The sequence below is a fragment of the Nicotiana tabacum genome, chromosome 22 (assembly GCF_000715075.1).
Source record: "Nicotiana tabacum cultivar K326 chromosome 22, ASM71507v2, whole genome shotgun sequence".
Classification (NCBI taxonomy): domain Eukaryota; kingdom Viridiplantae; phylum Streptophyta; class Magnoliopsida; order Solanales; family Solanaceae; genus Nicotiana; species Nicotiana tabacum.
The window spans coordinates 222,285,837-222,357,925 of NC_134101.1; the positions used below are offsets into that span (position 1 = coordinate 222,285,837).

At 38.6% G+C, this 72,089-nt stretch overlaps 2 protein-coding genes and 1 long non-coding RNA gene across 3 annotated transcripts; all 3 read right to left on the bottom strand.

Moving 5' to 3' along the window:
- Positions 1-3,136: 3,136 nt before the first annotated feature.
- LOC107823627 (NAD(H) kinase 1) lies at positions 3,137-15,013 on the bottom strand. Its single transcript, XM_016650315.2, has 11 exons — positions 14,805-15,013; positions 13,333-13,480; positions 13,121-13,240; positions 11,777-11,967; positions 11,091-11,204; positions 10,767-10,861; positions 7,601-7,707; positions 6,559-6,632; positions 6,373-6,451; positions 5,818-6,125; positions 3,137-3,867 (listed from the first exon to the last, which is right to left on the bottom strand). Exons 1-11 carry the CDS (start codon positions 14,844-14,846, stop codon positions 3,559-3,561), a joined length of 1,587 nt encoding a protein of 528 aa, XP_016505801.1. The 5' UTR covers positions 14,847-15,013; the 3' UTR covers positions 3,137-3,558.
- Positions 15,014-25,658: 10,645 nt separating this feature from the next.
- LOC142176716 (uncharacterized) lies at positions 25,659-26,073 on the bottom strand. Its single transcript, XR_012705460.1, has 3 exons — positions 26,020-26,073; positions 25,864-25,929; positions 25,659-25,751 (listed from the first exon to the last, which is right to left on the bottom strand). It is a non-coding gene; the product is annotated as an uncharacterized LOC142176716 (long non-coding RNA).
- An 8-nt stretch (positions 26,074-26,081) lies between these two features.
- LOC142176291 (zinc finger BED domain-containing protein RICESLEEPER 1-like) lies at positions 26,082-26,644 on the bottom strand. Its single transcript, XM_075243422.1, has 2 exons — positions 26,175-26,644; positions 26,082-26,091 (listed from the first exon to the last, which is right to left on the bottom strand). The coding sequence occupies exons 1-2, from the start codon at positions 26,642-26,644 to the stop codon at positions 26,082-26,084; spliced, it is 480 nt and encodes a 159-aa protein (XP_075099523.1).
- Positions 26,645-72,089: the final 45,445 nt, after the last annotated feature.

Sequence of the window (72,089 nt, forward strand, 5' to 3'; positions counted from 1 at the left end):
TTCTCAACATGGGAAACAATCACATGCTAAGGGTTGGTCAATAGTGCATCGATTAACTAGCAAGAAGGTAGATCATAAAAATCTGGAATCAGCAGCAGAAACTTTTAGGTGTTCTAACACGTTTGATGCCTTGTGTTCCAACTCCTTTGAACTATTGTTGAATGAACCTGTGTTGGGTGATGTTGAGAAGAATGTACAGCAGGTTGGTCATGATTTAGTCTCAACATCTAGGCTTTCTAAGCCTCCAGGCAGTGGCAAACACCAACAGTCCATGACGAATACAGATGCTGGATCAAAAGTCTCAAACGATTTTGCACTTGTTCCTGTCGACGAGCAAAAGGCTAGGACAGTACCTAATGCTGACTCACCAACTTTACACATATCCAATCCAGATTTGGACAAATTGGTAAAGGATGCTCATACTGCAATGGTAGTGAATACCACTATGGGCAAGCAAGCTCACAGTTCAAATACACCTACACTGTATTTTTCCAGTCCTTACGATTGAAAAGATTATCAAGGACGCCCAGAATGCAATGGTGTTTAATACCACTATGGTAAAGCAACAATTCATTACTTTAAACACCTCCGTGTTTGAAGTACCACTACTAAAAATCCGGAAAAAAACGACCAAAGTTGATCGCTTATTGGCCAAAAAGCGACCAAAAAGACCTGGTCGATATTAAGCTGGTCCCTTTACCTTAGGTAAGGACCAAAGTTGGTCGCTAAGGTGATATATAACAATATATATATATATATATATGTATATATATACATATATTGATTCTTTCACAAAAAAGGTCGGGTGAGGCCATTTTGCGGGAATAGCTGGGCAGCAACAAAATCGTGCAAACACTCCAGTCATATCCTTGGAGGACAAAATGCTACTGGATGCATTGGTAAGTTCTAAACCTTCCTTGAATTCAATTCACAACTCACTGGACATACGGCAAAGTACATGCACAATATACAAATTGTTGAGCAACATCAAGGTAAGGCAGTCATGACAAAGTCACAAGTCGCAAAGGTTTTGATGGCACAAGACACTGTCCAAAACTTGCCAAATCCAGTGAATGTGGGAAGAGACATGTATGAAGAAGGAGAGGAAGATGAAATACTACAACAATGTCGGGAAGAGGCGGCTAAAAGAGGTGATTTATTACCTATGCATAGTGGTAAAAGCAAGAAATCACATACTAGGAAGAAGAGTTGGGACGGCAAGGTGACTGAGGAAGTAAAAATTACGCGACCTCCAATGAGAGTCGCAAAGCAAAAACAAGCTGCTCCAACCACATCTACGAGGTCTAACCGTTCAAAAAAGAATTTATGAATTTTGAAGACATATTGAAGAGGTGTGATGAAGGTGAAAAAGAACTACAACTTGCGGAAGTTACAAGTTTGGCCAAGAAGGTAGACTCAAATTACTACTACATGTTATTTTACCATTTATTAGTATAGTCATTTGTAATATCATCACAGAGTATGTTATAAACTTTGTGATACTCATAGAATATTTAGTGCTTTCTAGTTCTTACTGTTTACATGCATGCTAGTAGGTGAGGTTATTTTATGCCTTAATATGATTAGTAAGGTAAGGTTAAGCCTAGTATGCGATTACTCATGTCCTATGCCTTATGGAAGATATACAAACGGCTATGAGATTATATGCCCTCGTAAGACTTTGCCGGCAGTTACACCATGATCCTCTACATGAGGCTGTCATCATAAGGCAATGTGAGGCGCAACGTAGTGATTATATAGCCAAGGCATAGAGGCAACACTAGTGGTACTTTTGTCCCCCTTATTTGTATTCTTCTTATGTGTTTTTTTTTATTATTAATAAAACTAGCCGTAGGCACCTCGCCTAGTGGATTTGCTAAAAAAAAGGCTTTGATTTAATAATTTAATTATATTTTATAAACTATATACTATATAACTCTTACATGCGCAACACACATGTCGTGAAACTAATAAAGTAAAAAAAAGAGAAACAAGTAGCTAAGTAACAAAGTAATTCAATCTCAAAAAACATAAAAAGCAAAACGCAGGCTAGTGGAGCTAGCAAGTATCTAAGTAAATATGCACACGAACTGGCACGGACACCAAGAAATACATGAAAACTATCCTGATACAATTTTTGTGCAAAATTAAATGACAGTCCAAATACACATATAACAACATGATTTTTTTTCCTGATAATCAAGAAATTTCGCCTACAAACCACGCATCACTGGAAACTCTACGGATAATGGGCAATGTCCCCACTACCGTTATCCACTTAAATACTAGACTTTTGCCCAAAAGAGTTCAAACATTTCACTAAAGTTTGTTGATAGCATCTGAATAAAATTTCTTGACCTCGCTCTCTCTTGTCCAAACTTGTTTGCTATTATCCTTAATGTATTTGTCGAAATTCCTTTTGCAGTTTCAAAAAACGTAAACATTTTCTTTCTCTTTTCATATTTAAAGTATTTTCTTTTACATCACCAGTAATACAAATTGGAAATAAGGAAAATGTCAAAGATTGCTCTTGTACTATTTGAAATTGATCAGTTTGTTCTTTGTTATACTTTTGGTCGATTCATACATTGTCATATGCTCTAATGTGAAATGTCTCAATTCGACATGTCCAAATTCTTTTGAGAAAAAAGAACCAAATTTACCTTTTAACCTTTTACTATGTTTAGAATTACCCTGGTCAAGCTCTGTTAGGGTTCAAGGATGAAAATGAGACTTTTTATGTAATATTAGTCAATGTATATGCAAGCTACCCTGATCACACCATGATTATAAAAAAGAGCAAACGTTTAACAAAAGACAAAAGTCGCTCAATTTCGAATAGTACAAAGTCAAATTTGATCTTTTATAACAAAGCAAAAGGAAACTCAGTTGAATTTCCCACCATTTTCCTCAAAAAAAAAAGAAAAAAAGAAAAAGCCTTCTCAAGTGGTGAAACAATTGGTCAGCTATTTATTGTCTGCTCAGTTTTCCCCTCCAAACCAAATATCTCTACTAAACAACAGGTAGAGAGAGGCACCAGAGTGTCTTTTTTCTACTTTTTACAATTTAAGTTGCTCATTTTCTTATGAACATATTGATTTGCCACACATAAACCAACAGTAATATGAATTGGATATTTAGACTACCAACCAAAAAAAGATACATTATTAGATGAACCAAAAGCACAGAACTCCAAATATACATTTTCCCACTTCCTCTCAATTGCTTCAAGCAGTGTTTCAATATTTTTGAAGCTAGAACCCAAAGCTTGGCTTCCCTTGTAAACCAGGACAAGAGGTATGATCTAAGTAGAACTGTACAAAATGATACAAACTTCCTTCTCTATTCTTATTGTTACGTCTAAGTTACAAACAACAATAAATATATAAACGACCAAATGGTGAAACTCATGATTCTCAAAGTTAAATTCTATGCTGCATGTATAGGCGTATATACATCACGAATCCCTCTGCGATAACTGAGAAGGAAATCTTGATGCTCTTTTCAACACGAGGTGGATTTCTCATTTTCCTTACCAGATAAAATTGTTAGTAAAGATCATGTCTCCCGAGGGCCATCGAAAGACTGTGTCTTCCTCAAATTCCAGTGAAGACCTTCATGAATGCTATGTAGAAAGTCACTCGTCGAATCAGATTGACATGCAGTTGGCACTGGCCAAGGAGCCATGCTACAAACAAGTGCATCCCCTGGTGCCAACTTTTTCCGATCCTTCCCATCAAATGATGCCCATGCATGACCTCTGCTGTTGAAAGGTACTTGTACTCGGATTGTCACATGCTCAGGCAAAATAAGAGGACGAAATGATAAAGAATGTGGGCAGATAGGTGTAAAGAGGATGCCAGGAACCTGCAATTTGATTAAGAACACTAAAGTTGCTAAGCTTATGATCAACTCAAAGACATCAAATGGATGAGACATCAATTGCAGAGCTTATTGCATCGTGATTGTGATAATTGCAAGTCCAATTCCAATTGGTAATAGGTCGGCGGAAATTTCGAAATGAAAGACTATACACGAAAGCAGAACCCATCTACATCTGTCTAATATTCAAATCCCAAAGCATGGATTAATAGCTTGCGACATGTTAATATGCCACGTTGGTTTCCAATATTGATTATAATCGTAGTTAAACAACAAAAGCTGTTGATGAAGAAGTATGGTTTTGGCTTCATTGTATTCCCTCTGAAATTCTCCAACTTTTGAAACCATTAACATAAATTATTCTTTCCTTATTTTTCCAAAACACTATAAAGCAGCGGTTGCAGCTTTTGGTTAGGTGGGGGAAAGGAGTAAATGAAAACTAGAAAGGAGGCAATTTTTGTTCTTTAGGGACAATGGTCTAGGAACAAGAAAAAGTGACAAATTCTAAACTAAAGATGTTAGTTCCTACACTTCAATCACATTCAGTATCACCTGATACAGGACAAATGTACTTCGCCATCTACAGTCTAGAACTCAATCATACAGGAACGGAAGTTTTTTAATGAAGCTATTTCCTTGGGATTTGCAACAACACAGAGCACTCGTCATTAGCTTAAAAGGTTTATAGAATTCAAAATGTTTCTCTTGCTAGGGCCACTCTATTTTTTTTTAAAATCTTTTTTGGTGGATTTTGGTCTTTCTAAGGCTGTAATTACAAATCTTAAAAGGGACAAATCTTGCGAGCCAGATTTCCTAGCTATAATTAGACGGTAGTTACAAGCACATTCTTTCATACGTATCGCGCATCACTTACTTCCATCATAAAAGCTCCAGTAGCGTTCAGAAAAAAATCCCACTATTGTGAATTCAAAACAAATAAATTCTCTGCCACCCTGTTTTTTGCCCCAATCACTCAACCAGACCAAACTATTAAGCCCATTTCGCCAAGTGATGAAAAGGAAAGCTTAAGAATATCTTCCAACTTTCCTGTAAAAAACTTCTATTTTAAATGAAGATTGGAGGCATATCCAGTATCTTTCAATGAGATGCATAGATCTATTACTCACCATATTAAAGAGTATTTGAATTGCTTAAAAGTTGATTACTGGAAACAGAATAGAGCAAACAGAGACTATGAAATTACAAATAGATTACTAAAAGAAACATCAAGAAAAAGTAGAATCAACTCTAACGTTGTAAGGGAAGTACTCCATCAGTTACCGCCCATATTTTGTCCTTTTCAAGTAGTTCACATACGATCGTGCATTGAATGAATTTTTATTTAAAAATATTCTTTTGGATGAATCATTACTCTATAATTTTGTGAAAACACTTGACACTTGCCCTTATGGGTGATCCAATAAGGAAAGTTGCACATTGAGGTAAGTTACTCACTTTTGAATGCAAATTTTCTGTGGAATTCTAAAAGGAGGACACTAAAAAGGGCAACCCGGTGCACTAAGCTCCCGCTATGCGCGGGTCCCTGGAAGGGCCAGACCATAAGGGTCCATTGTACGCAACCTTACCCTGCATTTCTGCAAGAGGTTGTTTACACGGCTCGAACCCGTGACCTCCTAGTAACATGACAACAACTTTACGCCAAGGCTCCCTTTCAAAAGGAAGACACTAGAAAAGGTTAAATATGTACCTTTTGCCGCTTAGTCTTCTGGTTTATAGTAATCCGGCCAATTCTTAAAAACTAATAAATAGACAGATTTACGGCTAACTATGTTTTGGAAAAGGCCTTGTGCTCATTCAAGAGCTTCAAAAATTCAACCCACAATCATAACGCATAATTTTGCATTACTCAAATAGCTATGTCTGCAAGTTGAGGAAGAACACAAAGCAACAAGTGATGACTATGATAGGATGTACCTGAGGATGGACCATTGACCCTCCAGCTGCAAGAGAATATGCAGTGCTTCCAGATGTTGTCGATAAAATCAAACCATCCCCTTGTACGCAGGTAACAAAAGAATTATCGCAATAGCACTCTAGATTTGACAAAAACGATGAAATCCCACGGTCAATTGTAACTTCGTTGAGAACAAGTATGGGCTCTTCAGTCTCCAGATCACTTTTAGCTGCATCTCTTATCACGTGGCACTGGAGACGATGCCTTAGTGTGATGCTTATTGGACCACGAAGAATTGAATCCAGATATTCCTTGTAATGCTCACTATCTGGAAATGTTAAAGGTAACCAGAGAAAAGTAATAATTATACCAATGCAAAGCTACCATATTATGTGTTGTATATTTTATAGTCCGATCTATATTGATAGAAGGTGTTCTGTTTTATTTCTTTCAATTGCCATGTAATGAAGTAATTAGAGTGGTCAAATTATACCTTTTCATTGAATTTCATTAAAATAGAGATAGTATATACCACATGTATGAAAAAGAAGGTTTCTAAAGGAAGATAAGGATACAAAAAGGAGTCATGAAGCCAAGCGAGCCTAAAGAAAATGGAACAATAGGAGGAACTGGCCCTTTGAACATATTCGCTGCCTGCAATATGAAACACGTTGCAATTAATAAATGTGTACATATGAAGCATTGATCAGACCACATGAACCACAAACTTCTAGTCCAAAAGACAAAATTAACATACATACCCAAAGGACGGTTCCATCCCCACCCAGAGTGACAACAACATCAACTTTTGTGTGGAGACGCAGAACTTCATTGTCTGTGACAAACAAGAAGTTGCTTTAGGTTTAACATTGTTCATACTGATAATAACAGATAAGGAAAAGAACATCTTTACTATTTTAAGTTTCTAATCTACAACAAGTATGGAGATTACATGTGCTCGTTTGTGCTCACGATGCTTCAAGGGGGCAAATGAAAAGACAAATTCTCTAAATTGCTGACATATATCTAAAAAGCAGGGTTAATTCCTACTTTAGGATCATTTGTATCAAGGTCCTATCATAATACTAGGCAGAACATTTAATCAAACACTTGCACAAAGTAAGACACAGAAGCTGTAGCATTCTTCCTCAAATACTGGTCATATCAATTGGTTGTTTGACACTATCAATGGATACCAATTTGAGCTTCAAATGCTAGGATAAGATAAAACTATAATTTGACTATCCCTGGCTCACTACAAACTAGAGATGATATGTGATCAACCAGTACAAGAAACAGCAGAGCAGTTATGCAGGTTGAAGCATATCTCTCAAAATGCAACATTTAAATTTCTTGGTAGTGACAAAATGATGTCCTATCTTTTCAACATTAAATTTGGTCCTTATTTATATGGAGATGTTATATTAACATGACGCGCCAAACTTCACTAGTCATTGCAGATAAAGCTCGCATACTTTCAAATACAAGCACAAGAGGTTTACTAGAAAGTGGTTGCTTCTCATGCTGCTGGAGAACAAACATAACATTGCACAATAGTACGGTAAGATTAAAAAAAACAATAAAATGGACACATGTGCTGCATTGTTTATCGAAAAGATATCAGATTATCAGTAAAAGTTTCCTTACGCAAAGTGATCCAAAAAATTAGAGCTTAAACTGAGGTCAAAATCTAATGAACCAAGAATCCGAGATATGTCCATATGAAAGAAGTTAATGTGATGATCGAAGAAATATTTTTCTTTTCAGCTTACTTTGTATAAGTGAAAAAGTTTTACCACTCACCATTTTCCCAAGTTTGTACAAACTGGTAATATGATGACTCTGTTAGAAGTTCAGTTCGCACCCGTGGTTCAACAAAAATATTTAAGCTTTTCTGCTCTTTTAGCCATCTGGAGAAGAGAAGAGATAGATAAAGCATCTAATAAATTCAAACACAGCAAGTGATTAAATGATTGAAAAAAGAAATCAAAAGGAACGCAAACAATCACTTTTAACCAACCAGGACCAAAGAGAATATGCATGTAAGGACACATAACACAAAGAGATACTAAATATATACTCCGAATTGAGATTGCTCTGTAGATGAGCTGCTTACACAGATTCGGCTGAACACAGGAAAAAATCTGATATTAGACAATGCAATTTGTTATTTAGTATTGAAGCGAAATGGATCCGAATGGAATAGATACAGATGATTCTGACCCAACTTGACACATAGTTGATTGATTGGGACAATTCCCATGAGCATTTTAAGAAATTGTCACCAATTTGTTACTGAAAATATGCTCATAAAGGAAGATAAGTACAAGGTGACAATAGGAAAAAATGTAGAACACAAGAAACAAAGATATAAATGCAGTAGCAGGAAGAGTACACCGACCCCTAAACAGAGTATGATAAGTTTGACCAGTTCAAGAAACCATTCTAGAGGTTCTGAAGACTTAAACTAGCAGAAAGTCAGGTCAACGCATTGTCTCCTGTGACTACATTAACGTGCTCCTTCCATCCAACATTAGCCGGACATTCTCTGAATATGCAAGTGTACATAGTCAATACATAATGTTCTTTTTCAGCTTTCAGAGTGCAAGTACTAGCCAATTGAGGTTTGCTTTTAATTGCCAGGTAATTTAAATAATGAAGATGACACAGGAAGGAATGCAATGCGTAAATGTCCAAATGTCAAACCAATAGTTGAAACTTCGCGGGTCTTTTCCTTATTTCGAACATTATCTATGTTGCCAAGGTCAAGAAATGAAAATAAGAGCACAAAAAAAGTGAGAAAGATATAGCAAAGCTAAAATTATTTAGCAAAGGAGATAACACCTTTGGCCGACATCCGTCATGACCATATATTTCCAACACCGAGTCTCATGGTTTGAAATAAAACATGTAAAGGGATCTCAGGAAGACAAATCATCCTACAGATGTCCTGATATATGCAGAAGATAAAGAAGCTATGGCAAGAGATGGGGTCTCTAACCTACTAGTGGGCAGTGGAAAGGCTTGTGACTAAAAAACAGTGAAAGAGTACTTGAGACTTGGGATGGTTGTAGCATAGGCAAAGAACGGATAATGATTTGAAGCATAATGAAGTGAGAAAAGAAGTAAACACTATGCTTTTGAGATCTGATAGGCTAAACAGTTTTCAGTGTAATGCCATAATGTTGCTATTAAATGAAGAGGTTCTAGTTTATAGCCTTCCTAGAAGGTGCTAAACAATAATTGCTGATAGCCTGAGTGATGGCAATTTTGTGCAGTTTTATAGTTTTTGTTTTAAGATCTAACTCTCTAGTCGAAAAGAGTTAGTTATACATATATTGTTATACTTGGTTAAATAAAAAAATTCAGTTTGATCCCCCCCAAAAAAAAATTAACGGTACTAGAAGAGAAGTTCTAGGAAATCCACCTAGAATTCGTTAAGCTCCTTTCATAAGGTTGCATTAAGCACTGAATAAAAAATAATGTTGCATAAAGCAACAAACGTTTCAATACAAATGATAATTCTCCACCATTTGACTGAAAGAATAGACAGGTGATTTATGTGCTGCATGCAGTCCTTCTCTACTGGGATTTCTACTTTTGTTATTGAAACCATTACACCCTATAGGATTTCTACTAAATCATTAGCAGTTCAAGACCTTGATGTTTAAGATAAAAAGCTTCCCATATATAATTAAAAAGAATGCTCTCTGACTTTCCTAAAGATATATTACTTAAATTTGTAACAGACTTACTGCCAAAGAAAAATTACCAAATTATCCTTGACTCAGAACCTGATCTATTACAAATATCCTGAAACATAGAAGCAGCTTGTAGAATTATAAATAATGCAAGAAAAACTAATCTAAAACCATTAAGATATGCCTCAAGGCTTTCCCATATAAAAGGAAAGATTTCTTCTTTTTCATTCGCTTCGTTCCCTATCACCATGCTTGGCACAAAAATAAGTGAAATCCTTCCCATAGGGGATGTGTGTTTAAGAAAGTAGGTCACCTCATAAAATTGCAATTTTGCCAAGACTATTCTGAGTCAACTACTAAACTACACAAAATCAGCCTTGCCAAGGAAGGAGTAAAATCATCTTTCGAGAAAAAAGGACAGTAAAATCCGGAAAAGAGTATTATTTTTAAAAATGAGGATATCACTTTGACAGCTCTCTAAAATCAGGAAAGAACTAGTATTGGAATGAAATAAGTCCAAGTAAAGTGCAATGGAGGTAGAGGATTCATATAACCAACCCTAACTAGTTTAAGATTCGTACTTGATTGATTGATTGAATGAAATCAGGATACTACTTTAGGACTTTCCAGAAAAGAAAGCTCAACGAGCCACAAGAATGTCAGCAGAAGAACCTAAACCTACATGTTTATTGTTAAATGACATAGTTTCACCTGATTTAAAGGCATAAGTTACCCGAGAGAGGACGACAATTATTGTTTGTTTTTTTGTGTGGCACACAGCATGTAAACTATTGGGATGGCAGGCAGAGGTGGATCCAGGATTTTAAGTTTATGGGTTCCTGTCGCAATTTCAAATTAATATACAATAATAACTGGGTTCACAAATAGATATTTAATAAATTTTTTAACAAAAATACAGGGTCTACGCAAAAGTTCCCGGGAACCCGTATACTACACGCTAGATCCGCCCCTAATGGCAGGTGATGAATTTTTGAAGGAACTCAAACCCGGCAGCTGGTATCATGTTAACTAATGTAACTACCTTCATTTGAAAACTTAAGCTGTTAAGATCAGTTTATCTAATTATGATTTGAACATATTTGCGTTGTAAAATTAAAATCGAAGCAATTAAGAAATCATTTGACCAGCTCTAAGGAGGAACTTTACAAAGTAATGCAAAAGACATGCATTACCATTAAGTTCTAGCACAGTTTTCTCAAAAAGAACTGAAGCGGGAAAAAAAGTATGTCTATACTCTAATATCCTACCTGACCATTTCTGAACAAAGCATCCTAACAGCAGTTGAATTTGGCTTTGTCAATATAAGCACCGTTTGTGGGGGAGATTCCCACTTCAAAGAAATCTGGAAAAGAAAGAAAAAATGATTCTCTGTTCAGATGAAGTTTTTCCCTCTATTGATAAGTCTGTTTAACGGAAATTAAATTTTAAAGCAACAGGAAAAGAAGCCTAAGTGGTATTCTTTCGAAGTTCTGTTATCATGGGCAAACAACACAAGAAAACTGTAAAGTTAGACGTGTCTGAAAAGGTCAGACTGAGAAGAGAGGAGCTTGAAGGCCAAAAAATGGGCAGACCTGTTTACTGCTGCGCTCTGCGGTTGTTATGTTGCCCTTTTCAAAAGAGACAACATCATGTTTTTTCTGATCACTTTTTTCACCTTTGCAACACCATGACAACTTGAATGATGCCTGTTTCGTTACACGAATTATTAATAGGCATTATTTTAAGAACAAATCATAAAAGCACTACAAGATAAGAAATACCATACAGGAAGAAAGATCTTGTCTTTTTGATAAGGAAGAAAGATCTTGTCTTTGTACCAGTATATTTATAATTTGCTGAAGTTCATTCCGCATTCAATATTGAGATGGATAACCAATTAAAGTACAACAAGTTAAAGACATTAAAATATCTTGCAATGATAACAGCCTCACAGTATCAATAGCTAAGCTGACGAATATAGCAGGCATTTTCACAGGGCTTGGACAACTAAATTATACAGTAACTTTCTTTTTCTTTTTGGGATAAAGTAAAGGTAAGTTCTATAATTAACAAAAAAGTAATGCTGGGAGTCTATCCAGTTACAACTGGATGGCACATATAAAATCCAATAATTAAATCATTTACAAAATGAATATACATCTGAAACTCAGTAAAAACAAACCAACACATTATATTTCACGCTTTCTAATGCACAGCACACAAAAGTGATCAACAAAGACTGTTACAGTGGAAACAGCATAAGTTTACAAGCATCTACCTTTCTGATCATCTTGTTTGGAAAGGCACTGGCATCACGATCACATTCTCCATCACGAAGAACCTCATGAGAGCAAATCCCATTCTCTCCACAACACCTTTCAGATTGCTCTGGAGCACCATCTGATAGTACAGTTTGGTTTGACAAGGGTACAACTCGTCCCTCCTTTATCAAATGCTCCTCTGATGATACTGCAGAGTAAGCCAAGTTACTTTACCAAAAAGGAAGCTTTCTGTTAAAACTTTATGATTTGATAACAAGCGTCTAGTACTTCAGAAACGATAAAATGAGGAATGTACTTTAACCGCACAGTTTTCCACATTTTTTCTGACTGTATAGACAGAACTGATTGTTGCGCTCCAACTATCTGCCACCACACTTTGCTTCAATGTTGTGACTAGTTAGATGACCTAATTACCCTTCTATTCTCCAACCCATCTCTCTTTTGATTCTCTATGTCTCTCTGAGAGTTACTCCCAACCCATCCGGCTAGAACGTCTAAGCAATCATTCAGTAATCGGTGATCCTAGAGCTAGGAAGATTTTATCTGTCTTCATTGCATTCATGAGATTTTGTACAAACTAAAACAATTTTGTCTATCTTTTAGCTTGCGTTTTCTATCTCTCTCTGTTATACATACACGAACATATACATACTTCAAAAGTTTTTGGAAAAGGGAAGATATACATAAATTTGCTCGACTCATGTAATTTAATGTACAAGTCATGAAAATACATAGAGTCATAGACTAGTAAAAACATGAAATTGGATAAATCAGGAGGCAAAAAGTCCAAAAACAAGAAAATGTGAGGCAGAGAGGATAGGGGCAAATTTTGACGTTAAACTAATCAAATAAATAAAGTAGATTGTGGTTGTAAAAGTTGGAGTGCGTAAACAACTCCTTAACAAACTATTGAGGAATCATTATGCCTACGAATTGAAACATGTGATACTATATACCTTTATGTTTTTGCTACTCAAAAAAAAAAAAAAAAAACTATATACCTCATGATGCTGCTTATCTTATTTCTAAAAGTGGAGTATAGAATATAATTTATGGCTTGTTTGCTATTAAAGATAACCATTGCTGGCCATCCCTCAATTAGAGGGACAAGAGGAACAGAGTTTGTAAGAAAACAAACCAGATAGTGGAGAAATGGCATCAAAATGTGGTAACAATTACAAATGGATCTTAACTCAAGAAGGATAGGTATCGCCACCTGAGACGACCGAAACTAAGTAGACATGGAACCAGTGCACAAATCATAAATATATTTCAGCTGCAGGCAACTGCTGCAAACAGTGCACTAAATAGTAAACATAAAAGCCTCTTTGGGACAGTACCTTTTCTCTCCAAGTGCAGAATACGTGACCTCTCGAGTTCATATTTACGCTTCCACTCAGCAGCTTCAGCTTGTGCAGATGCCTTTCCTTCAGCAGCTTGTCTTAGTGCTTTTGCAACGGCTAACAAATTGAAGAGTAAAGCATCTGTATCATATAGTGTAGCAGTTTCCAAATATTGCCAAATAATTAATCATTGTAACAACATATCATACTTCTCAAAGCCTCGGCAAACTCAATCAGATGATCATCAATCCCGTGAAGAAGAGGTTGTTGACTAAGTTCTTCTACAGCCTTCTCGGAATTCAACAGAGAGAGTGAATCACTGAAGCCATTTTCCAGTGGTAAAACGCTAGCATTTCCCTATTTAGAAGTGGCCATAAGTATTGCAGGATGTTTAGAGAACCACAGAGAGTAAAGATATGTAGTAAATTGAGTTGCACACGACCATCATAAACCATTTAAGAACTCTAATAAAAAATAATATACATCTCTAACACTCTTTTGCACATGTAACCCAAGTTTTAGGGTCGACACATATACTAAAGATGTTTTTTCTTTTGGGGCTCAACGAGCTTAATCTTTAAGGAGATTAAAGTATTTCAACAAACTAAAAAGTAAGCACAAAGCACGAGAAAATGCCAGCGAGACAATGAGAAAGGACTGGCGGATGAAATAATAGGATTACTATAGTTTGGCTCTAATACCAGTGCAGTCACCCAAAGTGTTAAGACAATGGATAGGTTCCCATTACTACTAAAAACCCCTTTGAAAATCCATATACAATCAGTGTGGATATTGTATTTTTCTATAGTAAAAAAATTAGGTTCTTCAGAAGTAAAAATGGCATAGGAAGGCGTTTTGGTCTCTAATACTTTCACCGAAAATTTTCTAGAATGCATTTAATCACAGTACTCAATTCTTTAGTAGCCAAAATTAGGAGGAGCCAAAAGATCAATTGATCATCCAAATGCTTGATGCAACAACTAAAATTGTTTGAAAATGTCTAAACTACCCATTCTAATTTAAGAAAAGCAATTCAAATTTAAGGGAAAAAAGAGTCAATCATCCCCCTCCCACCATATAAAAGAAAGGGAAAAAATAACCGAACAGCTTAGTGGTCAATGAAGTAGGAGGAAAACCATAAGGTCTCTGGTCATTTCTTCGCATCTGCCTAAACCTTAGGCAAAGTCACCTGGTACGTATGCTGGTGTGAGATAGACGTACCTGGTGGAATAGTCTAAGATGCACGCAAGCTGGCTTGACGCCACCGTCATCAAAAGAAAAAAAATCTAATTCACTCAAAAGATACAACTAAAAATCAGTTCTATATGCCATTGACTTCAAAATATTCACGTGTATTCCCCAGTGCATTAGCCGACTCAAAGGCATTATAATCAAACAGCCCATTTTCCAAAAAACATATATATAAGAAAAATGATCAATAAGGGAAATTAAACTGCTAAAATGATCTAAAAAGAATTTCAAGTCCATTATCGACACAGTTACGAACTAATTGACCAAAAACGATCAACTATTTTCTACTATATTTAACCAGCAATTGAGCTAAACTGAAATTCCCAGTCAATAGAACTAGAAATTCAGTTAAATTCAACAAAAAGAAACGAAATTGAAGTGAATTAGTAGCTTATGATATTAGCAAAAAAAAAAAAAAAAAAGAGCTTACATTAGAGGTGTGATTGCTTGAAGACATAGGACTCTGTTTCATAGTGTGTGTATTGCAACAAATGAAAAATCAACAATTCACCAAACAGCTCTCTCTCTCTCTCTCTCTCTCTAAATCACTTTCTCTCTCTACTGGTTCAAAAGAAGAGCAGGTGAGGAATTTGATTTAACAGTTAAGAAAGGAGGTTGAAAAACACACATATATATAGTAGAGAGAAAATCAGAATGTATTGGTGAGGATTGGGGGTGTGGGGGGTTAGTTTGGGGTGGGTGGGGTTTAGGGAGGAATTGGGCAAGAAGGAATAGCAGGTGAAGAGATGGTGGGACCTACCTATATAGACGCGTGGGAAGTCAAGGGAGACAAGTAGATTTTACTATTGCCTTTGTATCTGTAAATTGTATGTGTCTGTCAGTCCTTATAATCACATGCTTGGTCAACCCACCTAATACAAAATACTCCACTAGTCCTATTAATTGGGAATTTTACACCTTTTTTGACTATTACTTTTTTGGATTAGCAAAGATTGAGCTCACTCATCTTGACTAGAGCTTTTAACGAGTCCAAAACTTTTTTTATGCTTGTTTGACAAAAAACACATTTTTAATGCTAAAAAAAGGTTACATAACTAGGTAAAACGCAATACTATACTGCGTTTTACTTTAACGAAAAGTTAGCCGTTAAATTTAAAAATTATTTTTTTTAACTAATTCGCAGTACTATACTGTGTTTTACTTAAACGCAGAGAACATTTGTTTTTTTTGTAAAACGACACTGAAACGTACTATTATACTGCGTTTTACTCTGATTTTTGGCCCCACCAATAATTAACTGACATAACAATAATTTAAATACATAAAACGTAGTATTGTACTGCGTTTTACATAGAAAAATTCTGCACCCCAAGCTCGGACTTGCCTTATTTAAAGGCGTTTCAATTTTATGAAAATCCATTCAATACTTTACTTCAAACTTACGTTCATACTTCTCTCTTCTTCTTATCAATCATTTTTTTACAATGTTTGAAGTGCCAATAATAAGTGTTTCACTATATTGGGGGGGTGAGGTTGTGCTAGAGAATAACTCTGTGAGGTATAGCTCACCTCCACAGTGTCATGTTAAATTGCCGCTTACTATGGAGTACGATAAATTGGTATCGTTGTTACGTAAAAAAATGAGTGATAGGAGGCGTTCGGTTAACCTTAAAGTAACCGGTAGATTTCCGTATTCAGTGACTCCGCAGGGGTTTGCTTATTATTTTGAGTTTAACATCGAGGATGATGAAACTCTTAGAGATTTTTTGCGGATTCCATATGAATACAGGGAATTTATTGTAATAAAATTATTCAAAATGTACGTCAAGGTGGAAGACGTTCCCCATAATGAGGGCGTGCATAGTAGGGATAAACCCTAGTCATCGGGTGGTTATTCTGGAGTAATTTTTGCCGGATAGGTTGCTGATGAAAGATCTTGCCTTGATTTAAACTTGTCACCACCGGCGAATGAGCATCTACAAAATAATTTTTCGACTTTATATAATCAACAAGACAACTGGTAAACTTCAATTTTACTACGCTTTAACGATGTTTATTTTATGTTTTAATTGGATTTGTATTAACACTCATATTTTTCATAGGGGGTACTGTTCGGATATGAATTTTACAAGTTATGACCCCGCCCCTAGTTGGAATATGCGTAGTTTTGGAGTATTGGACCACGGTGGTCCATCCAGGAGTCATCACCAACAAGAAAATATCCATCATGAAACATGGACCTGCTGCTCTAGCCATCCCATATGTATATCGTCCAGCCTGGCACGGTTATCCCGCTGATAGTGTGTAGCCACCCATCCAGGCTCCCCCGGTATAGGCTGGGCACGGTGAAACTGGCGAAGCACACGCTCTGTGGCATGATACTCAACCATATCGAAGAAGATCATCGGGACGGAGGTGCTCCAAAGCAGTCGATCGACTGAGCAATAAGCGGGCAGTTGAGCTAGCAACTCGTCGTTGTATGGCGTCCAGATGAACTACCAAATAATAACATAAAAGTGAGTATGCACAACACAACTCAATTTAAAACAAGTAAGTGTAGGTACATATTTACCTGTCTGTCCACTAGTATATCTAGCACATCCCTGACAAGGGGGAGATTATGATGAGCATCGGTCCCTCGGTAGTTCCCACGCCAGAGAATCCACCTAGAAGCTAGAGGGAGAAATGGATAAGCCTCACCGAGCGCAAGTGGTGGTAGAGGTGGCTGCAACGGCATGATCCGCTACCAGGCCTAAACCTAAGATAAAAGGTTGATGTAAAATTTATGAGTCATTTCGACCATATAGAATTCGGAGTAATGAACAGAGTATTCAAAAATGTTGTCACCTGTAGGAGGGGCAGAAAACCACATATGTCCACCGCTGAGCCCATGCTCGACCGGCACATGCTCCTATACAGGTATGCGATAACAGCAGCACCCCAGCTGTACTGGGGTAAATCATCCAAAAAAAAATATAGATGAGCCCAAATTAATAAGTGAAACGCGGTACTGTAGTGTGTTTAAGTGAAATGCAGTACTGTAGTGCGTTTAGTAAAACGCAGTATAGTACTGCAAATTAGTTAAAAAAAATAATTTTTAAATAATATGCAGTACTATACTGCTTTTTACTTTAACGACTAACTTTTCGTTAAAGTAAAACGTAGTATAGTACTGCGTTTTACCTAGTTATGTAACTTCTTTTTTAGCATTAGAAACGTGTTTTTTGTCCAAAAAAGCATCAAAAAATTTTCGGACTCAGCTTTTAACCCCCTCAACCCCCCTCCCACCCGGGTTTGACTTTTGTGTTTGGACATGATAGATATCTAGAGCTGTCCAAATGGGCTAGCCTAGCCAGTTCAAATGAGTCATGCAATTTGATGGGCTAGGTCTCGATCTTACTTTGGAAAGTGTCTTAAAATAGCCGGACCAACTTAGCCCTAAGCGGGTCGTGGACTAGCTCTTCATCCTTTTTAAAAAAAATTGTAAATTGTAAAAATTATAACGATTTTTTCCCTTCTAAATTCGAACTTAAACTACAAAAATTTGTTGATATTTTTGACATATTATGATGTGTAAGTAAGTAAAAATTATAAAAATATACTTTCTTTATAAGATAAGATGTCAATATTATAGGCTGGACCCAGCCAAGTTTCGATCGAGCCCTCGGGCTAACTTCAGTCGGGCCTAAAAACTTCAGTTTTAAATTGGCTAGAAAAATCTTAGCCTCATCCTACCCAAATAGTGGACTTAGTTGGACTAGCCTCATCGACCAAGCCCATTTTGATGGCAATCTTAAGTATAGAAGGTTGACCCATTATCATCAAACTTCAATAACATTGAGGGGTGAAATTAAAAAATAGCCAGATTTACAAGTGGTAATTGAAAAATAGCCACAGTTTTAAAAGTAATCGAAATTTAACCACTTTTCATATAAACATAAATCTGAACGAAAACACTGTTTAAAATCCGAAAAATATTCCAGCTTAATATATTGGAGTTCCAATATAATATACTGGAATTCTAGTATAATATGCTGGACTTCCAGCATAATATACTGGAGTTCCAATATAATATACTGGTCCAACATAATATACTGGTCCAGCATAATATGCTGGAAGTTCATACACAGGTGCTCCAATCTCCAATATATTATGTTGGAATTTTCTGTATGTTGGAGTTCCAGCATAATATTGTATCACTTGTTTTAGAAATAAATTTTGTGTTCTGAGGCTTTAAAAACCTCTTTCTGTCTCACCTCGATTTGCATGTGCAGTCCGGGCTCATAGCCGGAAAGCCATTATGTGAAAATCTGTGAAAAATGACAAATTTTGCCTTTAAAATAAATTTAAGTTGACGTCGGTCAATATTTTGGGTAAACGGACCCAGACACGTGATTTGACTGTCCTGGAGGGTCCGTAGGAAAATATAGGACTTGGGCGTATGCCCGAAATCAAATTTCGAGGTCCCAAGCCCGAGAAATGAATTTTTGAAAACAATTATTTTACTGAAAATATAAGAATTTTTGGAAATGAAATGTGTTTGAAATCTGATGGTATTGGGACCGTATTTTGGTTCCGAAGCCCGGTACTGGTCTTATATGTGATTTAAGTTGAGCCTGTAAAATTTGGTTAGAAACGGAGGTCATATGACGTGATTCGGAACCTTAGTTGTAAAATTTGAAACTTTGAAAGTTCTTGAGATTTTCTTTGATTTTGATGCTAAATTCATAGTTGTTAATGTTATTTTGGTGATTTGATTGCACGAGCAAGTTTGTATGATATTTTTAGGTTTGTGTGCATGTTTGGTTTGGAGCCCCAAGGGCTCGGGTGAGTTTTGGATAGGCCACAGAGTGAAATTTGGACTTAGGAATTGCTGGTATGTTGTAGGTATGCAGGTTTCGCATTTGCGAGATCGCAAATGCAAATAACCCATCGCAAATGCGAGAGAAGGCCTGGGCAGGGCTGATCGCAAATGCGAAGAGGCCCAGAAATCCCCCTTGACGTAAATGCGACTCCTCCATCGCAAATGCGAGTTCGCAATTGCGAACACTGGTCGCAAATGCGAGAGTAGCAGGTCCTGAAGGATTCGCAATTGCGAACCCTGGTCGCAACTGTGACATCTGTGACCTGCAAATTCATGACTTAGCCGAAAATCTTTTATTTTTCAAACCCTTTCAAAACATCAACTCTCTTGGGCGATTTTTCAAAGACAAGTACTCTTCCAAATCGATTGTAAGTCAGTTCTAACTTGTTTTTATTAATATTTAAAATCTTTTCTCATGATTTCAACTCAAAATCAAAGGTTTTCATGGGGGAAATTGGGTGTTTTGGGTAGAACCTAGGTTTTTCAAATTTTGGGGATTTCGACCTCGATTTGAGATCCGATTTCAAAACAAATTATATATTTGGGTTTGTGGGGGAATGGGTAATTGGGTTTTGGTTCGAACCTCGAGTTTTGACCATGTAGGCCTGGGGGCGATTTTTGACTTTTTCGAAAAAACTTTAGAAAACCTATTTTCATGCATTGGAATTGATTCATTTAGCATTTATTGATATAGTTAAGTAACTTGTGGCTAGATACGACTGAATTGGTGGTGGAATCAAGAGGTAAAGTGATAGTTGAGACTTGAATTGTGTTTGTGGCATCGAGGTAAGTGTTTGGTCTAACCTTAGCTTGAGGAATTAGGAGTTGTGTCCTATTTGCTATGTGTTATTTGTTGAGTACAACGTATAGGCATGGTGATGAGTATCTATACGTTGTGTCAAGCATGCATGTGAGTCTTATACTATGATTAATGTGACTCCGTTTGTATTGTTCATGCCTTATGTGATGATTTCTATGGTTGAAAAAAGCTTGTGGAAGTAATAGTGGTATTTGAATATTGAAGAGCATTGGCTCAAGTTGTATAATGAATTGTGGAAGTATAATTGGCAGTTGAACCTTATAGAGCGTTGGCTCAAGTTGTGAAGTAAATGTGAAAGGAGAAGAGGATTATTATATTGTCTCCCTTGACGGGATATTGTTGCTTTTAATGTTATCTCCCTTACCGGGATGTTAATGCCTTTGATATTATTCCCTTGCCGGGATTTGATTTCCCCCTCCCATCCTTAACTATACATTCCTGGTTTTATTTTCCGCTGTATATGATTTAACTGTACAGGTTTATTTGGTAGTCTGGTCCTAGCCCCATCACTACTTTACCGAGGTTAGGCTAGGCACTTACCAGCACATAGGGTCGGTTGTGTTGATACTACACTCTGCACTGTGTGCAGATCCCGGTACTGGAGCATACAGACCGTAGCTTGGGGTTGCTGCCTTCAGTCGTTTCAGAGATCCAAGTTAGTTCTACAGGCATCCGCAGGCTCTGGCGTCTCCTTTTATCCTTTCATCCTGTTTCATTTATATATTTCAGAAACAATGTCGTATTTATTTTTTGGACCTTGTTTGTAGTATTCCTAGACCGTCTGTGAAGTTGTGACACCAGTTCTGGGTAGTCTTTGTTAAAGAAATTATATTGGAAATTTTTAAATGATTTTATTTGTTTCTTTCGCTTGTTTAAATTTCGCTGTTTATAAACTGTTGGTTCATAATTGATAAAGGATTTAAAATGGGAAAAAGATAAATTGTTCAAACAGTTGGCTTGCCTAACTTTCACTAGTAGGCGTCATCACGACTCCCGAGGGTGTGAAATCCGGGCCGTGACAAGTTGATATCAGAGCTCTAGGTTACGTAGGTCTCACAATTCACAGACAAGCTTAGTAGAGTCTAAGGGATCGGTACGAAGACGTCTGTATTTATCCCCCAAAGGCTACAGAGTTAGGAAACACTTCACATCTATTCTCTCTTGTCGTGCCATTTGGTTTCTCAATACTAATTGAATTTCTACTCTATTCTTTCACAGATGGCGAGAACACACGTTTCCTCATTTGTTGATCAGCAGCCTGAGCCCCCAGCAGTAGCCCCCACGAGGGGCAGAGGGCGAGGCTGAGGCCGCGCTAGAGGCCAAGGTAGGGGCAGAGCTCAGCCCAGAGCAGCAACACCAGTGGTAGAGTTGGAGGAGCCGGTAGCTATTCTAGACCAGCAGATTCGTCAGTTGAGATCGAAGAGTTTCCTTTCTATTTGTGTTCAGTGGAGAGGTCAACCTGCTGAGGCTTTGACCTAGGAGTCTGAGTCCGATATGCGGAGCCTTTATCCCCATCTTTTCCCCGGCTCAGGTACTTCCTTCTTATGTCCGTTCGAGGACGAACAATTGTTTAGAGGTGGTGTGATGACCCAAAAGGTCATCACTTGTTTGAGAAATAAATTCTATATTCTGAGGCCTTAAAAACCTCTTTATATCTCACCTTAATTTGCGTGCACAGTCCGAGCGCGTAGCAGGAAAGCCATTATGTGAAAAATGATAAATTTTGCCTTTAAAATGAATTTAAGTTGATTTCGGTCAACATTTTGGGTAAACAGATCGGACTCATGATTTGACAGTCCCAGAGGGTCCGTAGGAAAATATGGGACTTGGGCGTATGCCCAGAATCGAATTCCGAGGTCCCAAGCCCGAGAAATAAATTTTTGAAAGAAATTATTTCAATGAAAATATAAGAGTTTTGGAAATAAAATGTGTTTGGAATTTGATGGTATCGGGCCCATATTTTGGTTTCGGAGCCCGGTACATGTCTTATATGTGATTTAAGTTGAGCCTGTAAATAGCATATGTATGCATGTATAAGTATGTCCAAATATTTTATTATTTTTCCTTAATTTTTAAAGATTTTTTTTACCAATTTATTCCCCTATTTTATTCATAAAAAAACCCAATAATAATTTCCAAAATTATCATTTTGGTGATTCATTTATTGGATTATCATATTTGTACTAAAACATAGCTAAGATATTTTTTGCATATTTTTACAAATTTATTTAGAATTTTTAAAGCTAAATTGCATATAATTGCAATATTAGCCCCTTTTAAGATTTAATTGCATTTACATTTATAAAAATTAAGTTCAGTATTTTTAAATTGATAATTATGTGTTATAAATCATTTTAGTGCCTTTAATTTATTTCTAGAAATCAATTTGCTATTTTTTATAATTTTAAAAGGGGAAATTGGCTATTTAAATAATAGCCCAAAGTCATTTCAATCATAGCCTAAATCTTACCCCAATTTTAACCCAATTCTCGACCTAACTGAACCCATCGGACTAGGCCCAACTCGAGTTTCATAAACCGCCCCACTTACCCGTTTTAATCCAGGCCATTGATCACTCAGATCAACGGCCAATAGTCGCCCTTGCCTTAATTACTTCCAAACGACCCCAAAACCCTATCATTTCTCACTTACCGCTGCCTTAGAATCCCCTTCCTCTCAAACACTCTCTGCAACAACACTCAAACCCTAGCCGTCGCCATCCTAATCCGCCCTAATCCATGGCCTTCCGAGGTCATTGGAGACCTGTACCAGCCTTCCCTGGCTCCTATGTGTTTGTCCTTATGGTTTCAAGGCCAGACTATGAAGAACTCTGGTCTAGTCTTCGTTCGATTTTAGTTCATGGCCCTTCTCCGGTCATCTTTGACCTTTCTCCGGCCTGCCATGGTCATTCGAGTCAGACCTTTGACTCTCCTGGTTAGATCGGTAACTTTCAAAGCCTTTCTCATCTTTTCTGGGTTTTTTGAAACCCTAATCTCTAAGATCTTTTGATTTCTTTCAGATCTACTTTAGATCTATGTTTGCTCTGAACGTTTAAGCATCTTCTCAAAGTTTCTTCATTTTGCTTTCAAAAACGACTCTTTGTCTTTTTCCGATTAGGGTTTTTCCTGTTAAGTTATTTCAAAATCTCTTCTCTAACTTTTAATATGTTTAAGATGTGCGTTTGTTTGTTTAAATTCTTGCTTGACTCGTCTGTTTACCATCTTTCTAACTCATTGTTGTTGAAAACCCTGTGGCTTTGGGTTTGAAACTGTTCGTTTAAATGCCTAATTCGATTTGAAGTTCCTTGTTTCAGAATCCCTTTTTCTTTATGTGATTCCTCTGACTCTGGGTTTCTACTATCTTTAAAACTTGACTATGCTTGAAACCCTAACTTTTCAAAAGGTTTCTCATATGTTATTGTGAGACCTTTGCATGCTTCTGATACTCTATTTTTTCTTTACTATTAATTCAATGTAACTTGACCTACTTGATTAATACGCTTCGAATGTTTGCTTTGCTACTAGCTTATTTCTGCCACTATTGCATGTTTGTGATTATCTCTTTTGTTTGTCCTTGCATGTCTGATGACCCTGTTCACTTTATTTATATGTTAAAATTTCTTCCTTGATTAATCTTCACCTTGTGACTAATTTCTAAAAGTTTCCCTTTTATGAACCCTAATTTCACTCGCCCGTTCAATATTGATTGATTTTTTCCCCTTTATTGTAATATTTACCTTGCTGAATCTATTTCCAAAATAAGTATATTCTGTACTTAGACTTGATTACTTACTGAATGCTTGTACTACTTCTTTTATGGCAATAATCAGTCTGTATCTAAACTGATCTCTTTCCTTATTTGAATCTGTTAAACAATGATTCCTTAATTAAAGGGAATCACCCGTGTAATTGATTTTGACCTATGATTATTTCCATGTTTGTATCTTATTACTTTTCCTTCACTCGTTTTCAAAAACTATAAATACCATGAACCCCTCTTCTTTCAAAGACACGAACCAATTGAGTTAAAAAACACACATTTCACTCAAACTCTCTCTCTTTTCTCTGTTACTACTTGTGTTGCTGCTTTGTCTAGCCGATTGAAAGCCAAGGCTAGGCTGTGGGAAACTTGCCTACTTTTTCTTTCTGCATTTGCTTTCTTTACTGGTATGTCCTAATTACTCTTCCAACATCAACAACAACATGTTTCTTTACTAATTCCTTCTCTCTTACCTGTTTCCTACTTATGTTTAATCGAGTTTCATTATCAAGCATGCTATGATCTGGCCTTTCCTTTTTCTGAATTAATGTTTTCTCATGTATGAACCCCAATATCCCATACCCCCTATATGTTTGTATATTGGTTTTGAGGGCACGTCAATATCATACATTGCTGTGCATGACCTAAACCTGACCCTCCCTGGGTCATATGTTCCACATCCCCTATGTGTTTAGTATCTTTGGTTAGTTTGGGGCATGGCAACATTGAACATTGTTGTGCATGACCCAAACCTGATTCCCTGGGATCATAACCTCCATACCCCCTCTATATATTGTGTGTTCTGGTTGGTTTATGGGCATGACAGCACCATTTATTACTGTGCGTGCCCAAACCTGGTCCCTGCCTAACGATATATGCTCCTTGTAATGTATTTCCTAGGGGTGGGCGTTCGGTATTTCGGTTCGGTATTTAAGAATTTCAGTTCGGTATTTTGGTATTCGGTTTATCAATTGTGTATACCAAAATATTTCGGTACGGTTCGGTATTTCTTATTTTGGTTCCGTACGGTTTCGGTTTAACAATCAATGAATAATCAATACTAACAGTGCACATGCACAATTAAAATTTTCACTCTAAAAGAATCTGTTTTTTTCGATATATAACAGTGCACAACTGCACATGGCTGAAACAAGAATAACATATTATATTCTGGCAATTCTGGCTGAAACCCCTGTGATAACTAATTCACATGGCTTAAGAATAAGTGAAAAGCAAAAGCTGAACAAGACAACAACTTCTTTACAATCTAGCAATCTGCAGTTGCACGCCAGTATACTGTATATCATATTATACAATATTACAATCTGCATTCTGCACGCCAGTATTAGTATACAAGTGAAAAGCAAAAGCTGGCCAACTGCACAATGCACATTACACAACTATATTAAACAACTTAAACACAGTTGACAGTTCAATACTACAATCAACTGGCCAACTGCACATTACACAACTTAACACTTAACACAACACACAATTGAATCTGTACACAACTACACAACACATTACACAACTTAACACTTAACACAGTACACAATTGAATCTGTACACAACTACACATTACACAACTTAACACTTAACACTTAAACACAGTGCAATAAAAACACAGTCCAACAAAAACAGTCTTAACACTTAAACACAGTGCAACTGGCCAACTGCAACAGTCTTAACAGTCTTAACACTTAAACAGTTAAACATAGTGCAACAAAAATAGAGAGGTCATCCCTCAACAAACAATCTTAATTCTTAAATATGAATTCCAGGAATACGCGCAAGACAACGCTTAATATGCTTCCTTAAACCAATTATTCCATTCCTCTTTGGATTAACATTATATACTTGACCACAATGTTTTCACTCTACTTTGCGAACTTCTCCGTTATCTTCTTTCACCACAAAGTATTCCCAAATATCGGAGCGTTGAGCAGTAGCACGGGGCATGATTGCACTTGAACCTAAAAAAAATATAAATCATAAGTTAGAATATTATAGTTTGATGATAATAAAACAAAACTACAAAATATTAAGTATATCATTATCACCAAACAAATAGAGTATTAAACTTACCACTCAAGATGCAAGTTGCAACTATACATCAAACAATGCTAGTAGTGCTTCCATTATTTTCCATATCTAAAGATAATACGACCAAATATGTCATACAAATGAAAAAGCATGATATATTATTTTGAATTAAAATACACACAAAATATTAAAGCTTACCAAGCTCGAGTTCCTCAAGATACTTCAAGTCTTCTGCAACACTAATAGGATTCTTCTCTTCTCTAAGCCAATCTTGAACACAAATAAGAGCTTGCACACATTTAGGAGTCAATGAACTCCTAAATGAATCAAGAATACAGCCACCAGTGCTAAACGCGCATTCCGACGCCACACTAGAAATTGGAATTGCCAACACATCACGAGCCAACTCCGAAAGAATAGGAAATCTAGGAGCATGAGTTTTCCACCAACTCAAGATATCAAATTCTTCACTAAAAGGCTCTTGTTCTTCACTAATGTATTTATCCAACTCCGATTTAGCACCCCCACTTCCATTGTCTTCCTTTTGTTTCTTCAAGCTAAGCTTAGTCCTTATTTTTGATGCACTTATAACACTCCCACTAGGTGTATTAGATGTGTTGTTAGATGAAGTAGAACTAGATGGAGATTGAGGACAAGATTCAGTTGAATACTTATTTAGATACTCTCCAAACAAAGAATTCATATAAGCATACACCTCAGCATTTATTTTCTTCCCCTTTTCCTCCCCAAAAAGTTCTTCAAGTGCTCCCTCAACATATTCAAATTTGTTACGTGGATCCAAGACGGAAGCAATAAAAATCATTTTATTCATCTTTTCAGGCTCACCCCAATACTTCTTGAACTTTTCTTGCATTTGCTGAGCCATTTTTCTCAAATGCTCATCCTCACTAGCTAAACATATTTTCAAATGACAATAAAGTTCAGATACATCCTCAAAATGAGAATTACAAGTAACATAATGTGAACCTGAAACTTTTTTAGTTAGCTCGTGAAATCTTGCAAGAAACTCTATCACATTCCTCACATTCACCCAATCATCAGATTCAAGAGGACCTGCATTACCACCATCTTCACAAAGATGAGAACATTGATAAGCAGAAAATCCATCATCAAAAGATGCAACTTGTCAAAGGCCTTTTCAAAGTGTTGTGCTGTATCCAACATCAAATAAGTGGAATTCCACCTGGTAGGAATATCTAAACACAACGTTTTGGTACATTCTACCTTTACATGTGCACAACACTATTTAAACTTTAAGGTCCTTGCAGGCAAAGATCTCACATACCTCATAATATTTCTAACACGTGTCACAGAAGCATCAAGTTCGTTCAAACCATCTTGCACAATTAGATTTAGTATATGAGCCATGCATCTCACATGAAGATGTTTACCACTCATCATATTAGTTTTCCACATATCTAACTGTTTAGACAATTCTTTGACAGTGACATCATTTGAAGAAGCATTGTCCACAGTAATAGTGAAAACCTTGTCTAATTTCCATTCAAGCAAACAATCCCTAATAGCTTTAGCCATCTCTTCACCCTTATGACTAGTGATAGGGCAAAAATTAAGTATTCTTTTATGCAACTTCCAATCCCTATCAATGAAGTGGGCTGTCAAACACATATAATTTATTCTTTGTAATGAAGTCCAAGTGTCTGTTGTTAGGCAAATTTTTGGTTGTGCTTCTCTAAAAGAACTTCTTAGATTTTGCCTCAATTCACCGTAAACTTCATAACAATTCCTTGTTATTGTTCTACGAGAAGGAAGACGAAATAGTGGTTGAGTTTTTCTCATAAACTTCATAAAGCCTTCATTTTCTACAAAGCTAAATGGTAGTTCATCAGTAACTATCATCTCAATTAAGGCCCTCCTAACCACTTTTTGATCAAATTTCCAAATTGATCCTTCATCATTTTGGCAAGATTGAAAATTTATCTTTGTTTGACTATTATCTTCTGCAATTTTAAGTGGGTATTCTTTGCATCTAAGCAAATGATTCTTCAATCCTGTTGTTCCATTCTTAGATGAATTAGCAGCATAAGCTTGTTTACAATATCGACACCGTGCTTTCCCAACCCCATTAACCTCAAATTTATCAAAATGGTTCCAAACGTCAGACCTAGGTTGCATTGCTTTCCTTTTCTTGGAATCTTGAGTGTCAATGGTGTTGGTGTTACTATCTACCGTAATAGGTAAACTTTCACTAGAACCAACATCACTTACTTTACTTGTATCTTCCATCTATACAAAATTAAACAAATATAAATATAAATTAACAATAAACAAATTAACTACCTTGCTATCAGTAATGCTGAGAGAGTGTAAATATGAGAGTGCACTTTTAGATTTTAGTTATTTCAAACTAGCTATAAGTAGCTTAAACTACCATGTTTCTGCTATAACGAATTAACAATATCTTTCCAACAGATGCAGCAGTAGTCTAATGTAACTGCAGCTAAGCAAAAGCTAAAAAGGCTAAAGAAGCCATTAACAATATCCTTTTCTAGCCATCTATAAATAAATAAAAAACCATGGCCATTACTACTTAAGTGACAAGTCCACAATTATTTAAATCTTTCCAAACCAGCAACCATAAGAATGTCACAACAAAGAAGACTAACAGTGAATTCACTCATGACCCAACTGTCATCATCCTAAAGTATCTATCACAAGAAAAATGCAAGGAAAGTTCTAAAAATCAGACCTAAACAAAGTAATCATATGGTAAGCCTAATACATAGTCATGTACTCACAACTGTTATTATACAAGCAAATGAATTAAACAGCATGAACATGATACAGATGATATTTTCCTACTAAAGGGAAAAGCTCGGAACAACAATTCATTCAATCAGCAGTACAACCAAAAGAAAACGAAACATACCTTTGAAATTGAAATTGAATCAAGCTCGGAACACTGGAACAGGACAGCAGCGTCTTCGACACTTCGTTTGCCCGGAATTTGTGAGGAGTGAGGAATCGAATCGAGTTGGAAATCGCCGCCTATAACCCTAAATTAGTTTGATGCAGAAAATCAGAAATTAAAAAATTTATGCGTCTGAACTCTGAACTCAAAAAGTTCAAAATTTAAAATATAAAAACTCAGAAAAAACCTCAGAGAGTACTGGGATGAGAAAGAGATGAAATGAGACTTACAAACTTATAAAAGTAGTGAAGTTAACCGGTGAAGATGATATGAGACTCGAGCTCGACTGTCGACTGGTCGTAAGTCGTAACTCGTAGACTCGCAGTCGATTCTCGTCTTCTCGATGATATCCTAAGCCCTAATGGCTAATGCCCTACTTTGATTCAGATGCCTAACCCTAATTTGATTCTCGACTTTTACACTGTCTATTAGAGTCAGAGGAAGAGTAATGGGCTGGGGTATTAACTGACTTGGGTAATTGATTGGGATTGGGCTTGGGAGTTGGGGAACTGGGCCTGGGTGGGACGCCGGGACGGTTTGGGATTAGTCTAATATATATTAAATAGGTAATTGGGCTTAGATATAGTCATATATATTATATAGGTTCACCAAATTTTTGGTATTTCGGTTTACCGAAATTGTAAAATTATAATACCGAAAACCGAACCGAAATACCAAAATACCGAAAATCCAGTACCGAATTAGACCGAAATACCGAAAAAACCGAAATCGAAATACCAAATTAATTTGGTTCGGTTCAGAATTCGGTTTTTCGGATTTTATGCCCACCCCTAGTATTTCCCAAACCCCTGACTCCTTTGTGTAATTGCTGATTCTATGACTTTAGCTTTACTGCTACTATTTTCAACTCACCCCTCTCCCCTCTCCATACTCCACTTAGTTCTAAATCTCTACTCCTACACTTCCACCATATTCTTAGACTTAAGTTCTTCCCCTCTTATGTGAGCCTTGCCTTGGGACCCATGATTTCCCTCTGAACTTGGACACATAAGGGGTGACCCTTCCACACTGCACTCATCTCTATTTGGTTATGCAAACTGGGTGTGAGCACTGCCCCGGGTTCTCTTGAGACCCTTAGAGAACTTTGACACACTCAAGTCTGAGAAAGGCTTTGAAACAATGGCATTTGAGGTGGTTTATTCCATAACTCAGAGAGGAAGTCAAGAATCAAGCTTCCTCTGGTCGTAACTTTTCTTTTGTGCTTCCTTGATGTAATTCATTATCTAGTTTGTAATAATTTTATAATAAACATTTGGGGCTTGGCTAGTGAAAGGGGCTGGGTAATTATGCATGCTCAAGGGTAGATATCACGTCTATAGGATCTAAAATTCTACATGTTCAATTCTACAATTTAGACATCATCTGTTGTTCTGCATGTTTAATTCTGCATCTAGATACCATGCCTATAAGATATGATTTCATTAAATTTCTGAATGTTCTACATTTAGAGAATATGCCTATAGGACCTAAATTCTGCATATTGAATTCCGCATTTAGAGAACCTGTCTATAAGACTTGTCTTAATTTCTACATTACCACACTTAAACACCATGGTTAGGAACTAACGGGCTAAAATCAGATATCATTTTCAGTACCCCCTTTCATAGAAATCATGCCTATAGTGATACTGCATGCTTGAATTCACGCTCGACTAGATATCATGTCTATAGGAATTAAAATGAGCAACACTAGATATCCTGCCTATAGGATCTGAAACCAATTTAAAATCAGTTTGACTCTGAATCAGTTTTAAACAACCTTACTCTTTACTCTAATGTGGTTTAGAAAGCATGCCTATAGGATCCAAATTGTCCGTCTTCAATTGTTACTGCTTCGCTTCATTCTGAATAGATACCATATCTATAGGATCTCTCCTAAACGCTTAGGCAAGCTTTAGGTGATAACAACCAAAAAATTGAATCCGCCTTTGTTAATTGCTACAACTAGTAGGCAGGCCTGATTCCGACTTCTTAGCTGAATTATGTAATAAACTGATGTGCCTCAACAATTGAAACTTCCCTTACCTTAGTATGTTAAATTCAGACCTTAGATGTATGTTTAAGTCATGCTATTTATGTGCTTTGCTTTAGGAGGTATACATGAGCCTCTTATTTGTTATATGTTTCCCCTAATGTGCATCCCTTATATGTTTTGTATGCCGCCTTAGCTTTTTTCACCTTTAAACCTAAAATCAGCCTAATATCCCTCCCCTTTAGGAATAGTAGTCCTAAAAATCCTCCGGGACTGGTAGGAAGGGACGGGTAGTAGCATGCAATAGAGATCGAGACCAATCTGCGCTTTAATACCTTAACGGGGTGGGAAGGGTAAATATGGATATGATAATCGGTGCGCTAATGCCATGTGTATCCCCTCTTCTGAGGAGTGTCATACCGGGTATCGCATTGATGTGATCCATATTATAAATAAACCTAGGACCTCCCTTTTCCTCTATTATATTTTCCAGTATTTGTAGAAATTATAACCCTTTCTTCTCAAAATTCGCCTTTTAATTGTTTTCAAACTTTTATGTATGTAAACTTAAATCCCCTACTATTGAGCCTATATTTGTCTATTTTCTAAATTGCACAAATTCACAATAAACTATCTGGCTGGGAACCACACTAGTGGATCCGAGGGGTGCCTAACACCTTCTGCTTAGGATAATTTCAAGCCCTTACCCGATCTCTGGTTATCAAACAAGCTTAGGAGTAGATCTTATAGGTGTCCTAATGCACCTTAAATCATTAGGTGGTGACTCTTCAAAATGCCAAACCCAGTTCCCAAAAGGAATGAGTTATCCCACACCAAATGTCACAAACCTGATCTTCCGATTGCATAAGAGGGAAAAAAGGGGGCACGACAGCGTGGCGACTATGCTAGGGATTTTAGGATTTTACCACTTCAGACTATTATTGTGAATTTATGCCTCTTTATGTGCAATTACTTGTTTAATTATTTTAAGCATTCAATTTCCTTTTCAACTGCAAAACTGACTTGTCTTCTTTGTTTCTTTCATTTACTATTGCTTTAAATTATGAAACTGTTGTATTTACTGCTTTCTTAACGTGCAAATACATGCCAACATGCTTTTAATTATTGCATAACCATGCTCAACATCATACTCCACTTGTGCCAAATGAATACCATCAATGCTTATAATGAGTGGTTGCGCTCTTCCTATACTATTGCCTCCTAAATCCGGAAAAGGCATATTTGCAGTAAACCAATTGATCAGCGGTGTAGTCGATGGCTCCATGCCTTTTCCCCTTGAGTTGTCCACTCAAGGGTACCAGTCTAGAACCCCATAGAAACCTTACTCTGTTTAAACTGTGCATGCATCATGGTCAAACCTAGCCGGGTCAGTTATGTTGTCCACATAATGACCTCTTTAAGATAGCCTCGTCCGAAGTCCACTGGGTTTCCCTAAACACAAATGGACATCACCACGTTCTGTGCATTTATTTGGAGAACTAAATGCTTCATGCTAATTGTTGGTATTAAATAGTTGAGTCTGGTGGGGGTAAGGGCCTAACCTTATTTGTCTTGCAGAAATGAGGCACGAAGTCCCTAGATTCGGCATGGTCACAAACATCCACCCAAGATGTCACGACCCAAACCGAAGGTCCGTGACGGGAACCCGGTGCCTTACTCAACCAAGTACCAACATAACATATCTTTCTTATTATACTATCTTGAGTAAATGAGCCAGAAACCCGTCATGAGATAACAAGAACAAAACATAAGGAAGTACTCAACATATGACGACCCAACATGATATACAAACTTATACATGTGACATACGGGCCTATAAAGCCGACATGACCGTTTGTAAACTCAACACATAGGCCAACAAGGCCATACAATATCCATAAACCTAACATCTGTCTACAAGCCTTTAAGAGTACATAAAATCATAAAGGTCGGGACAAGGCCCCATCATACCAATCAATACATATCCAAAGCATACTGGCCAAATAGGTAACTCCAGAGCAAGTGGAGTGCACCAACACCTCCGCTAAGCTGATAGCCTACTAGGAGGAATGTCAACATATCAATCGGGACCTGCGGGCATGAAATGCCGCGTCCCCAGGCAAAAGGGACGTCAGTACGAATAAAGTACCAAGTATGTAAGGCAGGAAAGCATAAACAAGAACAGTAATATAAAGAAAGATAGAGGACATACAACCTGTAACATCTGCATGCCTCTGGGGGCTACTGACATGAAATGCATAATACATATATATACATAAAATTTTAAAAACATGCGCCTCTGTAGGCATCATTGTTGATATCCAATTTTTCCCTGTATATTTTATATATAAAAAATACTTTCAAAATATCATATGTATGCATACATAGGTATATCCAAATGTCTTAGTATTTTTCCTAATTTCAAAAGATTTTTAAATCAATTAATTGCGTTATTTTAGCAGTACAAAAACTAATAACCATTCCCAAAATTATCATTTTGGTGAATAATTTATTTTATTCTTATATTTATACCAAAATATAGCTAAGGTAACTTTTTCATATTTTTTATAAATTTATTTAGCATTTTAAAACTAAATTGCATATAATTGCAATTTTAGCCTACTTTAAGATTTAATTGCGTTTATAATTGCAAAACATTGATTCAAATATTTTTAATTTAATACTTATATATTATTAATTAATTTAGTACCTATAATTTGTTTTAGAAATCATTTTACTTATTTTTATAAAATAAAAAGGGGAAAAGCGGCTATTTAAATACTAGCCCTATTTCATTTCAATTATAGCCCAAAATCAGCCTCCAATTAACCCAGTTTCAAATCCCAAATTGACCGGCCCAATTACAATTTAACCCTCCCCTAACCCAACTGACTTAACCCGCCCAACCTTCCCTTTTGATCTAGGCCGTTGATCATTTTGATCAATGGCCACGATTTCCCTTTTCCTTTTTAATTCACCAAACACCCCCAACCCTACTTCATTTCTCACCAACCGCTGCCTCTGAACTCTCAAACTTTCTCAAACACTCTCAAACCTTCCCTAACCCTAGCCCCCTCTCACCGTCTTCCACCTTAAACTCACCGGAATCCATGGCTTCTCAGTCCATGAGAGTCTTAAACTCACCTCCCTTTGCTCTTGTACACTTGGTACTCGAAGATTCCGGGTCTGACCTCGAAGATTATCACTCAGATCTTTACCGGCTCGAGGTTTCACGGCCATCTCCAGCTTTGCTCCGGCGTATCTTGGTCTTATGAGCCTGTTCCCGACTTCTCCGACTCAGATCGGAAACCTTTTCAAAGCCTTTCTCATTCTAGGGTTCCTCTGAAACCCTAACCCTTCAAGGTTTTCTCCGATTTTTCTTAGATCTATTATCTATCTATGCTCTACTTAAGTTTTCAAACCATTTTCCAAATTTCTTCTTTTAAATTGTTTTTTTAGGTCTTTCTTTTCCGACCTAGGGTTTTCTAAAATGTTTAAGTGATTTCTGACTTTCCTTTTCCTTTACGTGAACTTGATCCTACTGTGTTCTTGTATTCTTCCTTTTACCATGCTCTTGTATGACTATCTTACTGTGTTCTTCTATATGTGCTTTTCTGCTATGATTTTCTGATGTTATTGTGTTCTTCTACTGTATTTTCCTACTAAGTTCTTAAAGTTCTTTGTTTGCCTTCTACTGAGCCCTGTCTAAAGTTCCTTTTAGAAAACTCCTTAAGCATGTTTCTTCTACTATTCCTACCAGTATTTCCATTATGTTCTGTGAATCTCTCTACTGTATTTTTCTACCGTGTTCTTAAGTTTGCTTACTACTTTTCTTCTATTGAACTTTGTTTGAGTTTTTCTAAAAGAGCCTCTTAAGCATGTTTCCTCTGCTATTCTTATTAGTATTTTCCATTCTATCCTCTGAATCCTGCTACTATTTGCATGTTATTTTGCTATCATGTTCTCTTATGAGTTCTGAAAGAAGCATGTTAGAAGCTTCAATTCTCTTCTGAAACCTCTACACATGTCTCGACTTAACTTGCTTGCCCTCTCCTTTATGTTTTCTGGTTTGTTCGAACTAGGGATTTATTTCAAAGACCCCTTAGCTCTTTCAGACTAATTTTAAACCTCTGAATGAGTTTGGATATCTTTATTTTCATACAATGTTGAACCTTTTCTTTCTACTGATTTTACAAAGGCATGACAAATTTCTTCATGTTTAACGTGTCTGTGTGCTTTTATATATGAGGAATCTTTCTTCAAAATGGTTTTCCAACTTGTGATTGATTCAGAATTCCTTTTAATAAGTTTAATTGATTGGTATTGATTTTCCTTAAGTCGAAATCCTTCCCATCTTTCTCACCTGGTTCATTCATACGAAATCCTCAATTTCTGATTTACTAGTTGTTAACTAATTTCCTTTCCTTATTTGCACAAACCATGTGCTATCAAGACTTTGTCCTTAAATAAACCTCTATGTATTTACCCCTCTTGTACTGCTCTGGAAAAGTGTTTGATTGACCCATTTCCTTAATTATTTTGCCCGTTTGAAATCAGAATCCCTTAATTAAAGGGAGACCTTGTGTTATGATTTCCAAACTATTTTCTTACCTATTTCTACTTGCTTTCTGCACTATAAAAGGGTACGACCCTTCTGCACTTTGGGACACCTCCAATTCAATACTTTGACATTTCAGACTTCACAATTCTCTTCTAAACTCATAACATTCTGATTGCTCATTTGCACTTTGGCTTTACAAGACTACTGCTTTCTCTTTGTTTGTTTTCTCTGAAACTGGTATGTCTTAATTTTAGTTTCAGCATCACCCCAATGTGTTTACGTAAAGTTTTTATATCCATGTCTACCTTACTGCTTATGTAGAGTTTCAATATTTAAGTTAACATGCCTATGTTCTACTGCCAGTTTCTACTATGAATCTTTGCTCCCTACCCCATTACCCCTATGTGTTTGTAAGTGGTGACTTAGGGCATGGCAACATGAGTTGTTGCCCATGACCTAAGTTCTAAATCCGTGAGGTCCTAACCTCTAACAGGCTGGAGGGTGTGCCAGCATATCCCATTGCTGAGTATGCCCATCAACCTGCTTTTCTTGTGTTCTTGCAAATTTCCTACTCCCCTATACCCCTATATGCACTGATTTCAAGTTATTTCCCTCTTCCCTTTCCCTTTTATAGAATTTCACTTCTGCACTCGCACTCTTTCTTAGCTTCTAAGTTCTGCCCCCTCTTGTGAGCCTTGCCTTGGGACCTTGAGTTCCCTCTAAACTTGGACAATTGAGGGCTGGCCCTTCCACACTGCACTATATACTAATCTGGTTACACATTTGGGTGTGAGCATTGCCCGGAGTCCTTATGAGGCTCTTAGGGAACTCTGACACATCCAAATGAGAGAAAGGCTTTAGTTCATGATCTCTTGAAGTTGGTTCATCTCATACTTCAGACATTGAGTCTGAATTAGGCTCCCTTGGTTGTACTTTAATTGATGATGTAATTTTGCTTTTCTTATTCATTCGGGGCTGTAATAACTTGTAATAAACGATTGGGGACGGCTAGTGAAAAGAGGAGGGAATAAATGTATTCAAAGGGTAGATAACCTGCCAATAGGTTTGTTAATTTCTGCATTCACATAGATATCCTGCCTATAGGTTTATTAATTTCTGCATTCACATAGATATCCTGCCTATAGGTTTATTAATTTCTGCATTTACATCCTGTCTACAATTTACTTATGAATTTCTGCATATCACGTAGACATCTTGCCTATAAGAGTTTCTTTCTGAATCTATGCACTCACATAAAGAAATCATGTCGATAGAATTCTGCATTCGCATATAGACACCGGGACTATAAGAACTTCTGCATTCTCATCTTTAGATAACATGTCTATAAGAATTTCTGCATAGATACCATATCTATAGGATGCACATGCATGTAGATAATATACCTATAGGACCTTTCTGATTCTTGCATACTCATCTCTCATTAGGCAAACATATTTATAGGCCTTAATAATCTGTGTAAGTAGATATCACGTTCGTAATAAAATATAACACCTAGATAACATGTTTCTGCACTTCTCTATAACACTGTTTTAAGTTAACAAACACTTAGAAAGCATGCCTATAGGGGTTCTAGTCAAATCTGAATCGCCTCATTCATTTTAAGTTTAATCTGTCAGTAGTAATGCGTTATCAATCGTAGAATTTGTTTTATTCTGTTTATACTGGCAACCTTTCTGTAATCAGTTTACCTCTTTGTTTTTGAAATCAGTAGCTATCATGCCTATAGGTTTCGTCTAACTCTTAGGCAAGCACTAGGGTAAAAGTTTTAACTATACCAGTCTTTATTAATTACAATCAGCAGGCAGGTTTAATTCAGACTTCTTATATGAAAATATGTGATAAATCAGCCTGCTTTAACTTCTTAAGTTTTAATCAGACCCTAATCAGTATGTGCAAGACATGATAAACCATATGCTTTTCTTTGATTTAAGGAGGTCTATTTGATCCGTATCTGTTTATGTGCCTTCCCAATGCTTGCTATATATATGTTTTGATTGTCGCCTTAGAAATTTGTCCTTTTAAAACCGTAAAACCTCATACCCCTTCCCTTTTAGGATTAGTAGTCCCAAGTACTTCCGGGACTGATAGGATTGGGGCGGGTAATGGCATGCAATAAGTAAACGAGACCATTCTGCATTTAATACCTTAATGGGGCGGGAAAGGATAGATATGGATATGATGATCATGCGATAACATCTCGTGTAGCCCCTCTTTGAGGAGTGATTATCGGATGTTGTGTGGGGTGATCCATATTATTTGTAAACCTAGGACCCCCTCCCTTTACTTGTATTTTATTACTTTCAGAATTTCAAACTTTTTTTCAGCTTTCTTTTGTTTCTTTAACTTCAATCTACTTGCAGCCATTATATAAAAATCCCCTCTTACTTGAAAGCCATTACCTGCCTACCTGTTATTTTCACTTATAGTCACAGTTGTAGTATGGCCGAGAACCACACTAGTGGATCCTGAGGGGTGCCTAACATCTTCCCCTCGGGATAATTTCTAGCCCTTACCCAATCTCTGGTTTTTCTAAATCAAATCCTTCTTAGTGTCCTAATGCACTTAATCATTAGGTGGCGACTCTCCAATTCAAACCCAATTCCCGAATGGGAACGAGTTGTCCTCCTAAATGTCCTAAACCCGATTTCGCGAGAAAAAGGGGGCGCGACAACATGGCGACTCTGCTGGGGATATCTTTTAGGCTTCTACCATTTCAAGCTATTACTGTGACTTTACATTTCTTATGTGTCCTATCTGTTTAATACCTTTAAGTATTTATTTCCCTCTTCTACTGCAAAAACTAACTTGTCTCTTATTTCTTTCCCTTTGTTTCTTTCACTGCTTTCCTTTACTGCACTCCTTTATTATTTTAAATTATTGTAATTATTACTTTGTGAACGTGAAAATACGTGACAACTTGTTTTAATTATTACAATTGCATGTTTTCAACATCATATTCCACTCGTGCTAAACAAATACCATAGGAACGCTTATATTGAGTGGTTGCACTCTTCTGATATTATCACCCTTTAAATTCGGCAAAGGCGTATTTGCGGTAAAACCAGTCAATCAACGGTGTAGTCGACGGTTCCGTGCTTTTCCCTCTTGAGTTGTCCACTCAAGGGTACCAGTCTAAAACCCCCATAGAAACCTTACTTTGTTTAATTGTGCATGCATCATGGTCAAACCTAGCCGAGTCAGTTATGTTGTCCGCATAATGACTCTTTAAGATAGCCTTATCCAAAGTCCACTGGGTTTCCCAAAAACCCAAACGATACTATCATGTTTTGTGCATTTATTTGGAGAACTAAATGCTTTTATGCCAATTATTGGTATTTAATAGTCAAATATGGTGGGGGTAAGGGCCTAACCCTTTTGTCTTGCAGAAACATGAGGCACGAAGTCCCTCGATTCGGAATGGTCACAAATATCCACCCAAGGTTGCTAAACTAGTGGGGGAATCTTCATTGCAGTGATCAAACTCTTGTCCGAAAATACCTAGGAAATCTAACTTCCCTCCTGGAGGTCCAACCCAACAACAAAATCATAGAAGTTGCTACTCTGTTCTAGGATTTTGATAGATCTGTGTTTCGCTTCGGAGAGATTGAGATGACACCCCTGCTAGAGGAAATAGGGGGAATGGCTAGTATACCATAGGAAACCCCGGGTTTGTTAATGCTAGAAAATCTTAAGGGTAGAGGTTTTCTCAAAATGATGGGCCTAAAGAAGAATCCATACTTGACCTATTTGAAGGAGTCCTACATTCCCTTTGATTATTTGTACGAGAGGTACGGTCACAGCAAATCCTACCGTACTTATCTAGATGAGTTCGGCCTTACATTGTTGGGGCATATTCACCGAAGGGTCTTTGTCTTCATGTTTTGTTTCTTGGGGATGATAGTGTTTCTAATGAAGAAAGCAAGGATCCACACCAGGCTAGCCATGGTCACTAAAACTTTGATGGAGGGAATTGGGGACAACCATTTAGCATAGTGCCCATGATCATTACAGAGATATACCGAGCCCTGGAAAAGTGTCAACAAGGAGCCCCACACTTCGAGGGCTACAACTTGCTACTCCAACTTTGGCTCATAGAGCATCTCCAAAGGGGTGAATATCGACAAGAGATTCAGCATAGAGACTGGGACGATCATATAGCCTTCCATCAACCAAGGCAAATGAACTACATGCCCAACATGTTTGCTCAGCCAGAAGATGCTAAGGGATGGATGAAGTTGTTTGAAAATTTGACTAAGAATCAAATACAATGGATGTTCGAGTGGTTCCCTACTGAAGATTTCATCGCCCGATCTAGGGACGCACCATTTCTGATACTAATCGGTTTGAGAGGAACCTACCCTTATGTCCCTCTCCGGGTTATGAGACATGCTGGTAGGAAACAGGTTGTACTAAGGGTCGACAAGATGAGTCACTTTCCGGCCGACTTCCAAGCTAATGATAGTCCTTATAAGTGCCAAGCTCATTATCTGTGGCATTGCAAGATCATCATGGGTAGAGATACTATCGAGCCAGACAGATACCATACTGGCTGCACTCCATACTATTCAGGATGGCTGGAGGACAATCACAATGATCTGGGCCAACCTGGGTTTGTTCGAGGTCACAGAATCATCGATGAAAGGGCTGAAGCACAAGTCAAATACAACCAACTGCGCAAAACGATTCGGGAATGTGAAAGCGAGCACTGTGAGGTTCAATAAGCCCACCAAAAAATAATTGAAGAATGGAAAGACATGGCTGTCAGTGCCAACAAGCGATTAGGATACCTGGAACGAGGTCTAGTGGAGTTGGAAAGGAAGTTCCTCAAGAGGATCAAGGACTGCCAGAATGCTGAGGGAAACGAAGGTGGACACCTGGCCAGAGCCTACCTGCTGCTGGGACTTTGCGAGCTGGTGAAGTTGTTCGATGGAGCCAAAGATGCCGAGTCTGGGGAAGGTCCTTCTGGGACCAAATAGATAGGAATTTACCTTTTCGTTTTATGAATGTAATAAGGCCAATGACCATTAGTGTTTATCTTCTGTTATTTAGTATCGTTTTGGGATTTGTCTTATTTTTTATCAATAAAATGAGGCATTTAGCATTATAAGTTCTCCAAATCAACTTGTCGCTCGGCCTACCTCGGGCACAACGAGGCTCCCAAATTAGGACACGACTTACACTACGTGTTTAAATATCGCAACGTTTCTTTTCATAATCCTCACTGACTTGTTACCTTCTATTTTTATTTTTTATTTATTCCCCTCCCCAATGTTAGTTCGTGCACTTTTGCATCATCATCATATTCCACAAGATCTAAGGGCCCTCCACCCACTCCTTCTTCTAGCCCCGTCAGAAACAGGAACAAAGGAAAGATGGAAGATTTGAACAACACCAGAAAGGAAAACTCAACTGAACAGGTAGAGGTCACTCATGGTACTCTGGTTCCTAAGGAAAGTGCGTCCCAGCTTGAACAAAAACTGCTGAAATTCCAAGAAGAACTTGATCAGGTCCGGAACTTGGCGAGCTTATCATTTTCCCTCACCACCCCAGATGTCAATTTTCCTAACACTCAGAAACCTACACCTCCACAAAACATCCCAAAACCACAAAACCATCCCGCTCCTCACCACCATTGCAACACCTGTCATACTTCCAACAATACTCCACTGCTCATCCCAGAATTGGTGAACTCCACAAATAACCATTTCCACGCTCATAACACCCCCATGTACATGGAAACCATGCTGCACTCCACCTAACCCATTTCAAGCACACCCGAGTCTGATGATAAAGACTCACTCATCGGGAGTCTGGCTGAAGAGCTTAAGAAGTTGACTAGTCGAATTTAGGGCGTCGAAGGAAGCAAAGGAATTGAGGGGATAAACTATGAAGATCTATACATACAACCCGATGTTGAACTGCCCGAAGGGTACAAACCTCCAAAGTTCGAGATATTTGATGGTATAGGAGATCCGAGAGTTCATTTGAGTACATACTGCGACAAGCTGGTCGAAATAGGAAAGGACGAAAGGATCCGCATGAAACTCTTCATGAGGAGTCTGAAGGGAGATACTCTGTCTTGGCACATTAGCCAAGATACAAAGAAGTGGTCGAACTCGGTAAGCATGGCATCCGATTTCATGGACAGGTTTAGGTTCAACACAGAAAATGCTCCAGATGTGTTCTATATCCAGAACCTAAATAAGAAACCCACGGAAGCATTTCGCGAGTATGCCACTCGCTGGAGGTCAGAAGATGCTAAGGTCAGACCAGCTTTAGAAGAAGAACAAATGAACAGGTTTTTCGTCCGAGCTCAAGACCCACAGTACTATGAAAGGTTGATACTAATTGAAATCCAGAAATTTTCTGACATCATAAAGCTAGGTGAGAGGATATAGGAAGACATCAAAAGTGGCATGGTTACAAACTTTGAAGCTTTGCCGGCTACCAACAAGGCTCTGCAGTCTGGTGGCACGACTAAGAAAAGGGACGTGAGCGCCGTGATGGTTGCACAGAGAACCAAGTCCCCTATCAAATACTAAACCTACCCGATGCCTCCACTCCCATATCAACCTACCCTAAATTACTAAGCACCCTCGCCCTCTTACCAAACTCCACAACCTACTTACCAATCACCTCTACCTCCCACATATCAGCCTACTTCACCCAGATATTCCCAACCCGCACATGTCTACCAAGCCTACAATACTCAAACCTCTCACTATCAATCACCTCCCACTCACCAAAAATTTCCTAGACCCCGACCAAATTTCGACCGCAGACGTCCAAAACAATATACCGCCATTGCCGAAATAATTGACCAGCTGTATGAAAGGCTCAAAGCTGCTGGTTATGTCACCCATATCCCTGCTATAACTCCTGAAAACCCTTCCCAATGGGTCAATCCTAATAAATCATGTGCATACCATTCTAGCATGAAAGGTCATACCATTGATGAATGCCGCTCTCTGAAAGATAAAATCCAAACACTGATTGATAGCAAGATTATTGTGGCAAAGGAGCCCGCTCCGAATGTCCGCAATAACCCTCTACCAGACCACACGGGTGGAGGTTTTCACATGATTGAAATAGAGGATGACTGGGACCCCAAGGGGTCAATAGGTTTGATCACAAAAGGCGACAATCCAAAGAAACCAACAGTCACCCTTAATCCGATTGTAGTCCAGATTCAGCCTTCTGGGTGAACATATCCATACCACTTGAGTTTGAAACACCATCCTCTGCAAAGACGCTAGCATCGATCGAGGTCAAGTTTAGGTCCCCGGCCAATGTACCTGAACCATTTGAAGTTGTGGTCTTTCCTTCTAAAATACAGGCTCCGTTCGGAGTAAAGGTGCCCATTCCAGTAGAAATGTCGGCTACAGAGACATTCCATACAAATGCTATACCTTGGGACTACACAGCCGAGGCAAGAAGGAAAGGGAAAGCCAAATCTGGAGAAGCAGTTGCAGCACAGAGTATGACAAGAACTGGCAGAGTATACACCCTGGAACATTTGGCTGAATCAAGCAAGCAGGCCTTTGGACGACCAACCATCACTGAAGTTGGGCCCGATGATCTCTGGAGAAAAATACAAGCAAAGGAGTACTTAGTCATCGATCAGTTGAACAAAACATCGACACAGATCTCTATCCTAGCTTTGTTGCAAAGCTCCGACGCACATAGGAATGCCTTGTTGAAGGTGCTGAGTGAGGCATATGTACCGAGCAACATCACTGGAGGAGAAATGGCAAACATGGTAGGGCAGGTATTGGAGAGTCACAAGATCACTTTTCATGAAGATGAGTTGCCACTAGAAGGGTTGAGTCACAATAAGGCGCTGCTTATCACCGTGCAATGCGAGGATTATTTCATCACCAGAGTCCTGATTGACGGTGGGTCTAGCCTCAACATTTGTCCGTTGGTAACACTCAGGACATTGGGAAAGGGTTTGCATGAGATCAAAGACGGGGCCATCAATGTCAAAGCTTTCGACGGTTCCCAAAGGTCCACTATTGGGGAAATTAGCTTGTGTTTGCAGATGGGGCCTACTTGGTTTGATGTCGAATTTCAAGTAATAGACGTGCCGACATCTTATAACTTGCTTTTGGGACGACTTTGGATTCATGCCGCTGGGACTGTGGCATCGACCCTACATCAGGCAGTGAAGTTTGAGTGGAATCACCAAGAGGTGATCATTCACGATGATGGTAGAAATCCCATATACAGTCGCCAAACCATACCGGCGATCGGAGGTAGAAGAAAGATAGGCGGAGATACTTATCACCACATCGAGCAAGTCAACACCGTTGATAAGGACAAATGGTGGGACAACAAAATTGAAAGCATATTGAACTAGAGCGGATACGAACCTAGCAAGGGACTAGAACCTCTAAGAAATTGTCAAAACTATCAAACTGAAGAAGCATGGCACCACTTTCGGTCTGGGATACAAGTACACTTGGGAAGAGTTCAACAACTGGTTGCCACCATGGCGCGGCCCTTGCTACCCACTAGAGCAGCCAATGCCACATTTGGAACAGACGTTCCAGTCAGCCGATGTTATATATGGGTCGGAAGAAGAGGAAGCACTGGAAACAATGAGGAATTTATTCGTGGAAGATGATGACATGGATTGTTGTGTCATTTTCAAGGAGTAGGGGGAGGAAGGCCCTTCTATACAAGCCGTAACCCGAGAAGCATGCCTCAACAATTGGACCATCAGAACCACCAGAGCTCGGAAAGCCTCGGGGTAGCAAGGCTGAACAAAGCATCATGCACTATCTTTCATTATTGTTAGTTAATTTTCCTTTCGCATTTTTGAATTTTCGCAATAAGATCTTCAATATTCAAAATAGTTATGGATTTTAGAAAAACATTTCAATTTTCCCTATAAATCTTACTCTTATTATTTTTCTCTCATTACTTTACTCATACAACATTACTATTACTTATCTTGATGAACCAATGACTGTGACATTCAATGAGACAATGCAACAAACGAACATAGATTCAGAGGAAGATAACATACCAGAAGAGATTGTTAGAGGTTGAAAATTTTGAGAACAGACCTAAGTCCAACCTGGATGAGACCGAGGTTGTTAACTTGGGAGATGCAGAGAACGTCAAAGAAATGAGAATCAGTGTCCACTTATCGCCATTAGAAAAGAAGGAATACATAGAATTTCTAAGGGAATATGAAGACATATTCGCTTGGTCGTATAATGACATGACTGGTCTGAGTACATTTATTGTGGCTCACAAACTGCCAACCAATCCGACATGTCCACCGGTAAAGCAGAAGCTCAAAAAGTTCAAGCCTGACATGAGTTTGAAAATCAAGGAAGAAGTCACTAAGCAAGTCAAAACTAAGGTTCTCAGGGTAGTAGAATATCCGACATGGTTAGCCAATATCGTGCCAGTACCGAAGAAGGATGGGAAGGTCAGAGTCTGTGTTGACTACCGGGATCTCAACCGGGCCAGTCCAAAAGACGACTTCCCCTTGCCAAACATACACATCCTGATTGATAATTGCGCCAAGCACGAGTTGTATTCATTCGTAGATTGTTTTTCTGGGTATCATCAGATCTAGATGGATGAAGAAGACGCTGAGAAAACGGCTTTCATTACGCCATGGGGAATGTACTATTACAAGATGATTCCATTCGGGTTAAAGAACGCTGGGGCCACCTACATGAGGGCCATGACTGCTATTTTCCATGATATGATACACAAGGAGATTGAAGTGTATGTAGATGATGTCATCATCAAATCCAAGAAAGCCACTGATCACATGGAAGATTTGAGGAGGTTCTTCAATAGACTGAGAAGGTACAACTTGAAGCTGAATCCCGCGAAATGTGTATTTGGGGTTCCTGCCAGAAAACTACTTGGGTTCATTGTGAGTCGCCGAGGAATAGAACTGGATCCATCAAATGTTAAAGCTATTCAAGAATTTCCACCGCCAAAGAACAAGAAAGAAGTAGTGAGTTTCTTGGAGAGACTCAACTATATCAGCCGGTTCATAGCTCAATCTACTGTCATCTGTGAGCCAATCTTTAAGATGTTGAAGAAGGGCGCTGCTACCAAATGGACTGATGACTACCAGAGGGCCTTCGACAGAATCTAGGAGTACCTGTCCCCACCCTCCAGTTTTGGTCCTGCCCGAGTCGGGTAGACCCTTATTACTCTACCTTGCAGTGCTAGATGGAGTGTTCGATTGTGTTCTTGGGAAACATGATGAAACGGGGAGGAAGGAGCAGGACATCTACTATCTTATCAAGAAGTTCACCCCGTACGAGGCTCGGTATTCTCTATTAAAACACACCTGCTGTGCTCTGACTTGGGTAGCTCAGAAGTTAAGGCACTATTTCTGTGCCTATACTATGTATCTCATATCAAGGATGGATCCGTTGAAGTACATCTTTCAGAAGCCCATGCCCACTGGCAAGCTAGCCAAGTGGAAAATCATGCTGAGTGAATTCGACATTGTCTACGTAAAGGGACAGGCTTTGGCAGATCACCTTGCCGAGAATCTCGTGGATGGAGAATACGAATCCTTAAAGATGTATTTTCCTGATGGAGAGATATCATTTATAGGAGAAGACATTGCAGAATCCTATGACGGTTGAAGAATGTTTTTCGATGGAGCAGCCAATTTCAAAGGAGTTGACATAGGAGCAGTCCTAGTGTCAGAAACCGGTCAGCATTATCCGGTGTCTGCCAAGATCAGATTCCCTTGCACCAACAACATAGCTGAGTACGAGTCCTGCATCTTGGGACTCAAGATGGTCATTGACATGAACATCCAAGATTTGCTAGTGATCGGGGATTCAGACTTGCTTATACATCAGGTCCGATAAGAATGGGCAACCAAGAACTCCAAGATACTCCCTTATCTGCATCATGTACAGGAATTGAGAAAGAGGTTCACAAAGACAGAGTTCCAGCATGTCCCTAGGGTCCAGAACGAATTTGTCGATGCATTGGCTACCCTATGGTTATTTTTGGATGACTATGGAAATGGACTGCATCCAGTATGTCCGGAAGTGCCACCGCTGTCAGATACATGTAGATATGATAAAGGTACCTCCGAATGAGCTTAATGCAACAAGCTCACCATGGTCGTTCGCCGCTTGGGGAATGGATGTTATCGGACCAATCGAACTTGCCGTATCAAATGGGCACAAGTTCATCCTAGTGGCAATTGAATATTTCACCAAATGGATTGAAACAGCATCATACAAGGCAGTGATTAAGAAAGTCGTAGCAGACTTCGTCCGCGACCGTATCGTTTGTCGGTTCAGAATTCCAGAAGCAATCATTACTGATAATGGGTCCAATCTCAATAGTGACTTGATGAAAGCCATGTGTGAAACCTTCAGGATCAAACACAAGAATTCTACAGCCTACAAACCTCATATGAACGGAGCCGTAGAGGCCGCCAATAAGAATATCAAGAAGATACTAAGGAAAATGATAGAGAAGCATAAGCAGTGGCACGAGAAGTTATCACTTGCTTTACTGGGGTATCGCATCACAGTCCGCACATCAACCGAGGCAACCCCCTATATGCTAGTTTACGGTACAGAGGCTATTATTCCCGCTGAGGTAGAAATTCCTTCCCTAAGGATCATATAGGAAGCTGAACTCGACAATGCAGAATGGGTGAAAAGTCGTTACGAACAGCTAGCTCTTATTGACAGAAAGAGAATGAATGTAGTTTGCCACGGTCAGCTTTATCAGAACAGAATGTCCAGAGCCTTCAACAAAAGAGTCAAGCCAAGACAATTCGCACCGGGGCAGCTGGTGCTAAAGAAGATTTTCCCGTATCAGGACGAGGCCAAAGGGAAGTTCTCTCCTAATTGGCAAGGTCAGTACATGGTCCACCAGGTTCTAACAGGAGGAGCCCTCATACTTGCAGAAATGGACGGAGAAGTTTGGCCGAAGCCGATCAATTCAGATGCAGTGAAGCGATACTATATGTAACCTTTATGCTTTCCTTTATGATGTAATTTGAACTACACCTGACCTGATTCCCATTTAAGAGGGGATACGTAGGCAGCCCTATGGGTTCGGTCACAATTCAATAAAATTTTCATCTCCCCCGCAATTGGAAACTGGGGCAGAATTTTGAGGAGGCCCCTCAAAATTCCAAAGTGATTTCAGCCATTCGCCACAAGCAGCCGTCAAAAGCAACAGCCTAGTAAACTGGGACAGAATTTTGAGGAGGACTCTCAAAATTCTAGAGCAAGAGAAGTTGCAATGTCTTGAACCACGTCGCAGCCGTAGGTTCATCTAAGGAAAACTATTCTCGATTGTATATTATGTTATATTTTTACTAAATCATGCATGTTTGTTACCAAAGTTGCTTCATTTAGCAACACTACCCCAATGATACGCACAGTACAGAAGCGAGCAGGTCAAGCAGAGCCAGCGGGGATACAAACTAACCTCCCCCCTTTACAAAACTCACGATTTTTCTTTGGATGCAGGCACTTGAGTTGCAAAATCATCAAATATACTATACACTCACGAGACTCACATTGCTCAGAAATACAACTCTCAGAACCATTGCACTTACTCACAGCTACTGTTCGCACACAGTGTCCCTAGCAGACATAGTATCCCCAACAGTCGCAATATCGCAATCCGCTAAGAAAACTATATTGCCATTTGCCATTTTACTTCCTGCATAAGTCTACCATTCTGCCTTCCGAGACTAAGCTCTGTCTCCATCTACATTCTCTACATTGCATAAGGCTACCATTCTGCCTTCCGAGGTTAAGCTCTACCTCCATCTCGCATGGTTGAAAGATTGCCACTTTCATTGACTTCTTGCATGGCTGAAAGATCGCCACCTTTATTTACTTCTTGCATGGCTGAAAGATCGCCACCTCATTTACATTTACATGGCTAAAAGATTTCCACCTTACTGCATCTCATGGGCTGAAAGATCGCCAAATTATCTGAGGGCATCATCGTTCAGAGGCACCATTTGCATAACCCGAGAACACCATGCCATGGCCCGATGATCCCTTTTAATCTTTTGCATATCATTATTCAAAGACATCATGGTTCAGAAGCATCATCCTCATAGCCCGAGGGCATCATTTCATGGCCCACGAATCCTTTATTATACTCTTCATGGCCCAGGACATCATGGTCCAAGGACGTCATCCTAACCGTCCAAAGACATCATTCATGGTCCAACGGGAACTTGCATCATGTTTAAATTTACGCACGATATACGCTTGTATTGCTTATTTGCAGGTAAATCGTCTAGCAATGGCTATCTCAGCAGGAGCGATCCCGCTCCCGTTCCCGTAGCCTAGTAGACTTTGACCATCCGTCTCAACCTAAATATCTCGTCCGTTTTTGAAAAATAATCTCCATCGGCATATTCCACCGACGGATCCTGAACTACATATGGCCTGATTCATGTAAGACTAGGGATATGTAGGCAGCTCAGGAACCAGAGCATGGTCAGATTCTTCAAACCATTTCGTTCGGTAAAATTGGCCATCATATCTTTATCCGACAACTCTTTCATCCTTCCCGGGTAATGAGGGGCAGCTGTTGATACCCAATTTTTTCCTATATATTTTATATATGCAAATACTTTCAAAATATCATATGTATTCATACATAGGTATATCCAAACATTTTAGTATTTTTCCTAATTTTAAAAGATTTTTAAATCAATTTATTGCCCTATTTTAGCAGTACAAAAACTAATAATCATTCCAAAAATCATCATTTTGGTGAATAATTTATTTTATTCTCATATTTATACCAAAATATAGCTAAGGTAATTTTTTCACATTTTTTATAAATTTATTTAGCATTTTAAAACTAAATTGCATATAATTGCAATTGTAGCCTACTTTAAGATTTAATTGCGTTTATAATTGCGAAAAATTGATTCCAATATTTTAATTTAATATTTATATATTATTAATTAATTTATTACCTTTAATTTGTTTCAAAAATCATTTTACTTATTTTTATAAAATAAAAAGGGGAAAAGCGGCTATTTAAACACTAGCCCTATTTCAATTCAATTATAGCCCAAAATCAACCCCCCAATTAACCCAATTTCAAATCCCCAATTGACCGGCCCAATTTTAATTTAACCTGCCTCTGATCCAACTGACTTAACCCGCCCGGCCTTCCCTTTTGTTCCAGGCCGTTGATCATTTTGATCAACGACCACGATTTCCTCTTTCCTTTTTAATTCACCAAACACCCCCAACCCTACTTCATTTCTCACCAACTGCCACCTCTAAACTCTCAAACTCTCTCAAACACTCTCGAACCTTCCCTAACCCTAGCCCTCTCTCACCATCTTCCACCTTAAACTCACCGGAATCCATGGCTTCTCAAGCCATGAGAGTCTTAAACACACCTCCCTTTGCTCTTGTACACTTGGTACTTGAAGATTTGGGGTCTGACCTCGAAGATTCTCACTCAGATCTTTTCCAGTTTGAGGTTTCACGGTCATCTCCGGCTTTGCTCCGGCGTATCCTGATCTTATGAGCCTGTTCCCGACTTCTCCGACTCAGATCGGGGACTTTTTCAAAGCCTTTATCATTCTAGGGTTCTTCTGAAACCCTTACCTTTCGAGGTTTTCTCCGATTTTTCTTAGATCTATTATATATCTATGCTCTACTTGAGTTTTCAAACCATTTCCTCAATTTCTTCTTTCAAAAATTATTATTTTTAAGGTCTTTCTTTTCCGACCTAGGGTTTTCTAAAATGTTTAAGTGATTTCTGACTTCCCTTTTCCTTTACGTGAACTTGCTCCTACTGTGTTCTTGTATTCTTCCTTTTACCATGCTCTTGTATGACTATCTTATTGTGTTCTTCTATATGTGCTTTTCTGCTATGATTTTCTGATGTTTTTGTGCTCTTCTACTGTATTTTCCTAATAAGTTCTTAAAGTTCTTTGTTTGCCTTCTACTGAACCCTGTTTAAAGTTCCTTTTAGAAAACTCCTTAAGCATGTTTCTTCTACTATTTCTACTAGTATTTCCATTATGTTCTGTAAATCTCTCTACTGTATTTTTCTACCGCGTTCTTAAGTGTGCTTACTACTTTTCTTCTACTGAACTTTGTTTGAGTTCTTCTAAAAGAGCCTCTTAAGCATGTTTCCTCTGCTATTCTTATCAGTATTTTCCATTCTATCCTCTGAATCCTGCTACTGTTTGCATGTTACTTTGCTATCATGTTCTATCATGAGTTCTGAAAGAAGCATGTTAGAAGCTTCAATTCTCTTCTTAAACCTCTACACATGTCTCGAGTTAACTTGCTTGCCCTCTCCTTTATGTTTTCTGGTTTATTCGAACCTTTTCTTTATACTAATTTTATAAAGGCATGACAAATTTTTGCATGCTTAACGTGTATGTGTGCTTTTATATATGAGGAATCTTTCTTCAAATGGTTTTCCAACTTGTGATTGTTTCAGAATTCCTTTTAATAAGTTTAATTGATTGGTATTGATTTTCCTTAAGTCGAAATCCTTCCCATCTTTCTCACCTAGTTCATTCATACGAAATCCTCAATTTCTGATTTACTAGTTGTTAACTGATTTCCTTTCCTTATTTGCACAAACCATGTGCTATCAAGACTTTGTCCTTAAATAAACCTCTATGTATTTACCCCTCTTGTACTGCTCTGGAAAAGTGTTTGATTGACCCATTTCCTTAATTATTTTGCCCGTTTGAAATCAGAATCCCTTAATTAAAGGGAGACCTTGTGTTATGATTTCCAAACTATTTTCTTACCTATTTCTACTTGCTTTCTGCACTATAAAAGGGTACGACCCTTCTGCACTTTGGGACACCTCCAATTCAATACTTTGACATTTCAGACTTCACAATTCTCTTCTAAACTCATAGCATTCTGATTGCTCGTTTGCACTTTGGCTTTACAAGACTACTGCTTTCTCTTTGTTTGTTTTCTCTGAAACTGGTATGTCCTAATTTTAGTTTCAACATTACCCCAATGTCTTTATGTAAAGTTTTTATTTCCATGGCTACCTTACTACTTATATAGAGTTTCAATATTTAACTTAACATGCCTATATTCTACTGCCTGTTTCTACTGTGAATCTTTGCTCCTTATCCCATTACCCCTATGTGTTTGTAAGTGGTGACTTAGGGCATGGCAATATGAGTTGTTGCCCATGACCTAAGTTCTGAATCAGTGAGGTCCTAACATCTAACAGGCTGGAGGGTGTACCAGCATATCCCATTGCTGAGCATGCCCATCAGCCTGCTTTTCTTGTGTTCTTGCAAATTCCCTACTCCCTTATACCCCTATGTGCACTGATTTCAAGTTATTCCTCTCTTCCCTTTCCCCTTTCAGAATTTCACTCCTGCACTCGCACTCTTTCTTAGCTTCTAAGTCCTGCCCCCTCTTGTGAGCCTTGCCTTGGGACCTTGAGTTCCCTCTGAACTTGGACACTTGAGGGCTGGCCCTTCCACACTGCACTATATCCTAATCTGGTTATACATTTGGGTGTGAGCACTGCCCGGAGTCCCTATGAGGCTCTTAAGGAACTATGACACATCCAAATGAGAGAAAGGCTTTGGTTCGTGATCTCTTGAAGCTGGTTCATCTCATACTTCAGACATGGAGTCTGAATTAGGCTCTCTTGGTTGTACTTTAATTGCTGATGTAATTTTGCTTTTCTTATTCATTCGGGCTGTAATAACTTGTAATAAATGATTGGGGATGGCTAGTGAAAAGGGGAGGGAATAAATGTATGCAAAGGGTAGATAACCTGCCTATAGGTTTATTAATTTCTGTATTCACATAGATATCCTGCCTATAGGTTTATTAATTTCTGCATTCACATAGATATCCTACCTATAGGTTTATTAATTTCTGTATTTACATCATGTCTACAGTTTACGTATGAAGTTTTGCATATCACGTATACATCTTGCCTATAAGAGTTTCTTTCTGAATCTATGCACTCACATATAGAAATCATGCCTATAGAATTCTGCATTCGCATATAGACACCGGGACTATAAGAACTTCTGCATTCTCATCTTTAGATAACATGTCTATAAGAATTTCTGCATAGATACCATGGCTATAGGATGCACATGCATGTAGATAATATGCCTATAGGACCTTTCTAATTCTTGCATACTCATCTCTCATTAGGCAAACATAATTATAGGTCTTAATAATCAGTGTAAGTAGATATCACGTTCGTAATAAAATATAACACCTAGACAACATGTTTCTGCCCTTCTCTATAACAGTGTTTTAAGTTAACAAACACTTAGAAAGCATGCCTATAGGGGTTCTAGTCAAATCTGAATCGCCTCACTCGTTTTAAGTTTAATCTGTAAGTAGTAATGCGTTATCATACGCAGAATTTGTTTTATTCTGTTAAAATTGGCGACCTTTCTGTAATCAATTTACCTCTTTGTTTCTGAAACCAGTAGCTATCATGCCTATTGGTTTCGTCTAACACTTAGGCAAGCATTAGGGTAAAAGTTTTAACTATACCAGTCTTTATTAATGATAACCAGCAGGCAGGTTTAATTCAGACTTCTTATCTGAAAATATGTGATAAATCAACCTGCTTTAACTTCTTAAGTTTTAATCAGACCCTAATCAGTATATGGAATACATGCTAAACCATATGTTTTTCTTTGATTTAAGGAGGTCTATTTGAGCCGTATCTGTTTATGTGCCTTCCCAATGCTTGCTATATATATGTTTTGATTGTCGCCTTAGAATTTTGTCCTTTTAAAACCTAAAAAACCTCATACCTCTTCCCTTTTAGGATTAGTAGTCCCAAATACCTCCGGGACTGATAGGATTCAGGCGGGTAATAGCATGCAATATGTAAACGAGACCATTCCGCATTTAATACCTTAACGGGGTGGGAAAGGGTAGATATGGATATGATGACCACGCGATAATATCTCGTGTAGCCCCTCTTTGAGGAGTGATTACCGGATGTTGTGTGGGATGATCCATATTATTTGTAAACCTAGGACCCCCTCCCTTTACTTGTTTATTTTATTACTTTCAAGATTTTAAACTTTTTTCAGCTTTCTTTTGTTTCTTTAACTTAAATCTACTTGTAGCCATTATATTAAAATCCCCTTTTACTTGAAAGCCATTACCTGCCTACCTGTTATTTGCACTTAAAGTCACAGTTGTAGTATGACCGGGAACCATACTAGTAGATCCTAAGGGGTGCCTAACACCTTCCCCTCGGGATAATTTCAAGCCCTTACCCAATCTCTGGTTTTTCTAAATCAAATCCTTCTTAGTATCCTAATGCACTTAATCATTAGGTGGCGACTCTCCATTTCAAACCCAATTCCCGAAGGGGAACGATTTGTCCTCCCAAATGTCCTAAACCCGATTTTGCGAGAAAAAAGGGGCACGACAATCATCATCATCATCATATCATACCCGACCTCAAAGAGGACTCGGTAAAAACATATCCGGCCATCATAAGGCTCGATAGAATCATACCTGGCCATGTGGAGCTCAGTAAACCCAACTGATCAGTGGTTGCACAATAGGTGTCGTACCCAGCTGACTATATCGCGGCTCGGTATAGTAAAATAGATACTATATATAATGCATGCTAGACTCATAAAATCACGTTCTAAACTTTTTGGAGTGACTTAAAGCCGTTGCACTGTCTATTAACATTATAGACATCATACCATCAATATGAGCTTCTATAGGATTCAAGGATCATACATACTTGCTTAGATTAACTTTATAAGGAAAGAACAACATGGGCAACCTTAGCTAGGAGTAGATCCGTTATGAAATAGAGTATTTATTTCACTTTTGATCATGCCAAAAGAAAGAGGGAAGTGCCTTAATATACCTTATCCATGGTGAGTCCTTAATACCTCTCAAGCTACTCATCAAACAACTCAACTCAATCTACCATTGCATAAGGAGATTCGAAATCAGTGTTGAATAAAGGCTAAGTCTGCAACTTAAACTTGTAGTTCGTTTATATAAATTCGGGCAGCATCTCCCCTAAAACAAGATCCTCCTCCACTACCATATACCAACAAAAATTACCAGAGAAATCCAGCAATACATAATTATCAATAACAAGACACCATAAAACAACAACAAGCCATAACTATTTTATGACGGCGATAAGCTCCAATTGGAATTCGTATACCCCATATCATCCCTTATAGACTTTTTAATTTAACTTAATAGTATCATTAATATGATAATGAAGTCATTCATCAATAATTCCAGCCTTATACCATATATCCATAACAAAGAAAATGATCCACAACTCCAATTATTCTTAATTAGCAACTTTATTCACTAGTTCATGTCTAGTTCATCCATTTAACTTAACTAATGCCAAGATAACCTTAAGCGCCTGTAGGAACACAATATAATTACCTCCTATAGTGGATGCAAGTCGAAATTCATGTTATATTTAGCTTACAACAGCTCGACATACCCCAATCAATTCATACCAAAAACGACGACTATATTAGTGTCCAACACCCCAAAAATATTAAAAAGATTGACTAATCAATCATTTGGACATTAAGTGATGTTTCTCCACACAATTTATCTTCCAAAAACTCTATTAAATAGCAGCAAAATATACAGCCTAAAAGCTACACGAAATAGCCCACAAAATAGTCCATTACAAATGAAATAACTAGAACGCACGGCTTCCGATCACCGTCCCGTGAGTTCTAACTATTATGAAATAAATTAATCAATCTTACTTGATGTTTAAGAGATTGAAACCAGAAATTAGGCATTTTTTATTAACTTCAAAATACCTTCCAAAACTCAAACTACAAAGAAAACGAGAGGTTATATAGCGATACTTACGTCGTGGGGATCGTTCTAGTGTTATTGCTTCGTGATTTCGTGCCTCGGGTGATAATCTTGTTGGATAACCTTGTGGACCGCTTAAGGGTGAGGTTAGGGGTTTTTGGTAGAGCTCCCTGGAATTATGAAGAAAGAGATGACATAGGAAGATAAGTATCCATTTTGGTTGAAAAGTCAAAAGGTGCTACTTGGCACCATCTCATTGGCCCTTTTTCAAATACTTATATCGTTTTATCCGAATGTCGTATAAATAAACTGTTAAGAGCATTGGAAACTACATTCCAAGACCTTCAATTTGGTATATAATATGTCCAAAAAGACGTCATATAGCACACGAAATTTATTACTCAAAAAGCTCCATTACAAGGCAAATCCTTAGTCGGTTTTTCCGCAACTTAAATCTGATTTTTCTCAAACTTTATACTTCATATACAAACATCATATATAGTCATATCATGGCTTTAAACGCATTTAAATCATGATTAACAAGTTTTATTTTCATCTTAACTTGCTTAAAACTTCGGCAAACCTTTCTTATCTTGTAGAAGGATTTCATCCTTTTTGAGCTTACATCAATTTACTCACGACGTACTTTCAGGTACAAAAACATGGGTTGTAACATTATTGCCCCATTTGGAATATTTATCCTTGAATATTGACTGATGGGCTTCTCATTCTCATACCATATGGCTCTTATGAATACTTTAATATTGTCCTTTGTCATCTAGGCAATTGTTCTGTGAATAAATTTAAAAACTAGGGCATTCCCCCCTTTAGGCCTATTCTCACCTCGCAAATTATGGACGAAGTTTTTCAAATCTCGTAACTTCGACTACCTTCTATGATGTATCCTATATGACTATGTCCTTTTATGCACGACTCTTCTCTCTTTTTTCGACCAGCTTTTTACCAATCTCTTGGCTTCACTTTGTGAATACATATATAGAAATATGACAAGATGTCCCTTGGTCATATATAGGTATACTTAAGCTCTTTGCTTGGTACTTTGCTGAATGTATGACTATTGCTATATTTCATTTAATAGCCTTGGTATTATTACCGTGGTGTGCTACACAACTCTAGGTTACTTTCTCATTGCTTGTCCCATAACCTACCGGCGCAACCCTGCCACACTAGGAACATATAATCGGCCTTAATATCTGAGGACTCCATCTCACCCTGCCTACATTAGGAACATATATTCGACCTCGATATCTGAGGACTCCATTTCCTGTAATGTCAAATGGTGTCTTCTCCTTTTTAGGGGTTGTATCTCTATAATGATCTAGCACATGATCTTCATACTGGCATTCCTTCACTTCAATTACTAAAGAGGAGGTTTCCATGTCTTAAGTAGTAACTCTGGTACCACCTGCATCTAATAATCGAATTCCAAGATTAGCTAGAAGATGAATCTCACAAGCTATCTCACTCTTCTATGCCTATAAATATGATAGGCTACACATAGATCTATGATTGGGGGCGTTGACTACTACATTCGCCTTCCCTAGATGATATAAAATATAAACATCATAGTCTTTCACTAACTCCAACCATCGCCTCGGATGTAATACATTGTCACTAAGGCCCGCGTCTCATCGGGGAACATCTGAAGTGATTTTCTTGATGCACTTAGGGACGATACTATACTTCAATAACTGCATTTTCATAACATCCTAACGTATTCATCTTACGGGGGCATTCTAATACCGTGCCATCCATGAAATCCCTTTTCTTTAAATCATTACTCAATCGAAGGCACAAACGTCATTCTCTTAACTATCACAATTACACCCTTATTCTACTACCAGGGCAGTATTCCATCTCTTTTAATTGCTCCTGTTCTTAGACTCCTCTAAGTTCATTCAGAGTGTACCGAGCTTTCTATAGCTCATGGAAAGCATCAACTCTCTTATTTTGATGGGTTTAATCCTGAGACCTTGCCTATTATTGTTATCTTCTCACTCACATTTACCATACTTACCTTTAAATCTCGCACCGTATCTTCTATCGATTTCATAACCTCCCTTCTACATTGGTGGAATTCACACCCATACCTTAAAGCTCTACTATAATACTTGAAACCTTGGTGCATACACAATCTAGTGGGAGCTTTGTATTAACGTCTTATGAGGCTGGTACTCTTCTAATTGCTTTATCGTAGAGATTTTATAGAATATGATTGTTGTACTATATCTCTTATACCTCTACTATTAAAAGTGCTCCTGATATGATTTGAGTCACGATTTCTATAATCATCTGGGTCTAACAATCGGACTCATGATGTAACTTTCGAGCTTCCTCTTCCTTCTCAGCCTTTAATTAAGCTTAGGCCATCTTCTAATCTTCAGCTTAGGGTATTAGCTATTACCTTAGCCTTTCATGGACTCTATGTAGCATCCATGATATAATCTTCTAACAATTCAAGCCTTTATAGGTGATGTGGACTTAATTCTTTCTTTTAACTTATATCAGAGTCTCCTACAGCTGTATGAATGTCAACATATGTGCTGCATGGATATATCTCTGAAGTCTTAAGTGCATTCACAACGTAATTAAATCTGGATCATTGATTGAATAATTCCTTTCAGCCTTCTCAGCGTTCTTTAAATGTAAGCAATCACTTTTCCTGGTCGTTATGCCACTTGTTGCATAAATACTTGGCTTATCTTATTGCCCACCAATACTTGAATTTCCTATAACTCATATGATCTCAAATATCACTTTTGACTTCCGGTTCATTAGTCACGATAGGTGCCACTTTCTTATGGAGTGTATACCATATTGTAGTGAGACTGTTGTTACAAGACCATTTCTTCTTTATATCATTATGCTTAAGTTGAAGCCTTCTTCCTTATTTCCTCAGCTAGTCTTTCTTTGTAGTACTTAAAGAGACCTTCTGGATCTTGTAAAGTTACGATCTTGTTATACTCTATACCCGAAGGAATTTTCGATGTTCTTACTTGCCTACAAACATCCTTAGTTACATACCTTCGTGCCTTGTGCTCATAGGGTTACTTCTAAACTCAGATTTTGATTGTCTCCTTAGTGGAACTCTCCATTATTTCCGTAACACTTATATGGTACCTTTAGTAACCCAACTCCTATCTGAATATTTCTCAAGGTTACGACATCATATCTGCGAGACTGAATTTACTAGATTAGGATTCACTATGTTTATCTTGCATGATCTGCTGATTTGCTTATAACCTCTTGTATAGCCATAACTTGGCTCTTCCTGAATCAACTATAAATTACTCGTTGGTCCATTCTCATATCTATATTCCGTGTAATCTCTCTTTAGTTAATTACTTTGTCTTAAGTTACCTCTCGCACTGGCTTCTTATGTATCAAGTGTTCATTTGCACTTATTTATCAATATCATCGGGTGCGAAACCCTTACCACTTCTCTCTGGCGTCATGCTTGCATAATGTTCTAGAGTCATATCATATCTATAGGATCTAAATAGATGTTATCTCATTCCTTTCACCCTTTTACCGCATTCCTCCTTTACTATTCCATAGTTACCTCTTCATCTTGCCATTTTTTTCACATCTTCACTAACATCTTAATCGCCTTATGGTAACCTCTCTATAGTGGGGATAATCGAATTTATTACGCACAAAGGTGACACTTAGTGTAACTGACACACTTACTCCCTTAAGCTTAACTCTGATCCACGTGTTTGCTTTAGGGAAGCATCTTCCTAAATGAACCTTAAAGGTTATTAATTTTTAGTCCATTCTATTAATGTCGGAATGTTATCTCTGAAATTTTCATGATATCAACCATTATAAAATCCTTCAGTCCCTAATTCAGGTTCAATTTATCTTGTTCACCAGCCCATACTGATTTTTATTACTCTGGGTCTAACCTTTCCTCCTGGTAATCACATTGAAGTCACCAACTCATTTCTCAAAATAAGGATATGACTTTATGGCTTATACTCTTTTATCGCCTCAAGGCCTGTCACCTCTTGTATTTTCCTTCACTTGACTATAGACTCTGTCATCGTGTCATATTTTGATTTAATGTTATCACCCATATATTACATCTTACTCATGATGCTTCATTTACTCTCTTCTTATTCTCCGGATAATATCTTTATCTATCACTTTATTCTGAAAACTCTGACAAAATGTTCTTTACCTTTTAGTTCCCCTTGCTTCATCTCACTGGCTCTTCGGAATGCCTAACATTCTCCTTTTTTTTACTCGGGGCTAGATTCATACTAAGGTAAATTTTTGTCCCTTCTAGGATCCCACTGCCTATCTTCTGAAATTTCTGAATATTCCAGTATTCATATCTGATTGTACTATTCTAAAGTTCACCATCTAGGTGTCTCACAAGGAGATCTATTACCACATGTGCACTATCCTTCGGATACATTAGTTAATGATAACAATCCATCCATAATTTTGGGTTACTCTAACACAAATTGAATCTTGATATCACCGTCTTCTTTTAAACTATATTTGTTAGCTCCCATAGGGCACAACAGAGATGGGTGTGGTAAATTGTATATATCACCATTTATATTGAAGGTAACACCAATACTTACATTTCTCTGCTTGAATTGTAAATACTGGTAATCTTCATTAACTAGGTACCTCGTATCCTTCGTCGTCTTGCTTGTTTTACTTGCTGAAACTTGTGTCTACTTTCCGATTAACTTATTCCTTTCTACCATACGAGTGGATAGATAGTCTTGCCTTAGGGCTCTTTATCAAGAAGCTTACACATCTTAGAACACACATGATCTGCTGAAGACCCCACATTTGCTCATCATAAGCATGATGCCAAATCGAGTTCCTCTGACTCAACTCTTCCACAACCACATTCAATCTCATACCAACTGTTTATTTGGATGAGGTATTGTTGTATTACGAATATAATAGAATTTAGAAGTTTGAATTCTTACAATTAAGCTCTACAACACGATCTAGAGCAAGAAGAAAGAGTGACAGTCCTAAATGCCATATAGCCTCCTGCTTATAAGTGTGGTGCACAACACACCCATAAACAAGACTCTACTAGACACGACTTGTAGACTTCCTAGTATAGAACTGCTCTAATACCACTTCTGTTACGACCTAAACCGAAGGGCCGCGACGAGCACCCGGTTCCTTACTCAACCGAGTACCAACATAACATATCTTTTTTATTATACTATCTTGAGTAAATGAGCCAGAAACCCATCATGAGATAAAAAGAATGGAGTACTCAACATATGACCACCCAACATGATATACAAACTTATACATGTGACATACGGGCCTATAAGGCCGATATGACCATTTGTAAACTCAACATATAGGCCAACAAGGCCATACAAATATCCATAAACCTGACATCTGTCTACAAGCCTCTAAGAGTACATAAAATCATAAAGGCCGGGACAGGGCTCACCATACCAATCAATACATATCCAAAGCATACTGACCAAATAGGCAACTTTGGAGCAAGTGGAGTGCACCATCACCTCCTCTAAGCTGATAGCCTACTAGGAGGAATGTCAATCTATCAATTGGGACCTACGGGCATGAAACGCAACGTCCCCAGGCAAAAGGGACGTCAGTACAAATAAAGTGCCGAGTATGTAAGGCAGGAAAGCATAAATAAGAACATTAATATAAAGAAAGATAGAGGAGATATAACCTGTAACATCTGCGTGCCTCTGGGGGCTACTGACATGAAATGCATAATACATATATATACATAAACTTTTAAAAACATGCGCCTCTATAGGCATCATCATCATCATCATATAGCGTGGCTCGGTAGAGTAAAATAGATACTATATATAATGCATGCTAGACTCATGAAATCACGTTCTAAACCTTTTGGAGTGACTTAAGGTCGTTGCACCGTCTATTAACATTATGGACATCATACCATCAATATGAGCTTTTATAGGATTCAAGGATCATACATACTTGCTTAGATTAACTTTATAAGGAAAGAACAACATGGGCAACCTTAGTTGCTAGGAGTAGATCCGTTATGAAATAGCGTATTCATTTCACTTTAGATCATGCCAAAAGAAATTGGGAAGTACCTTAATATACCTTAACTATGGTGAGTCCTTAATACCTCTCAAGCTACTCTTCAAATAATTCAACTCAATCTACCATTTCATAAGGAGATTCAAAATCAGTGTTGAATAAAGGCTAAGACTGCAACTTAAATTTGTAGTTCGTTTAAATAAATTCGGGCAGCATCTCCCCTAAAATAAGAGCCTCCTCCAATACTATATACCAACAACAATTACCAGAGAAATCCACTAATACATAATTATCAATAACAAGACATCATAAAACAACAACAAGTCATAACTATTTTACGACGAGCGACAAGCTCCAATTGGAATTCGTATACCACATATCATCCTTTATAGACTTTTTAATTTAACTTAATAGTATCATTAACATGATAATGAAGTCATTCATCAATAATTCCAGCCTTATACCATATATTCATAACAAAGAAAATGATCCACAGCTCCAATTATTCTTAATTAGCAACTTTATTCACTAGTTCATGTCTAGTTCATCCATTTAACTTAACCAATGCCAAGATAATCTTAAGATCCTGTAGGAACACAATATAATTACCTTCTACAGTGGATGCAAGTCGAAATCCATGTTATATTTAGCTTACAACAGCCCAACACACCCCAATCAATTCATACCAAAAATGACGACTATAGTAGTGTCCAACACCCCGAAAATATTACAAAGATTGGGTAATCCATCATTTGGCCATTAAGTGATGTTTATCCACACCATTTATCTTCCAAAAACTCAATTAAATAACAGCAAAATATACAACCCAAAAGCTACACGAAACATCCCACAAAACAGTCCATTACAAATTAAATAACTCAAACTCACGGCTTCCGATCACTGTCCCATGAGTTCTAACTATTATGAAATAAATTAATCAATCTTCCTTGATGTTTAAGAGCTTGAAACCATAAATTAGGCATTTTTTATTAACTTCAAAATACCTTCTAAAACTCAAACTACAAAGAAAAAGAGAGGCTATGTAGCAATACTTACGTTGTGGGGATCTTTCTAGTGTTATTGCTTCGTGATTTCGTGCCTCGGACGATAATCTTGTTGGATAACCTTGTGGACAGCTTTTTTTTTCTTTTTTTTTTTTTTGTTTTTTGTGGACAACTTAAGGGTGAGGTTAGGGGTTTTTGGTGGAGCTCTGTGGAATTATGAAGAAAGAGACGACATAGGAAGATAAAAATCCATTTTGGTTGAAAAGTCAAAAGGTGCTACTTGGCACCATCTCATTGGCCCTTTTTCAAACACTTATATTGTTTTATCCGGATGTCGTATGAACAAATGGTTAAGAGCGTTGGAAACTACATTACAAGACCTTCAATTTGGTATATAATATGTCCAAAAAAGAACTCATATAACACACAAAATTTATTACTCAAAAAGCTCTATTACAAGGCAAGTCCTTAGTCGGTTTTTCCGCAACTTAAATTCGATTTTTCTCAAACTTTATACTTCATATACAAACATCATTTATAGTCATATCATGGCTTTAAACTCATTTAAATCATGATTAACAAGTCTCATATTCATCTTAACTTGCTTAACACTTCGGCAAACCTTTATTATCTTGTAGAAGGATTTCATCCTTTTTGAGCTTACATCAATTGACTCACAACATACTTTCAGGTACAAAAACATGGGTTGTAACACAAGACTGATAAGCTGGTGGGAGGATCTTCATTCTAGTGATCAAACTCTTGTCCGAAAATACTTGGGAAATCTACCTTCTCTCCTGGAGATCCAACCCAACAACGAGATCATAGAAGCTGCTACTTTGTTCTGGGATTGTGAGAGGGCCGTATTCCGCTTAGGGGATATTGAAATGACACCTTTGCTAGAAGAGATAGTAGGATTGGCTGGTATATATGGGAAACTCCGAGTTTGCTAATGCCTGAGAACCACAAGGGTAGAGGCTTCCTCAAAATGATGGGTTTGAAGAAGAATCCAGAACTGACATGTTTAAAAGAATCCTACATTCCTTTTGACTATTTGTACGAGAGGTACGGTCACAGCAAATCCTACCGTACCTATCCTAACGAGTTTTTCATCACATAATTGGGGCACATCCATTGAAGGCTCTGTGTATTCATGTTTTATTTCCTGGGGCTGATCGTGTTTCCGATAAAGAAAGCAAGAATCCACACCAAGCTGGCTATAGTAACAAGACTTTAATGGAAGGGATTGGTGGGTAGCCATTCAACATTGTGCCCATGATCGTTGCCGACATATATCGAGCCTTGGAGAAGTGTCAATGAGGATCAAAACACTTCGAAGGCTGCAATTTATTACTTCAACTCTGGCTCGTGGAACATCTCCAAAAGGGTGAATACCGACAAGAGATTCAGAGAAGGGACTGGGATGATCATATCGCTTTCCATCATCCGAGGCGAATGCATTACATGCCTAATATGTTCGTTCAGTCAGAAGATGCCAAAGGATGGGTAGAGCTATTTGATAATCTAATTGAGGACCAGGTACAATGGATGTTCGAATGGTTTCCGACCGAGGAGTTCATCGCCCGATCCCGAGACGCACCTTTCCTAATATTGATTGGGCTGAGGGGAACATACCCTTACGTCCTTCTCCGAGTTATGAGACAAGCTGGTAGGAAGCAGGTTATACCCAAGGTCAACAAGATGAGTCATTTTCGGGCTGATTTCCAGAATGATGATAGTTCTTACAAGTGCCAAGCTCAGCATATGTGGCACTGCAAGATCATGATGGGGAAAGAAACCATCAAGTCAGACAGGTATCATGCTGGTTGCACTCCTTTCTACTCAAGTTGGTTAGAAGACAATCATGATAGTCTGGGCCAACCAGGGTTTGCTTGAGGTCACAAGATCATAGATGAAAGGGCTGAGGCATAGGTCAAATACAACCAACTACACAAAAGAATTCGTGAGTGCGAAAGTCAACACCGCGAAATACAAGAGTCCAACCAGAAACTAATTGAGGAATGGAAGGACATGACTGTCAGTGCCAATAAGCGACTGGGATACTTGGAGCGAGGCATAATGGAATTAGAAAGAAAGTTTCTCAAAAGGGTCGAAGACTGCCAAAATGCTAAAGGAATCGAAGGCGGACATCTAAATAGGTCCTACCTATTGTTTGGACTTCACGAGTTGGGAAAGCTGTTCGACGGAGCCAAGGATGCCGAATCTGGGGAAGGTACTTCTGGGACCAAGTAGATGGGAGTTTTTCTTTTCACTTTATAAAATGTAATAAGGCCAATGGCCATTAGTGATTCTCATTTCCTATTTATTTAGTGTTAATTTGGGACTCGTCTACTTTTTATCAATGAAATGAGGCATTTAGCATCCTAAGTTCTCCAAATCAATCTGTCTCTAGGCCTACCTCGGGCACAAAGAGGTTCCCAAATCAGGACACGATTTACATTCTTGCACTATGTGTTTAAATATTGCAATACTTATTATAATCCTCACTAACTTGGTTACCTTTTTGTTTTATTATTCCCCTCCCAAAAGGTTAGTTCGTGCACTCTGGCAACATCATCCTATTCCACGAGATCCAAGGGCCCTCCACTTACTCCTCCTCTTAGTCCTGTCAAAAACAAGAACAAAGGGAAGATGGAAGATTTGAACAACGTTAGAAAGGAGAACTCAACTTAATGGGTAGAGGTCACTCATGGTCATGGTACTCAGGTTCCTAAGGAAAAAGCATCCTAACTTGAACAAAAACTATTGAAATTCCAAAAAGAACTTGATCAGGTTTGAAATCTGGCAAGTCTGTCATTTTCCCTCACCACTCTAGATATCAATTTCTCAAATGCTCAAAACCCTACACCTCCATAGAATATTCCAAAGCGAGAGAACCATCCCGCTCCTCATCATCACTGAAACACCTGCCATACCTCAAACAACACCCCGTTACTCATCCCAGAACTCCAAAACTCCACAAATGACCACTTCCACACCTACCATAACACCCCTATCTACATGGATACCGTGCCACACTCCACCCAACCCATCTCAAGCACACCCGAGTCTGATGATAAAGACTTGCTCATCAGGAACCTAGCCAAAGAACTTAAGAAATTGACTAGCCGAATTCAAGGTGTCGAAGGAAGCAAGGGGATTAAAGGGCTAAATTATGAAGATCTTTGCATATAGCCCGATGTTGAACTACCCGAGGGGTACAAACCTCCGAAGTTCGAAATGTTTGATGGTACATGGGATCCAAGGGTGCATTTGAGAACGTACTGTGACAAGCTGGTTGGAGTAGGGAAAGATGAGAGAATCCGTATGAAGCTGTTCATGAGGAGTTTGAAGGGAGATGCTTTGTCTTGATACATTAGCCAAGATCCAAAGAAGTGGTCAAACTGGGTAGGCATTGCATTCGACTTTATGGACAGGTTCAGGTTTAACACAGAGAATGCATCGGACGTGTTCTATATTCCGAATATAAATAAGAAGCCCACATAAACATTTCGCGAGTATGCTACTCGCTGGAGGTCCGAAGCTGCTAAGGTCAGATCTGCCTTAGAAGAGGAACAAATGAACAAATTCTTTGTCCGGGCTCAGTACCCGCATTATTATGAAGGACTGATGATGATTGAGAGCCATAAATCTTCCGACATTATCAAGCTAGGTGAAAGGATTGAAGAGGGCATCAAAAGCGGTATGGTTACAAACTTCAAGGCCTTGCAAGCTACAAATAAGGCCTTACAGTCTGGTGGTGTGTCCAAGAAAAGGGACGTAAGAGCCATAATAGTTGCACAGAGAACCAAATCTCCCATCAAATACCAAACTTACCCAACACCTCCACTCACATATCAACCAACTCCGAACTACCAAGCACCATCACCCTCCTATCAAGCTTCACCACCCACTTATCAATCACCTCCACCTCCCACATATCAGCCTACTTCGCCTAGATATTTCCAACCCGCACATGTCTAACAAACCTACAATGCTCAACCATCCCACTATCAGTCACCTCCCGTCCGTCAAAACTTCCCTAGACCTCGACCAAGTTTTGATCGCAAACCTCCAAAACAATATACAGCCATCGTTGAGCCTATTGACCAGTTGTATGAGAGACTCAAAGCTGCTGGTTATGTTACCCCCATCCCTGCTGCAACTCTTGAGAACCCTTCTCAGTGGGTTAACCCAAACAAATCTTCTGCATACCACTCCGGCATGAAGGGTCACACTATCGATTAATAGCGTTCTTTGAAAGATAAGATCTAGTCTTTGATTGATAACAAGATTATTGTGGCAAAAGAACCCACTCCGAACGTCCGCAATAACCCCCTACTAGACCATAAGGGTGGAGGCATTCACATGATTGAAATATAGGATGATTGGGATCTTGAGGGATCAATCGTGTTGATCGTGGAAGGTGATGACCCAAAGAAGCCAATAGTTACTCTTAATCCGATCATAGTCCAGATTCAGCCATCTGGGGACGCTGAGATAAATATGTCTGTGCTGCTTGAGTTTGAAGCAACGTCATCCATAAAGACACCTGCGCCAATTGAGGTTAAATTCGTGTCTTCAGCAAATGCACCCACACCATTTAAAGTTGCAGTCTTGCCGCCCAAGGCACATGATTCATTCGGAGTAAGGATAGTAATACTGATCCCAGTGGCAATGTCGACCATGACACCATTCCATACAAAAGCTGTACCCTGGGACTATACAGCCGAGGCAAGGAGAAAAGGCAAGGTTAGGTTTGAAGAAACTATTGCGATGCAGGGTATGACAAGAACTGGTAGAGTTTATACCCCAGAACATCTAGTGGAGTAAAGTAAGCATGCCTCCAATCAGTCACCCATCATTGAGATAGGTCCTGATGATCTCTGGAGAAAGATATAGGCCAAGGAATACTCAGTCATCGACCAATTGAACAAAACACCGGCGCAAATCTCCATTCTTGATTTGCTACAAAATTCTGAGGCATACAAGAACGCTCTGCTAAAGGTGCTGAGTGAAGCATACGTACCAAGCAACATCACTGGCGAAGAAATGGCTAACATGGTAGGACAGGTGTTGGAGAGCCATAAGATCACTTTTCATGAGGATGAGCTGCCGCCCGAGGGGCTGGCGCACAGCAAGGCACTGCACATCACCGTGCAATACGAGGACTATTTCATCACCAAGATCCTGATCGACGGGGGTTCCAGTCTCAACATTTATCCACTGGTAACACTCAAGAAGTTGGGTAAGGGACTGCACAAGATAAAAGACAGAGCCATCAATGTGAAAGCTTTCGATGGTTCTCAAAGGTCCACCATTGGGGAGATTAGTCTATGCTTGCAAATGGGGCCAACATGGTTCGACGTTGATTTCTAGGTGATAGACATGCCAACATCTTAAAATATGTTGTTGGGTCGGCCATGGATCCATGCCGCTGGGGCCGTAGCATCGACACTGCATCAGGCAGTAAAATTCAAATGGAATCATCAAGAGGTGATCATTCACGGTGATGGGAGCAACCCTATATACAGTTGCCAAACCATTCCGACAATTGAAGGGAGAAGGAAGCTAGGCAGAGAGACTTACCATCACATTGAACGGGTAAATGCTGTTGACAAAGACAAATAGTGGGATAACAAGATCGAGAGTATACTGAATTGGAGTGGGTACAAACCTGGAAGGGACTCGGAAAGAACCTCCAAGGAATCGCTAAGACCATAAAGCTCAGAAAACATAGCGATATGAGTACATCTGGGAAGAATTCAACAACTGGTCACCACCATGTCGCAGTCCTTACTATCCACTGGAGCATCCAATACCATATCTGGAGTAGACCTTCCAACTGGCCGACATTATTTATGGGTCAGACGAAGAAGAAGCACTGGTCGCGGTGAAGAACTTGCTCCTGGAAGACAATGACATGGATTGTTGTGTTGTTCTCGAGGAGGAGGGGGAGGAAGGCCCTTCCATACAGGCTGTAAGAAGAGGGGCATGCCTCAATAACTAGACCATTAGGACAACCAGAGCTCGACGAGCCTCGGGGTAGCAAGGCTAAAACATGCACTATTTTTATTTACTAAATGATTTTCCTTTTGCATTTTAATTACCGCAATAAGATCTCCAATGTTCAAAATGATTATGCAATTTATCAAAGCATTTTGACTTTTATGAATCAATACTCATTATTATTGTTTCTCTCATTACTTTACTTATATATCATTACTATTACTTATCCTGATGAACTAATGACTGTGACATGCAATGAGACAATGCAACAAACGAATATTGATTCAGAGGAAGATGACATACCAGAAGAGATTGTTAAAGAAGTTGAGAGTTTTGAAAACAGACCTAAGTCCAACCTGGACGAGACCGAGATTGTTAAACTGGGAGATGCAAAAAACGTCAAAGAAACATGAATCAGTGTTCACTTATCACCATCAGAAAAGAAGGAATATACAGAATTTCTACGGGAATATGAGGATATATTCTCCTGGTCATACGATGACATGACTGGTCTGAGTACATCTATGTTGGCTCACAAACTGCCAGCCAATCCAACATGTCTGCCGGTAAAGCAAAAGCTCAGAAAGTTCAAGCCTGGCATGAGTCTAAAAATCAAGGAGAGGTCACCAAGCAAGTCAAAGCTAAGGTTCACAGGGTAGTAGAATACCCGACATAGTTAGCTAACATTGTGCCAGTGCCAAAGAAGGATGGGTAGGTTAGAGTCTGTGTCAACTACCGGGATCTCAACCGGGCCAGTCCAAAGGATGACTTCCTTTTGCCGAACATACACATCCTAATCAACAATTGTACCAAGCATGAGTTGCAATCATTTGTAGATTGTTTTGCTGGTTATCATCAGATTTAGATGGATGAAGAAGATGCTGAGAAAACGGCTTTCATTATGCCGTGGGGAATGTGCTGTTACAAGAGATGCCATTTGGGTTAAAGAATGCAGGGGCCACCTACATGAGGGCCATGTCTACTATTTTCCATGATATGATACACAAGGAGATCGAGGTGTATGTAGATGATGTCATCATCAAGTCCAAGAAGGCCACTAATCATATGGAAGATTTGAGGAAGTTCTTCAATAGATTGCAAAGGTACAACCTAAAACTGAATCCCGTGAAGTGTGCATTTGGGGTTCCTGCTGGAAAATTGCTTGGGTTTATTGTGAGTCGCCGAGGAATAGAACTGGATCCATCAAAAGTCAAATCTATCCAAGAACTACCACCACCAAAGAACAAGAAGGATGTGATGAGTTTCTTGGGAAGACTTAACTACATCAGCCAGTTCATAGCACAATCCACAGTTATCTGTGAGCCAATCTTTAAGATGTTGAAGAAGGACGCCGCTACCAAATGGACCGATGACTACCAAAAAGCCTTCGACAGAATCAAGAAGTACTTGTCAACACCACCAGTCTTGGTCCCGCCTGAGCTAGGTAGACCCTTATTACTCTACCTTGCAGTATTGCATGAAGCTTTCGGTTGCGTTCTGGGGCAGCATGATGAAACAAGAAGGAAGGAGCAGGCTATCTATTACCTCAGTAAGAAGTTCACCAATTACGTGGCCCAGTATTCTCTATTAGAGCGCACCTGTTGTGCTTTAACATGGATAGCTCAGAAACTGAGGCATTAGTTCTATGCCTATACCATATATCTCATATCAAGGATTGATCCTTTGAAGAACATCTTCCAGAAGCCCATGCCCACAGGCAAGCTAGCCAAGTGGCAAATCCTGTTGAGTAAATTTGACATTGTCTACGTGACTCAGAAAGTAATCAAGGGACAAGCACTGGTAGACCACCTTGTTGAGAATCCCGTGGATGGAGAATACGAGCCCCTAAAAATATATTTTCTTGATGAAGAGGTATCATTCATAGGACAAGACATCACAAAATCCTATGATGGTTGGAGAATGTTTTTTTGATGGAGCGGAAAACTTCAAAGGAGTTGGCATAGGAGTCGTCCTAGTATCAGAAACCGGTCAGCATTATTCGGTGTCTACCAAACTCAGGTTCCCCTGCACCAACAACATGGTCGAGTACGAAGCCTGCATCTTAGGGCTCAAGATGGCCATTGACATGAACATTCAAGAGTTGCTAGTGATTTGAGATTCAGACCTACTCATACATCAGGTGCGTGAAGAATGGGAAACCAAGAACTCCAAGATACTCCTATATCTGCATCATGTACAGGAATTAAGAAAAAGGTTCACGAAGACGAAGTTCTAGCATGTTCCTAGAGTCTAGAATGAGTTCGATGATGCATTGACTACCCTGTCATCTATGATACAACATCCAGACAAGAATTTCATCGATCCCATTCCAGTTAAAATCCATGATCAGCCAACTTGTTGTGCCCATACTGAAGAAGAAGCAGATGGAAAGCCTTGGTTTCATGATATCAAGGAATATTTGGCAAAATGAGAGTACCCAGGGCTTGCAAACCCTACTCAGAAACGCACACTTCGGAAACTGTCCAACAACTTCTTTCACAGCGAAGGAATCCTGTATAGGAGGACTCCTGATTTGGGGTTATTAAGGTGTGTCGACGAAAATGAAGCATCCAGGCTACTAGAAGAAATTCATGCTGGGACCTGGGGTCCGCATATGAATGGTTTTGTCTTAACAAAGAAGATACTCCGAGATGGTTACTTTTGGATGACTATGGAAACAGACTGCATCCAGTATGTTCAAAAATGCCACCACTGTCAAATACATGCAGACATGATAAAGGTACCTCCAAATGAGCTTAATGCAACAAGCTCACCATGGTCGTTCGCCTCTTGGGGGATGGATGTTATTGGACTAATCGAGCTTGTCACTTCCAATGGACACAGATTTATCTTGGTAGCAATCGACTGTTTCACCAAATGGGCCGAAGCAGCATCTTACAGAGTAGTAACCAAGAAACTCGTGGCAGACTTTGTCCATGACTGCATTGTTTGTTGATTCAAAATTCCAAAGTCAATCATTACTGATAATGGCTCCAATCTCAAAAACAAATTGATGAAAACTATGTGTGAAACCTTCAAGATCAAACACAAGAATTCCACAGCCTATAGGCCGCAGATGAATGGAGCTATAGAAGCCGCCAACAAGAATATAAAGAAGATATTGAGGAAAATGATAGAGAAGCATAAGAAGTGGAACGAGAAGTTATCATTTGCTTTATTAGGGTATCGCACCATAGTCCGCTCATCAATCGGGGCAACCCCCTATATGCTGGTTTACGGTACAGAGGCAGTCATTCCCGCTGAGGTAGAAATTCCCTCCCTAAGGTTCATACAGGAAGCTGAGCTCGACGATGCAGAGTGGGTGAAAAGTCATTATGTGCAACTAGCCCTTATAGACAGAAAACGAATGAATGCAGTTTGCCATGGTCAACTTTATCAGAACAGAATGTCCAGAGCCTTCAATAAAAGAGTCAAGCTGAGACGGTTTGCACCGGGGCAACTGGGGTTAAAGAAAATTTTCTCGCATCAAGATGAAGCCAAAAAGAAGTTCTCTCCCAACTAGAAGGGTCCATACATGGTTCACCGGGTTCTGATAGGGGGAGCCCTCATACTCGCAGAAATGGAGGGAGAAGTTTCGCCAAAACCAATCAATTCAGATGCAGTCAAGCGTTACTATGTGTCATTTTCATGCTTTCCTCATCGATGTAATTGAGCTACGCCTGACCTGAATCCCGTTTAAGAGGGGATACGTAGGCAGCTCTATGGGTTCGGTCACAACTCAATAAAAAGTTCATTCCCTCCCTGCAATTGGAAACTGGGGTTCCGAAGTAATTTCAGCCAATCCCCACAAGCAACCGTCAGAAGCGTCAATTCATCAAACTGGGGCAGAT

Coding starts and splice junctions, on each gene's coding strand:
- LOC107823627 (XM_016650315.2), bottom strand. CDS start 14,846: ATGAAACAGAGTCCTATGTCTTCAAGCAATCACACCTCTAAT. Junction 13,481..14,804: donor CAAGCAATCACACCTCTAAT/GTAAGCTCTTTT, acceptor ACTTCTAAATAG/GGAAATGCTAGCGTTTTACC. Junction 6,452..6,558: donor GGGATGGAACCGTCCTTTGG/GTATGTATGTTA, acceptor TTCATATTGCAG/GCAGCGAATATGTTCAAAGG.
- LOC142176291 (XM_075243422.1), bottom strand. CDS start 26,644: ATGATTTTTATTGCTTCCGTCTTGGATCCACGTAACAAATTTGAATAT.